Raw genomic sequence first — 58827 nt, 5'->3', positions numbered from 1 at the left:
ATAGCAATACTGTTGTTCCTTAATCACCTTGAATCAGTTCTCCACTGGTTTTCCTTCTGTGTGGAGTTAGTACATTCTCTCTGTATACTTCAATGACCAAATTGTTCTTTCCAGTAGTGACTTTTACTTGGCATATTGGTATCAGTGTGCATAGCAGGTATGTCTGTTAACACAGAAGGCTGTCACTTGTGCTGTTTTGTGACCGGCACTGCCCATATAACTACTGGCCAGCAAAAGTATCTACAGAAGCTGACAAATGGGTAGCAGATTTAATAGTCTTTACTTTTCATATTTTTAATGTTGATCCTGTCACAAGGTGCTTCTGATTACAGTGCTGTAAAGACCCTCTTTATCTAAGTGGCCCATATTGTGTAATCTGGTATAGGTTAGTACTCGGGGAATATGTCCAGCTGTATTAACATTTAGAGATATCTTAAAGTGAATTTCAGATATTTTGAAATGCAGTACACATTGTATGATATCTGAAATGTGTTTCCAGAAATCTCCAGATATGTTCCTTTACATTTTATGATATCTGTGATATATCTAATATGCATTTTAGTATTTCTCAAATACACTTTATGGTATCTCACAATAACTGCCTAACTCAATTTCAGGATATCACAGATATTTGGAGTTATCTCAGATTGACCTTGCATGCATTTTAAGATGTCTGAAATTGATTTTGAGAGATCTTTTAATCACTTCCTGTTGAATTTCCTATTTTTTTAATTGAACTTCGTATCTAAGATATTTTGCAATTCTTTTGAAGTATCTTAAAATGAGAAGGAAGTTATCTCTATCTGCAAATGAATGAATAGCTATTTTGAGATATCTGGATATATTTTGTAGAAGTCAGAGATGATATTCAAATATCTTAAAATATGTCAAGATATCCTGGAATACATTTTCAGATATCTGAAATGGAGCAGAGGCCTATTTTAAGAGGTAATGAAGTTAATTTCAGATACGGTATCTTGTAATGAGTAAATATACCCATCGTTTCTAATGAAAATGCTCTCTGTAATAAACATTGCTGCCCTTCTGTGTGTTTTTAGATAATAATAGAGTTTTTTTTTTCTTTTGGATTATTATTTTTGCTTACTCAATCTAAAAGCCTGCATTCACTTCCCTATTGAGAACAGTTGGAATGAAAACCAGATGGCATAGCCTTGGGAAACTCAAATTTAAAGTCTTAAAAGACTTCAGTATTGATACTAGTTTCTTTACTCTTTGGAAACTAGCATTTTTTCAGTGAACGTTTTGGGTGTTTTGGTTTTAATATTCTCATTTTTTTTACAGTTATGGAGTTTAGTACATGTACATATTTAAAGGTATAGTATTTATGGCTTGTACCACACACACACCTATGTCTGCACTTCAGACAGATTTCCCCTCTTTAACATAACCACATTTTTTATCTCATCCTGATGTGACAAAGTTGTCATTAGGGGTAGCATATTGGACCACCCATGTAAAAAGCACACGTAATGAACTATTTGTGGGCAGGAAGAAGGTTTTTGAAGCCTCCTTGAAGTATCGGAGCAGCATTTATCTACTGTTAGGGAGGTTACAGGCTTATTTTGTGCAGACTGTGTGTGCTACTATTATTACTTCTTTCCAGCTGTGGCACTCTATGTATGTTTTTCTCACTAAATCTATTCAGGCATTCAATGGGGTTCTGATGCTAAGCGGTGTTTCCCATTTCAGAAGACAAGTCTTGAAAGATTTCACGCAAGACATTTTAAGATGTTACACATAAAAGAACACATTTTTTTAAGGTTACATAGCAATACTATTTTATAATTACCCTCTGCAGTAAAAAATGACACCACTTTTCCAACTTCTGAACTTGGCAGCATCAAGCATTAGAGAGGAGATCGGACCCCTTTAGTCTATGAAAGGCATTCCCGTGCATATCGGTCCAGTCAGCTTAAGGTGAACGCCTTTGACATGTTGGAGGATGTAGATTAAATGGGGAACAATAAAGAGCATCAGAATTTGAACCCATTTTCTTAGAGCTTTGAGACATCTAGCAAAGCCCTGGGAATTGTCAGCCAGTGCTATTAATGACCGTTTCAGGTCCATGTACATTCAGTTTATTTATAAGAATCTTTTATCCAGCATTACAAATAACAATTCAATGAATGAAGCTTTGTGCAGCCAAACACCTGCTGTCATTACTCATGCAATATACGCACATTCTCAATTTGTCTTAAGTTTAGGGTCATTGGGGTCTCACTGGTCCAACAGAGAGGGTACACACTCAACTCACGCTGGGGACAATTTAGTGCATCATAAAGATTGTAAATTACATTTGGTTGTTAAAATGGCCCGAGGAGAAAGCTGACATTATGAAGTGCCAAAAGTGAATTTTCTGTTATTGTAAAATATTATTTTTGTAAATCATTTTGCTTTATCAATTGTAGGTGTATAGTCTGCCTAAATGTATTTTCATGTGTGTTTTGTGAAATCTGCAAAGATACTCTTCATGGAGAGGCAAGTCATTTCAGGATTTTGGGGGTAGTTTGAAATCTTTTACTTTAACCCAAAAATAATTTTAATTACCTGTAATTTATAAAACGGATTGGGGCTGTGCATAATTGTGAGCCCCTTGTAATATGTATGCTGCACTCCTGTCCAGGGTTGGTTCGTTGCCAGGCTCCTTTTGATTGTGTACATTTTTGAAGTTACTATATAAACTACATTCTGAAATGTGTCTAACCTAACCTGGTAGCCATGAACCGGGCAGCATTCCCCACTTACACACATTCACACTCACGCTGGGCCACTTTGGTATTGCCAGTCAGCCTAACCTGCACATTGCTGTAAACTGTGCCTAGAAGGCAATTGGCTTATGTGGATGAATAGATTCTAAAAGACAGCTTAAGGCAAGTTGTGACAGACATCAACAGAATTCTTTATTATTAAATGACGGCTACACTTTTAAGAGTCTATAAGTCTTTCAGTACTTTCACTTATGAAGACACCTCTCTGTTTCCTGATCCCATTTTAGAATCATGGGGAATGAAGGCTGTCCTGGCAGCATCAGGCTTTAGGCACAACCTCACCCAGGTTGAAATGGCTGTCCTTCACAGGCAACACTCGTGCCGGCCAGATTTATTACCGCCAGTTTACATGCATGTAAATCCAAACAAATCTCCATAAAAAGAGGATTGGAAACACTGGCAGCGACACAGCAGGACTGACCACAGCACCACCATATGACCCCATTCTAATGAATTGACTTTAGAGGGACATATTGGTGTACAATGCTTCACATAAACGCTTTATGCCTTTGATTTCCAGATTACATGGTTTCTATCTTCTGTAATAAAAAAGTCTCAGATCCTATACTAAATGAAATACCTGAGCGAGGCTAATATGTAAAACGTGTAGATGTGGTGTGATAGCTGCTGTCAGTGTGAAGTTTCTGTATTCTCCAAGTGTCTCCTTTAGATTTCTCCACATGCTCAGTTTTCCCCTCACATTTCATGTTCAGTTGCTTTCTGGTTCAAGTGAGCACGGATATATTAGCAAATATTTTGGCATCTTGTGTAGGGTCAGTCCTGGCATTGTGTGTGCTGCTGCCTGGACAGAAATCTGCTTCATCTGACCTAAATTAGGAAAAGATTCAACCTTTGGAAACCATTTGTCATTTTGAATCTTTTGCCATTTTATGTTTTGTACCCAGAATAAATGGATTATCTTTTTATATGGCAGTTGAATTTAGTCTCTTTTTCTATCCTGTGTGTTAAGTGTTCTGCCTTAAACTGTTTCCACATTACACAACTTCTAGTCAGAGGGGATTTAGAACTTGACGACTGCAGTTGTGGATCTTGTCGCCAGATGCATGTTGTTATACACTACTAGCTGTGTAAGCCAGTGCAGTAAAAGCCCGGGGTCCTAGACAATATGGAAATCATCAGAAAAAAAACTGAAATGTAGAGATGTCAGGTAATTGAAAGGAACTACTCTGGACATCTCTCTCCTAGGAGGTTTCGTTTTGCCAACGTGCTCGCATCGCTTGTGTATTAGCGGCTAAGTGACTTTGTCTTTCTTTGGAGGTTTCGTTTTGCTGACATGCTCACCTCACTTGAGTATTAGCGGCGAGAGGAAAAGTAAAAGGGATACCGTTTTGCCGATGTGCTCGCCTCGCTTCTGTATTAGTGACTAAGCGATTGACTCTTTCTTCAGAGGTTTCGTTTTCCCAACATGCTGGCCTCGCTTGTGTTATTAGCAGCTAAGTGAGTTTCTGTTTCCTCAGAGGTGGAGCCCTCGTCCCGACTCCACCTCGCACTTCCGGGCCAGACAGACAGACAGACACACTTCCACGCGTACAATTTTATATATAAGACTAGAAATCGTAGGGTATGACTCCACAACAAGTATTGTTAGCTCTCCCCTTTTTCTGACAGCCAATAATGTGCTGCCTGATGGAGCTAGCGCACGTGTGAAGGCTTTACAGTTTTGGCGAGTTCAGCGCAATCTCCCCCTTTTTCTTTTTTCCATTCTGTCATGGCATATTTAACACACAGCCTCAGTCAGACAAGTCTTTCTACTGTGTGAGGTCCAAAACACCCATGGTCCTTAATTCTCATCACTGCATTATGTGCATTTTACATCAGGGTGATTGTCCTCCCCCGTGACCTAAGACAAAAATCAAACCTGTTTGACTCAGTCGGCCTGAGGTGCTGCGTATGTCACGCTATGAGGCTGGAAGACCACCCGCAAATGAAGTCTGTGACTGAAAATTACTGGAAAAGTCGTGAAATGTGCCTAATATTGACACACCAACACTCCACAGTGTAAACATTTGCATATTTACAGCATTTTACTACACTGTTTAATGTTTAATATTTCATTTTAGGCAGACGTGCGTATATTTTTCCAATTTCCGTTCTGATGCACTGCTTATGTAAATATTTGAAAAGTCTAATGTTTATAGTTTTCTCTCTTTCTTTTGACTCTGGTCAATCTCAAAAATCTTCACTTGGTGTACAGTTGTTTTTGTTTGAACTTTACAACTTAATTTTTCTACATTTTTATTTGCATGAATCCTTCAATCACCTGTTTTGAGGGTTGTAATGTGGGATTAGAGATCTCAAACTCTGATTTAAAATGTTTGTCACTTGAGAAGATGAAGTTACTGTATAATTTATTGGTGAAGAATATGTATAACTGAAAATTTATTTAATCACAGAAAGTGTATTGTTGTGTGTTAAATAAAGTCAATTCTGTTTACCTTATTATCTGTTTACAGAAAGTTATTAAAGGATCTTCCAGTTCTAAGGTAAATGTCGTGTTTGTATGTTCTGCCCAAGTTCATAAGCTGCGTACCCCACAGGTAAAACGTATGCAGGAATCCTGATTGATGGCTATGGGAGTTGAAAGTCCCCCTAGTTCTGACCGGGTCTTCAAAAATGTCAACGGCATTACTAAAGGAGATCTTTCAGTTCAATAGTGGATGATATACTTGAGGATTAATGGAAGCGAGTTCAATGCAATATCTAGGAAGCAACGGATTGTGTGAATCCAGAACAAACTGCAGATTCACGCAATTGAATTGGAAACCTTGACAGGTTTTTTGAATGAGGTATCTTGGTCGCCCAGAACTACTGCAGCTAATGATTGATTATTGATTAATTATTTTATACACGGGTTGTCCATTTGATCAGGTGTAATGATACACACCCGATCCCTTTCCTTTGCTGTGATCCTTTCCTCTTTGGATCGAGCTGCGCGTCTTCAGCTCTTCTTTGTGGTGTTGCTTGTCAGACCACTCATACTTGAAGTGCTCTGCTAGAAAAATGCGGTGGTGTTTGCTACTGCATTGGCCTGTTTTAGCGACTCTGGGCTAAGTCACGTCGGGACTTAGGTTTCCTGAAATGTGCGTCAATTTGTTGTTATTTTCAACTCGTTCATTGCCCACCACACAGAGTTATCAGTCATTAGCATTACAGCTGTAAACCTCATTCACGTCACCTGAGTCAGTGTGAGAAAGTCACTACCACTCTACTGTTGCCAGTGTTGGACAACAAGACATATTTCCTTATTTTTAAGATAGATAGATAGATACTTTATTAATCCCAAGTGGAAATTCACATGCTCCAGCAGCAGGATACTGATAAAAAACTATTTTAAATTAAAGAGTGATAAAAATGCAGATAAAAATAAAAGATGTTTATTTGGTATTTTTATTATCATTTTAAATTTATTTCTATTCTTCCACATGTTGTGCCTATTTTAGCAATTCTTCCTAACCCTGTGGACCAGACAGACGCAGAGATGCACACTTTTTATTATGGTGGATAGTTGTTGCAGTCCCTAAGGTCTCTTTGCTTGGGTAACTTAACTCATGGTCCTTGTTTCAAGTCCTTGGGAACGTTTTCCTCCTCCCAGCTCTGATTAAAGAGATCATAAAGAAATATGTTACTTACTTTTTTGGCTACATCTGTATTTCATAATAATTATTGGTTACCCTTCCACTATTTAAAAAGGAATCACAATTTTCAATGAAATAAGTTGAAACTGCCTAAAGACATTGACATCCACCATTCTTTATTCCGTTGAGTGGACACTTTGCTTTCGATTTAGGACTTAACATATTACCAATAAAACAGCGTGGAAACAATTTTTGGAATTTACCCTAACCTAATATTTTTCAGTACACCCTTTAAACTTTCTGCAGCTCAGAATGAGACTTCTACACAACTTACCTGGTAATCTGTTCTGGTCTACTTGAGCTCCAGTTCTCTTACGTCTGATGGGTTCCTTCTCCCAGTTGCGAGTTTCAGTTCTTCAATGGTTGAAGACCTCCGCTTCTGAAAGATTGCAATTCAGACTTAAAAAGAATGTAATACTCCAAACTTCACCCTGCCTAATAAGTGAACCAGCCACCGTGGCTTCGCCTCAGGCACTGATGTCTGAGGTTCGATCCCAGTAAGGGGAGGCAAAAGTGTGCACACATGACAAGCCCCAATAAGTACGAAATGTTTTGTTTTCTCTTTGTATTATCTGGCAGATACTTTATCATATATATATTTAAAAAGATACATCCTATGGATGCGTTAGGGTGCATCATCAGTGATGTTTCCTGGGATCATAGGGTGTTTCAGGAATCGCAACATCAAACACCCTCACCCAGGTGGCCCAGCTTGTGGACTTGTGTCCCAGCAGCATTAAGCCACGGCTCATCCCTCTTAATCCACAGCCTCCTTCTGCTTCCTCCGTTGCAGTCCTGATGGTTGTCCTTCTGAGCAGCCCACTCATGCCTAGCAGGGTGTAGACTCTGTAATAGAGAGAGAGCGGCCAGTGACGCCTCTGCAGCCTACTTCCAGTGCATGGCAGTCTGCTCACCACCCCTGTCTCTTCCAGAAGCCCCCTGATACTTGGCTTCCTCTCAATGGCATCCTCCATACAATATTTGCAGGGTGCAGTCAGTTTTATTACACAAGTTGTGTTGAGGTCTCTGACAGAATTACAAAGTCTGCTCACAATGATGTTGCTGCAATGTGTATCAGAATCTGAACTTGCTTGCCCAGATCTGCTTGTCCTGCTAGACTATGGTTTCAGCTACTCTCCTGCCTTGATGAATGTTATCTTCTTCCTAGGGGGACAGTGGGGCCTGTTTATTGTTATGGCTGAGGAGACCCTCGCAGCAACTGGTCGTGGTGACCCTCCCCTTGGGCGTTTGAGCAGCTGCTCAGGATGTGTTTGAGTAAAGAGTGGACAGGAAGGTGCATCAGCCTTGCACTACAGTTGGAGGTTTGCAGGGCTAGGCCAGATGGCATAGATTAGGAATTTAATGTGCTGAGGCTCTGCTGCCAGATGTCTGTCCAAGTGAGCCTTCGTTCCTTTGAACTTTCCCATCTCATCCAAGCTGCCTCAGGCCTGCTGTCCTGCTCGTTCTTTCCTCATCCATTGCTGCTCTCACCTCTTCCTGGACATGCAGTCATCTCTCCTTGCTCTGGACCTTGTTGTACTGAGACACTGAAAAGCTGCCCAATCCTGATCTTCTCATTGCCACTGCACTCACTACATAGTCTTGTGCCTCAGCCACAATTTTGCCGTCTACAGCTCCCTAGCGGCACTTCATTTCCTGCTGGCCCAAATCTCAGTGCCTGTCCCAGAGACTTTGGGGTCTTTGTAGTGTCTGTACCTCAGGACTTCCATAGTGCGGGAGACCTTAAACTCTTCCGTGACGCTGGATGTAGAATGTTGTTCTTCCCATACAGAGCTGCACTGCTCAGGCTGTGTGGTAAGCCAATCCACCTGCAGAGATATCCGCAGATTCTCCTCTCCATTGTCTCCACCGCTGTAATGGGCACATCATAAACCATCTCAGGCAGGATGCCATATTGGTATACCCAAGCAGTCCAAACTTGTCCACTTTGCTGAGCCAGGTCTCCAGTTCCTTGACGGATATCTGGATGACTGCTTCATCTCTAAGGCTGTGGTCCAAAAGTTTTCCCAATCTTTAGACTGGCTTCTAATTGCCCAGAGGGGACTGGGAGGTCTCTTGGTCTGGAATCCCTACAGATTTTATTTTTTTTCTCCAGCCTCTGGAGTTTTTTTTTGTTTTTTCTGTCCACCCTGGCGCGGACCTTACTTATTCTACATTAATTAATGTTGACTTATGTTTATTTTTTATTGTGTCTTCTATTTTTCTATTCTTCATTTTGTAAAGCACTTTGAGCTGCATTTTTTTGTATGAAAATGTGCTATATAAATAAATGTTGTTGTTGTTGTTCTAATTGATTGATGAAATCTTGGTGCCATCCAGGAAAAAGTGAAACTTGTCTGAAACTCTGCCTCACTTCAAAACACGTGACCTTGACTTTGCAAGCGTAAAGCTCATCCTTGCCCACTTGATGCGTCCCTCCAGCCTTTGGAGTACCCATCTACTCCCTGTTACTGAGGATGTGGTGACTATGAGGTCATCCATCTAGGCTCTGATGGGGGACCTGGTTGATGGCTTGGGCAAAGAGGATGGCTGATACAGTGCAGCCAGTGATACTGTCCTTCTCCAATTGGTTCCCACTTAATGTCCCAAACCCAGAAGTGACTCACAATCTGAAGTTGCTATAGTAATCCAAGATGACCTTACTGGGAACTTGGTGCCGGTTTAGTGCAGACTCTACCAACTGACGTGGTATTGGCCAGGTCTAGCCACAGCACAACCAGATCTCCTTTTCCCCTCGGGTGCTTCCCTGATAAGCTGGCTGACTATACCTGTGTGTTCGAGGAAGCTAAGCATCCCTGAAGTTCCCCCATTTTGCACTGAGGTGTCAATGTAGTTGTTCTTGAGCAGGACGTTTGTCAGTCGGTGGGCCAGGTTGTTGAAACTGAGCAGCAAGATCGATCTTAACTGCTGAATCTCTACGGAATTCTCCACCTTGGGAGTCCAAACCCCCCTCAGTAAACCTCCACTGTGCCAGATTATTGGCAGCACTTTCGAGAGATATATTATATACAGTACTGTACCTATCGGAGTGTGTTTAGATTGACGTTTATTCTGAAATTACTGTCAGATTTTATTCCGTCCTTTGATTTCACACCTGCGGTGGGCTGGCGCCCTGCCTGGGGTTTGTTTCCTGCCTTGTGCCCTGTGTTGGCTGGGATTGGCTCCAGCAGACCCCCGTGACCCTGTAGTTAGGATATAGCGGGTTGATTAATGGACGGATGAATGGATGATTTCACACACACGTGCAACTTTTCCCAATACAGCAGAACCCCAATTTAACATTCCCCAGAATGGTGACTGGGGGTGATGACAGGTTTTGTTTAAAAATGAGTAAGACGTTTGTGTTATACTCGTATTTTATTTCATAGTTTAACGTATTACAAAAAAAGTGAAAGAAATATTTTTTAAGTTTCCTGAATTTTTATTGTAAACAATAAATGAGAAAGAATATCATTTTAAACAATGCATTTTTAATTGGTAACAATTAATTTTAATTGTTAAACATTTTTAATTGTTAACAGTCCAATTTTTTAAGTGGTTCCCTAGAAAACTGCCAAATGGAGGTTCTGCTGTACTGTGTGTGTACAGAATATGAATTTCATTGTATTGTTATTTATTGAAATTAATAATCGCAATTATGTTATTAAGGACGATAATCAGCAATTACGAATTTTGTGGAGTCTTGCGCCCCTACCTCACATAAACCATTGATGATATACAAAAAGAAGGGAATTATGGTTATGATTGGCCACCAAAAACAAAATGCACAAAGTGGACAGAAACCACAGAAAACCCTGGCCATGCACAAAAAATGGAATTTGTATTAACTGATTAATTACTTAACTAGGAATAAAGACTGCGGTGGGCTGGCGCCCTGCCCGGGGTTTGTTTCCTGCCTTGTGCCCTGTGTTGGCTGGGATTGGCTTCAGCAGACCCCCGTGACCCTGTAGTTAGGATATAACGTGTTGGATGATGGATGGAATAAAGAAGCAAAATCTAAATTCAAAAGTATAAAACAGGACTGCTGTTTTATCATGGAAGCTTACCAGTACTTTAACACAGCTGCTTTATAGCACCCCACATGTACAGCTTTACCTGCACATGAACGCCGGCTTCCAGCATGGAGACTTGCTAGCTCGTCATGAGTGGACCAGACCTGAGCTACACCTGTGCCTGCTCACCCTGTGTCCCCCCTCAGTTTGTGGGAATATGACAGCTAGGTGCTCTTTAAATTATATATCTTCACTCAGTCAAACAATATAAAATTAATATTACTATAAAGCAAAAAAAAAAAAGCAGTAAAAACAATGGCAGCAAAAGTAAAAAAAAATGAATATGAAAAGAGTCTTATTGAGAGAGACGTTGGCAAAGACACAGATGATGGTGAAGATGAGTCTGTTCAAGTCTGGGCGCAGAGCCGCTCCCGATGTCTGTTTAGTCCGCAGAGGTCTAAGTGGTGATCTTCCCTCTCCTGTTCTTCTTCACTCATTTGTCCCCCTTTTTAAGTCCAGCGTGAATCTTACTTAGAAAGACCTTTCTCTAAGTAGATTTAACAATAATTACATGAATAATCAATAATCTTAGAACCACGGACAGGTTTGTATTACATCAGTATTGCCTTTCCTTTGCTGACATTTCTTACACTCTTTCTTAAATCTCTCTATTATAAAAAAAATCCTGGAGAGAAACAGTAGGGCGACAAGACGTGATCTTCACGTTAAGATCACGAAAGACACTTACAAGACCCGCAAGACTAAAGAGATTGGCCACGGAGCATCTCTCGGGGACCTTAAACATGAGACTTTGTGCCAAGGACCCAGGACCGTCTCGCAATGACGTAGAACATGAGATTCTTGCAAGACACGCCCTACGTACAACCAAATAACAGCACGGGGAGGAGCACACTCAGTCGTGTTTTGGCTTTGAGCACACACAGATCCAGGGCTCCCAGTGCAGATAAAGCGTATTAAGGACAATACGTTATAAATGAAACGTCGACGACTAAGCGAAGAAGAAAGCAGTATGGAGAAAAGAGACTCAAAAGTGTTGGAGAGACAAAAAAGAAAAAGAACAATCTAGGCGCAAATTCAGAAAATAAGGAAAGTAATTATCAGCCCAGAACAAGTGAAATTGAAAAAAAAAAGCACATCCAATCCGGACGTTGGCGCTATACACATGCAGAGCAGGTTGCAGATAATGAAAGCAATGGAATTTGAAAGGCTCAAAAAATAAAAGCATTGGCGCAGTACACATGTGGAGAAAGTTAAAGAATATGAAAGTAGGAAAATAAGAAAGTATAAAAAAAAAAAAAGTAAAGATCGAAGTAGCGCAAAGAAATGGAAATTATTACTCGAAAAAGGTAATCACCACGGACCAGGTCTCATTGAAACAAAAGCAGGATAAAGTGAGGTCACAAATAAAAGACAAAAGAGTAGTAAAACGTCATAAAGAAGCTAAAAAACAAGGGGCCAAACACATGCAGAGCAAGATACAGAATATGAAAGCAGCAAACACCGACAGTGTCAAAACAAACAAAGAGAAATTATTACTCGGAAGAAATAACGAAAACATGAATAGAGATCAAATATATGAACATAGATGATATGTCAGAAGAATGTAAATATTGTAAGGCTTTGAAGTTTAAGTCAGAGAATTTCAAAAACGGAGTTTACCTCACATACATTTATTGGTTACTTTGCAAAAAAAATGATTAACTGCTGATGCTGTCGATCGTTTTGTCTGTGCTGAAATTCCAAACAGAGAAACCTATCCTGAATTATGGTACAAAGTCATTAAACACATGTCTCACTGACCTCATTTAAAATATTCAGCACATTGGGACTCGAAAGATTCCAAATATTGTTTTTACAGAAGTTCTGAAATAAAAGTGAAACTAACGAAATAGCAACAATTCAAAGAAAAAACAATCTTAAAAGTGTGTATCCGAAAAAACAAAAACGGGGGTTAGCAAGCGAAGCGAGCAGGGGGCGAAGCCCCCTAGTTCTAAAAAAAAACATCTAGCAATTTGATTTTTAGGATTCTAAAAGAATACAATGAAAGGTACAAATCCATAAAGATACAAAGTTTAAATCAATACATAGCGGCATAGCATTTAAAAGATGTACATATTTCTACACGACTTTGTGTGAAGTGGGATTAGGCCTCGTCCACATTAATACATTTTTGTTTGAAAACAAACATTAGTCTCCATTTTATCTAAATCATCCCATTGCTTTTAACCTCTTAAAATGGAGACTTTTATGAGGCATTTTCTGGGGCCTTCAGCAGGAAGGTGATTCATCTGAAAGTACGCCTGTGGATCACTCAATCATTCATCGATTACCTAAACCCACTTTATCGTAAGCAGGGTTACAGGGAAGCTGGAGTCTGTACCGGCAAGGCAGGAACAATCCCAGGAGCATTTATTGTCATCAGGTTTACCTTTCACTGTCGGTGTGTGTGTGTGTGTCTCGGTCTTTTCATCTTGGTACTCTTCACAGTATTTTTAATGACGTGAACTGGCAACAAATATGTGCAGCTTAGCTCAGTATTCCACCTTATTATGTTTTCCTTCATCTTCTGCTACCAATACTTTGAATTATTATTATCTTCATCATCTTTCTGGTGCAGGCTTAGTGTTAGTATCAGAAAATTACAAAATGTCACCATGAGTTCCAGTGTCATGAAGTGATGTCATTCATTTCCAAATGTGAACTCTCACTTCTGGTAGATTCTCTTCCAGATTCCACATCAGCCAGCTGCTGCACTTACAGCGCTGATATCAAAACAGACTAGCTATGGCGTTTTTTACCTGCTCGTGTCAAGATGTGCAAAGACTTTTGGTAAATGACGTAAGTTACATTATTCAAACATTGTGCCGTACATCAGGAGCTAAAAAAGGAGAAAGCTTCAAACTGTAAGTTTCAAGCTACATCCACAATTATGAAGGTAAGATCTGGACATATTAAAAACTTGTGTCTACAATAAACGTAGATAGGAAAAATATGTGATTACAATAGGCCTCTTTCAAAAAACAGAATTTCAATAATATGGGTTAGAGATGGTGGCACTGACCAGAAAGCAGGAGACTGAGCTGGAGGTGGCAGAGTTAAAGATGCTAAGATTTGCATTGGGTGTGAAGAGGATGGACAGGATTAGAAATGAGGACATTAGAGGGTCAGCTCCAGTTGGACGGTTAGGAGACAAAGTCAGAGAGGCGAGATTGCGTTGGTTTGGACATGTGCAGAGGAGAGATGCTGAGTATATTGGGAGAAGATAGAGCTGCCAGGCAAGAGGAAAAGAGGAAGGCCTAAGAAAAGGCTTATGAATGTGGTGACATGCAGATGATGGATGTAACAGAGCAAATATATATGTAAGATAGGAAGAAAAGGAAAAAGATGATCAGCTGTGGCAACCCCTAATGGGAGCAGCCGAAAGTAGAAGAAGAATTCATTCAATTTTTTAGAGATGGTGAATATGTATGTAAGCTGTGGAGTATGGTCGGCACCTTCTCCCGGCCAATACCCCCAAGCCGCCAGGTGGAGCCCTCCCTGCAACATGGAGGTGCCCCGAATTCCAGCAGGGCATCATGGACATTGGAGTCTTTATTCACAGCCCTGCTGGATATCGTGGCGGCCGACAGAGGATGCTGCCGGGAGGCACGAGGACTTCTATTTTCCTTATAGCCCGGGAGTACTTCCCAGCCGAGGGGACAGAGGAAATGACGTATTGTGTAATATGAGTGTTGTGGAGTGGAGGGTGCTTTGTGCACATTATTGTCTGAATAAATTCATAATTTGGACTTTTATTTGGTGTCTGGCATCTGATCTGAGGGTTCAAGGGGACAACAGCGCCCCCTATGTGCATTTTTGCATTCAAATGATTCATGATGTGTATTAGGGCCTAATTAGAGTTTGTCGACTAGGTCCCCAATGTCCCCTCACTGTCCGTAGCATATTGCGGACATTATTATCACACTTCTATGTCCGGGGTTCCCCTGTGGTGTCCAGCGGACACACCCCTTAAATTTCATAAATGCCGCTCTGGGTGGCCTCTTATGTTGCCTAATGAATTGACCTGCTCTGCTGGTGCCTGTGGGGGTCTTAATCTGGTCTTAATCTGGTTTTGCTGTAACTCATGTTATTATTATGGAAATAATACAAAAGAGTTAATACTTGTCATTCATTATGTGCCCAGCTGTTCTTAATAACCAAATTAATAACAAGGTGAAATAACTAGTCATGGGCTGGACAATATATATATATATACTAGCCATGTGTGCCTAACTACGCTGCGTGTGTTAAAGTTGTCTGTGAAGGGCTCCCTGTTTAAACGCGGCTGCCAGTCGTGAACTGGGCCCTTCGTCGCACAGCATTATGATTTTTTATAAGGAAAACAAAATTACAAAAGAAAACCCTTGCACATTGATTCGATAGGAACGGCCTACTCGGAATCACTGTCCAAATAGTAATTATGTGGTGGTGTAGGAGCATTTCTACTTCTGTCTGTTCACAGTCCGTCTCGTTTTCACGACGCTGTCGTTTCCTCTCACGATGTCTTCTCAACCTTTCTCCAATCTCGCAGGTTGCTTTGTGGCAATCCAAAGAGTAAGGCAATATACACGGAGCAATGGTTATAAAAGGGGGACACATAGGTATCCAGGCTCTTTAAAGCATAAATAGGGATCACTTCACTGACATGTGAGCAAGCCACGGTACAACTGTGAGACGTGCAGCACTCGCCGGCTACAACGTAACAATAATAATTTCTGGAACGTGCTGTTACGTAGGCACGTACCTTTTATCTTCGACAATCTCATTCTCTAACCAGGCCTCAGGAACTAACCAGCGTAACACTGTCCACCACCCCTTTCGTTATTCCGGCACATTGTTGACATCCGTGAGTAACAACAACGTAATAAACTGGAAGGTGGTCTACGCATGCGTGGAATTCGCGGACAAACAAAGATCAAGATCTAAATGAAGATCTCTTTAGTTAATTTAAAGCACAACAATTTGTTTAGTTTGAATGTCTGTGTTTTGAGGTGTGACTGGCGTACTACAGTCTTCAGTAGTATAAGCCTGGAGGAGATTCTTAATGCAATGCCTATGTTTTAGCTGTCTCTCTACTGCCATCTAGTGCTTCTTCTTCTAATTCATTCGCAGACAAACAAAGATCAAGATCCAAATGAAGATTATATATAGAGATGTGAAAAATGTCTCATCGCAGTGTAAACATCACAGTAGAGTACAACCTCTATAAATTGAACACTCAAAATGGAGTATAGCATGGAAGAAACTGGTGGCATCTTTCAATGTGCACTTTCCAACCCAACAGCGAAGTGATTTCTTAACAAGAGGCACCAACTCAGCATCCTTTTACTGAAAATTAATAATGTATGTTGATCCATATTTTCTATTGATTGTACTAGAAAATATAAGTTGTGAACGCTGGCCCCAGCACAGACAGACGGACGACATATTTTTCACCACACACTGTTTATTATCCACTATATACAAGTTATGCACTCACGCAACCCCAGTGCCTTCAGCACCGAATTCCCCAAAAGTCCAGGGCCCACAGTCACTGTGCCTTTCCTCTGGCCGCCTCCTGTCCTCTCTCCAGCTCCGTCTGCTTCCTCCCGACTTCCACCAATGACTGGAGGGAGGCGGCCCCTTAAATAAGGCTCCCGGATGAGCCCCAGGTGTTCCGTCCTTAGCCACGCCCCAGCGTGGCGGAAGTGTCGGCTGTCTTCCTGGCAGCTCTCCGGGTGCCACACAAAGTCTTCCCCCCGGCACTTCCTGGTGTGGCGGAAGTGCCGGGCTCCCGGGATAATTAGGCACCGGGGCGCCGCCTGGCGGTGGCCACGGGTCCCTACAGGGCTGGGCTTCGAAGCCCGGTACCCGAGGCCCCCTGCCTAACCAGGACGGACGCGCCCACTCTGTCTGGAGGAGGCACTCGCCCTCCTCCGGTCCTCCAAGGCGTCCCGGCCAGGCTCCAGCCCCGACCGGCAACCGCACGGGATAAACCGGCATCGGGGCGCCGCCTGGCGGTGACCACGGGCCCCTACAGGGAAGGGCTTCCATGCCCTCAACCCGTGGCCCCCAACAGAACCAGGACGGACACGTGGGTCCGAACGGCACAACCCGAAAGGGCGGCACGTCCCCAGCGAGGGTCCTACTATGTCCCCAGGGTCCAACACGGCACCCTGGGACATCTGTCTTCGCACCCTCGCCGGCGCAAACGTCCCCCTGTGGTCTGCGCCGCTCTCGCCAGCGGGGTCACTGCAGGCCTCCCGGCGTGGAGCACTCCGCGGAGCGGCCCGCTCCAGGAGGGCAGGTCCCTGTCGACGTCGGCCTCAGCGCTCGTCGTGGCTTGGACCTGTAAAATAAAGGAACAGAGGGCCAGAAGCACAGCCAGGACAGTCACCCCGAGCGCCCCGTCGGTCTCCGTACCGACCGTGCTCCTGCCCCCCTCCGACAGCCCCCACTTGCCTGCTGAAGTCCTCCGCCGCAGGTTCCATGCCCGTCCGCTCGTCGGCCTCGGCACCGCTCGCAGGCAGCTCGCCCAGCCGCCCAGGGGATCTCCTCTGTCCATCCAGAGGACGGCCCTTCTCCGACGCGCACCCAGCGCCGCGTCCTCTCCTATCGGAGGAATCGGCATTCACCCTTCGATTCCTCCTTCTTCTTGACGCGCTGACGGTCTGGGTCTGAGCACAGCAAAAGCTCAAATCCAGCCCCGTCTGCGTCCAGGCAGAGCGACAGGAGACAGCTGCGGGCTTGAAGCGCAGGGCGCTAGGACCCAGGGCACTCAGCAGCCCCGATCCTACCAGCCCTTGCGTGTTCGATCTCCCAGCCTCGCTAGCTGTCTGCACCGCCGATCCGCTGTTGGGAAGTTGCCTACTGGGCCGGTCGTCCTGTAAACAGTCACGCCATGTTCGCGAACCCCCACTTGCTTTACGGGAACGGCAACACTCACCACTCCCGCCGTGTTCTGCCTGCCTCCGGTTCCAGCGCCGCGCCGTTCCTCCGTCTCACGCGGTGTCACTCCCGACGCGACCGCCTTCTCCATCAGCTGCTCACACTGAGCGACGAGAACACGCAGCAACTCCTCAAACGACGACTCGACGGGCCGAAGGGACTCCTCCGAGACGCCGAGCCGCTGGTGGATAGAGAGAGACAGACGTCGGTGAGCTTACCTGCTGATCGGCTCCACGCGACGCCTGCCTCCTCTGGGCCACTCCCTCTGGCCCAATCGGGTTCTTCTCTGACACGAGACTGGCATTCCTTGGGCCCGCCTCTATCCAATCATCGGCGGGCACGCAAGACACACCGGCCAATCCCGGCCCGCGGCCATCTTGCCTCCCCTGCTCCGAGTGCGGAGACGTGCCTCTTCGCCGCGTTGTGGCTGCGGCGATTCCTTGAGCCGCAGCGGCTCCGACTCCGCAGCCTTCTCTGCTGCTGCCGTCGCCGTGCTGCCGACAGCCCACGGCCCGGCGTGCTCCTGCCACGGACGCGGACCCGGTTCGTCCCTGCCTGTGGAAAATAAAGCACAACCGACCCCGGAGGGCCGATTATCGCAGGGCAGGGCACTCACCTCCCGGATCCCGTCATGCCGAGGCCCCCGCCTCGGTGTGGCCTTTTGCGTAGCGACGCCGGCCCGGCTGTCCGTCCCGACAGCGCGACTTTCGGAGCCCGCTGCGCTCCGGCGATGTCGGGTCCTCCTCCGCACCGGGAAAGCCATTCCGCTGTCCGTGGCGGTTTCTGGGCGAACGCCCCGCTGGTTGTGCACGGGCCGCTCCCGCGGCCAGTGTGTGGGGTCCGCTGCTGCGCCGGGCCGTTCACAGAAATTTGTTGTTTTACTGCAGGTCCCCGCCTTGAACCAGGCGGAGTATCCTGCCGGCTACGCCACTGTGAACGCTGGCCCCAGCACAGACAGACGGACGACATATTTTTCACCACACACTGTTTATTATCCACTATATACAAGTTATGCACTCACGCAACCCCAGTGCCTTCAGCACCGAATTCCCCAAAAGTCCAGGGCCCACAGTCACTGTGCCTTTCCTCTGGCCGCCTCCTGTCCTCTCTCCAGCTCCGTCTGCTTCCTCCCGACTTCCACCAATGACTGGAGGAGGCGGCCCCTTAAATAAGGCTCCCGGATGAGCCCCAGGTGTTCCGTCCTTAGCCACGCCCAGCGTGGCGGAAGTGTCGGCTGTCTTCCTGGCAGCTCTCCGGGTGCCACACAAAGTCTTCCCCCCGGCACTTCCTGGTGTGGCGGAAGTGCCGGGCTCTAGGGATAATTAGGCCCCGGGTGCCGCCTGGCGGTGGCCACGGGTCCCTACAGGGCTGGGCTTCGAAGCCCTGTACCCGAGGCCCCCTGCCTAACCAGGCCGGACGCCCACTCTGTCTGGAGGAGGCACTCGCCTCCTCCGGTCCTCCAAGCGTCCCGCCGGGCTCCAGCCCCGACCGGCAACCGCACGGGATAAACCGGCATCGGGGCGCCGCCTGGCGGTGACCACGGGCCCCTACAGGGAAGGGCTTCCATGCCCTCAACCCGTGGCCCCCAACAGAACCAGGATGGACGCCCCCTCGCGGTCTGGAGGACGCACAAGCCCTCCTCACGTCCCCCCGGCCGGGGGCCACAAAGTATTTCCACACACCACCTGTCTTTTTCTGCGGCACTGATTGAAATAAATTTGATTTAGAATCATACTATATTTCAGTCAGTCATTTTTTAACCCGCTTAGTCCTGAACAGTGTCACAGGGGAGGCTGGAGCCTATCCCAGCTATCACGGGGCGGAAGGCAGGAACAAACCCTAAAATGGGCGTCAGTCCATCGCAGGATGAACACACACAACTAGGGCCTTTTTAATATCACCAGTCCACCTAACCTGCATGTATTAGGAGTTTGGGAGAAAAGCCATGGAGACACGGGGAGAATAAGCATGCTGGGAGGACCTGCTCGTGAACCCTGGTCTTCTTATTGTGAGGCAACAGCAATACCACTGTGCTGCCCTACTTATATTTCAGTCCAAATATAAATATATAATGGCTTCCATATTTTTGTACTTTATCACGTCTGCAACAGTCTGTCTAAAGCATGTGGAATTCTTTCTGTAACATTACCCACAGTACTAAGTGTGTATAACCTGCTCATGAGGTGTTCTAAGTTGGTGCACAACTTTGTTCTCCTCAGACTCCAAAAAGCCCCCGCAACTCCACTTAGTCTTAGTCTTGGTCTGCTGCAAGACACTGCAACAGCGCTTAACCTGAAAGTTAGTCTACGCATATTAAGACCAGGTCAGCAAGGGATCATCCCCAGATGACTGCACACTGCACATGACCCGCTATGTTTTTAGCATTAGATAGATTTATTTGTAATTTACTGTATACATGATTCTACAAATTAAAGGAGCAGTGGTGTTCGTGCCAAAATTAATTGCACTTCAAGATCACTGATACAAAGTTTGACATTCCATATGATGGCCTTTATGTAGTGGTGTGTGCCAATGTAATGAGTTTACCTGACTGAAATTCTTTAATATAATGTAACATAATGGCTCATTTAAGCAGTAGAAAGCTAGATCATGCTATTGTCAATCAGATTTCCGTTTTTTGAAGAACTTCTTAGCAAGTCTGGTTAATGCTTTGACCAGTATGTATAGTGGCAAAAGCAGAGCCACCGTAAGAAAGAGGACAACATCTAGGAGATTCCGCTGGTACCAGGGCAACTGTAAATAGTGAGACTGCAGATGACCTCCACCTCCACACTGCAGGATGTGCTCCACCCAGAGAACCAGGCGTTGTCCAGGGGGTATCGGCTGTGACCTATGAATGTCTCTCAGAGTCTCTGCTGCCTTCTTATACCTGTGGAAATAAAACACATTGAAACTCATTTGGAAAACACAGTTTGAACAGAGAAGTCTTAATGGGGCAAAAATTTATATACCGAAGACATTTTGCTGTCATGCAGAATATTAGTACATCTAAAATCTAATCACAGAAAATCTTTAGATAAATTAGACTTATTTTTGCCCTAAGTATGATTGACAGATAATATGTATTCCCAAAATTACTATCAAGTCAGCTAACTTTCAAATTCAGCACCTTTCTGAATGCATACATTATACAGTACATGGATGAGACTGAATATGTTAGACACTGACAGGAAAGACGTCCATCAAATTGTTTTTAGTATTTTTATAAGTATACTGTATGCCATTTAGTTTTCAGTTTTGGGATATCTGGAACTTTGAACGTATCTCTTTAACAGAAAAACACAGGTGTAGAAGAAAACGTGGAATGTTTAATATGAAACATAGCCACATTCCACATTTTCGGCTTCCAGTCAGTTTGAGTTGTTGTTGTATACAAGGAAGGAAGAATTATTAATTTTCAAATTTACTTTAAAATTCTAACTTTTTTAGCTTTGTTTTTAAGGTGTTGTGTAGAAAGTTCATTCTTCTACTTGCATCTTGCCACTCTGGATTTTTATATTTCATTAGAAAAGCACAACAATTGGCCAAAGAAATATCCAAAAGCAAAACAGACAAAATTGAAAAGCGTGGTTTCACTGTCTCCAAGTTTATAACAAATGTCAATTTCTGGATTTTGGGTAAGCTACTTGATTGGATTAACCTATAAGGACCTATTTTCTTTTTAAAGTCCTAAAGAGACAACCCTCACACTACCACTATGGATTTCAAAATTTCTAAGGACAATCTCGATCCACCATCCCATGTCGATGATACTTTATTAGAAATTCAAAGTGAAAGGAATATTGTCCCATTTTTCTATCAGTGAGCGTGTTTACATGTACACACAGAACCGGGATATGGTGAGTAATCCAGTTAAGTCAGAAACCTGTTTTATTTAAGAACCTTCATTTACATGCGCAAGTCAACTTATGGAGTTCTCCATTGGCAAAATGCTCTAACAATATTAAACTACGCAAAAATAGTTAAATGTCATCATTGGCCGCCATGAATTTGAAAACAAGCAAAAAGCCTGTGTCTCCCCAGAATGTGCTGCTGAGCTTAGACTGTACGATCAGCTCATCGACATAAATTTTATGATTTCTGAAATACTTAGAAAGTTATTACATTCAAGAGAATGATTTGCCTCAGAAAAATGTATCTTTTTGGACACTTCCACCATTTGGCTGCTGAATGTGTGCATGAAGCAAAGACTGCTGAGGCTGAGCTGTTCTGAAAGAGTTTAATGACAATGAATGGAAGGAAAACTTTAAGGTGTCAAGAATTACATTTGTAAAATCTTCAAGGAATTCGAGGGATGTGATGGCTGGACGTAATTGGCCATAAATATGCACAAGCTAACGGAGTGCAACAGACATGCACAGATTACAAATTCCTTAACAGCAACCTGATGAAGGGTTTACATGGGCACAGAGCTAGTTTACTCACAGAAAAAGCTACATGTGTTAACCTGGTTTTTCAGAGACCAATACCCTGGTTTCTCTAACCAGAATTAGGGTAGACATGGCACTTTTGTAAACGAGCTTCTGGGAATAACCGGGTTATTTAAAACGCACATAAACACCCTCAGGGTGTCTGTTTTTGATTCTTGGCACTCACGTCACCAGCCAAGCAGATTACAAAAGAAACAAACGTGGCCTATGAAGTAGACAAATCAGAATCTGTTGCTTACAGCAAGCATGATTAGACATCAATTAATTATATAATAGAAAAACGTAAACTTAAAAATGAAGAACAATGAGTATGCTGTAACGCATGACATTCGGTGTACTGAACTAACCATTCTGCATCATCCCTTGTGCGGTAATGTTCTTAACACAGCTGGGCGATTCTTCTCCTGAACCTCAGTTACATGGTGTGGTGCATACCAAGAGTTGCTTTTTTCACGTTTTCCTGGTGTAGAATGTTGTAAAACCCACATAGGACTTTCAAAACCACCGCCAAGTAAAGCCATTAAAAATTATGGATGGTAATGCTGGCCATGTACCTGACATTTTTATTCATTTAATTTTTTACAAAAAATCTTTTTTACTACAAGGTTTGTTCTGGCAGGACTGAGTAGAAGTGAAGAACAAATCTTGGACAGGATGCTAGTCCTTATAGTGGGGTGTTGTTTTCATCAATTTCCCCTACAAATATGAAGTATGATAACTTTGACATTTGATGCCATTTTGAAATAGAAAACTGATGACTACTTACTGGTCTCAATATACCTGTCATACCTGTTAAACAGATGGTGTTGTGGCTTCGAGACAAATACAGATGCCACAAAAACAATTGGAGTAAATAATAAGCTCATCTGATTATGATGATTAAAGAGATAAACAGCAAAAATCGATCTAATATAGTAAAACACCTAGAAGGGGGTAGATGTCCTGACTTGGCAGGAAAACAAATAACAAATTTTTGAGATACTAGGAAATGTGAGCAAAAGACAAAACAAAAGAAAATAAACCAAAGCAACCCAGACAAGAGGAAAAATTCAAAGGTTTATATTAACATCTCAAAAGTTGAAAACCAGGCAAGGCAAGAAAAGTAATCATACTAGAAGTCAAAATGAAAGTAATGATTTTATCCACAGATCAGGTAAGGATCATAGTGAAAGGCTGACCTTCTATGCCAGTTGCTGATTAACTCACGGTCACTACACCCCTAGAAACACAGGATATGACCCTGACAATGGTGCACAATACAATACAATTTATTTTTGTTTAGCTCAAAATCACACAAGAAGTGCCGCAATGAGCTTTAACAGGCCCTGCCTCTTGACAGTCCCCCAGCCTTGACTCTCTAAGAAGACAAGGAAAAACTCTGAAAAAAACCCTTGTAGGGAAAAAAATGAAAGAAACCTGGGAAAGGCAGTTCAAAGAGAGATGCATGCAGTCAGTGTCAAAAAGAAGGGGGTCAATACAATGCAATACAATACAATGCACAGAACAGAATACAAGTAATCTTCAATACAGTATAACACTCAAATAACAATATTAGAAGTACAGAGCAGAATTTAACAGTAGATGATATCACATAGTATGATTTGGATTTGTTCAGAGTCCTGGAGACCTCGGCCATCAACCTGCCTCCCGCTATTGGCCATTCCACAGCTGAGACAGCGCTGGGCCAGCCAATCCAATGAAAGGATCCCTCTACCTGACAATTCCTGCGATCCTCCGTCAGAGATGACTTTACCATAGGTAGGCAAAACAATTAGGCAGGTGGGCAGTGGCAGCGAGTGCCACATCTGGGTACTGAGAAGAGAAATGGCTTCTCTTTAAGTAAAAGGCTAGAAAACATCAGTTCTCAGCCTAAATCACAACAGTTGGCGGCCCACTGGCCACAGTCTTCAGAGCTGTGACTGTGTGTAACTTTGGCTCTGTCTTTGTGTTATAACAGACTTTGTACACCTTAGATGTTTTACTTTCTACTCTCCATATTTTAACAATAATGTCAATGGACATATATTTGTTGTTGGCAAGAGTTTATTGACATTGAAAATAAAAGCAATATTCTGGTGGCCACATCCATTTTTCTGTTAATGTCTCTTATTTTTAACTTCTGACGCTCACCTCAACAGTCAGGCAGATTACAAGAAAGAAGTATGGCTACTGAACTAGTTAAGTGAGAAACTGTTGTTTTCTAAGAAGGAAAATGGAATAGCTCTGGATTTAGTGAAAGCAGTGGTTGGAGAATGTAAATTTACAATTGAAGGACAAATTCACAAAATTCACTAAGCCCATGTCTGCAGGACATCTTAGACTGGAATAGGTTTACACATTATTAACCAGGGTTAAAATATTCCACTTGATTTTAACACGGTACTTCATTTATAAGCATTTTCAATGCAATTGGATATTTTTGCAGTTAAGATTGCTGGACTAAGTGAGCTGTGAAACTGTGGTCTTCAGTTGCTTTTCTCATTTAAAAATGACACCCTGTGCTATTATCTAGGAAATAGAATATACACAATATGACAATGCTAACAAAAAGTGTTTTTATTACCTTTCGTCTGTGATTAATTTTGTTATCGTACTGGCCAAATTTTCACTTTTCACTTGAGCTACATCAACTTTCACTCCCAATCCCTTTGCTTCAGCAGATACCATATTATCAAACTGGTCTCCAAAGAGGGGGATGCCCAGGACTGGGACAGCATGGAACACGGCCTGCATCAAGCTGTTCTGTCCGCCGTGAGTCACCAGCAGGCGTGCCTTTGGATGCCCTGAGGGTACAAATAAAAGACACATAAACACTGGTGTGAAAAGGAAGTCCTCCACCTGAAGAATGTGGTCTTTTTTAAAATTTTTGGACAGCAGATATTTGATTGTTATTTCAATGATATTAATATATGAGAGTGATCTAATTATTTATTTATTATTTATTGTATTGATTTTATTGAAATCACACAACATTGCATACAAATAGATCAATTTTACAAGAATAGAATTGAAAACAAATCAACCCCCACCCCTGAGAAACAGCAGAATTAAACTTACAACGAGAGTAATCTAATTAAAAAAATCACAGACTTGTATTATTTAAATCAGGAGTTCCCAAACTTTTTTTTGCCGCAGACCCCTTTACCAAAAACTTTTAAAACCATTGACCCCCTAGTCACATGCAACGGTTTTTCATGTCCACACTTGCTTTGATAAGTTCGTTAAGACAATGCACTGACATGTTTGTGCTACATGTATTTTCATGCATTCTTACGTGTGACTCTTTTAATGACACATTTTACCTTTTCGTTCACAAGTTTGGTATGTAATGTGTTTTTATCAAAAAAGTGTTTTTTTGAATTATTTTGCTTCATAATTAGGTACCTACTGGAATCATAGATATTTTGAAGTAACAAACAAATAGCAGTAGTAAGGGGGTCTATTTTTGCTGTTGTCGACCCCCAAATGTTTTTATTGAAACTATCGACCCCTAGAAAGTTCAAATCGACCCCAGGGGGTCAATATTGACCACTTTGGGAAGCCTTGATTTAAATCAACCATTACATAATTTATTTGTACAGAAAGCAATAACACAACCTTTATCATTGTGCCAAACACTTCATAATATAATCCGGTGCAAACAAACAAACACTCATTAGAGAGTAACTTGAAAGACCTTGCCTTGTATCAACATTAGAAACCTGTGGTGTCACCGAGTCTTAGCAATTGAGGCATGTGGCTGAATCGTGTTAAGATCAAAAGAACTCGGACATTAGACTATTTGAATTGTTCACCAGCTGAGGGTTCCCCACTAAATTCAGCCTTAGAGCTGACCAAAAAAGAGGCTATGTAAATTGTCCAAGAACCCTAGAGTAACATAAAGGAATTTACAAGCAAGTGCAACCTTGGTCAATGTACCATCTGAAACAGACACTACATGCAAAGTCAGGAAAGAAGAAGACTTTATTCTCAAAAAAGAATACAGATAAATGATTGAAGTTTGCTAGAAAACAGCCAGGTAAAGAAATAGACTAGTGGAACAATAAACTCTATAAAGATGAAGTAAATGTAGAGCTTTTATCCACAATCTCAAACCAACTGTTAAGCATGGTGCTGGATTGAACTTTTACTTTATGGCCTGGTCAGATTGTCACCATTAAGTCAACCACGGATTACATATTATACCTGAGAGGACATGAGGAGAATGTGAGGGCCTCTGTCAAAATGAAGCTGTCAAGCATCCCATGGTTGAGCCAGCTCTGTAGGGAGGAGTGTGTAAGTATTTTTACCAAATCAATGTAGGAGACAGCTAGACAATTACTAGAAATATCTACAGAAGTTATTTCTGCTAAAGGGTTTAACACTAGCTACTACTTTTTTTTTCTGAACCAAACTAGGGCAGTGTGATATGACCTCAATTGAGTACTGTAATAATTTAAAACATTTAAATCAATAATAAGCAATTAGCGATATTTTTTTTTAAACAACCATAGTTAAAAATGTCACAGTTTAATTGTCATAGAACCCACATATCTAAACATGTAAATGTTTAACATGTATAGTATATCTAAACATCTGTCCTTCAACATCTGCAATAAGATGCTGCAGATGTTCTACCAGACGGTTGTGGCGAGTGCCCTCTTCTACACGGTGGTGTGCTGGGGAGGCAGCATAAAGATGAAAGACGCCTCACGCCTGGACAAACTTGTTAAGAAGGCAGGCTCTATTGTAGGAGTAAAGTTGGACAGTTTAACATCTGTAGCAGAGCGACGGGCGCTAAGCAAACTCCTGTCAATCATGAAGAATCCACTGCATCCACTGAACAGTGTCATCTCTAGGCAGAGGAGTAGCTTCAGTGACAGACTTTTGTCACTGTCTTGCTCCACTGACAGACAGAGGAGATCATTCCTCACCCACACTATGTGACTCTTCAATTTCATCTATCATATAGTGCCTTTCCTATCTATCTATCTATCTATCTATCTATCTATCTATCTATCTATCTATCTATCTATCTATCTATCTATCTATCTATCTATCTATGTGTAATACGTGGAAGTCTGTGTTCAAATATGAAAAACGACTGAAGCTGCACATCCCTCATCTCAGGTCAGGTCAGGTCTAGGAGCGTGCACTGGTACGGCGCATTGCTGCACCCATCACACTACAAAACACCTCAGGATTTTGGTTGGCAACACCCGAGGCAGACACGTGGTCCAGTCCCAGCCTCCGGAAATGACCATCTATCATCTATCAACCTCATCTCAATGTCTTACAAATAATTTAAGGACATCATTTGTGGAAATGCAAGTAAGTTGCCTGATTTACTATAAAAATAAAAACAAAAAAAACTAGAAAACTACCTAGTGAACTTTCAAATAAAACATTCATGATAATTGGTCCATCGGCCTTAACCTTCTGCATACCAAATGCCAGGTGGGACATTAATATAGGACCCAGGTAGACCCATGCCCACTCATTTTTCTACTTCGCCCACCCTGTTTTGTATTTTAGCTGTTTAAATTAGCCTATACTGCTCACATGCATTTTATTATACATATGCCTTTGATTAAAATATGAATTAATTATAAACTTATACAGAAAAAATTGTCAACTGTTAGTTTTATCACTTTAATAGTTCATTTAACTCTTAAAATATTTGGAAAATCCCAATATGCATTACATAGCATACATCTATTTGACAAGTTTTTGAAAATAAGATTGACTTTAAATTTTACCAGTCACTGCCACTAAAAACTTGATGTTAACAGGAGGCTATCACACTTCTCTATGGTCCAGGATTTTTCAGGTGATTTTCTATGTAATAAACTGAATAAGTTATAGCGTAATCAAAATTGCATAATTAGATCTGGCCCACCCTATACATCAGACGTGTTGACAACTGGTGCCTTCCTGCTGTGATAGCGTGTACAGTGCTGTGCAGAAGAGCTCATCTTAACCTTTTGTCTTCACCCTGCAAGAATGTCTATGAAACACAAATCTGATGCAAGTGCTGGTGATACAGTAAAGAAGAGAAAAACCATCACCATTGAAAATAAAGTAGAAATAATAAATATTTCGGAAAGAGGTGAAACTCCATCATTCACTGGCAGAGCACTTGGTTACAGTCGGTCAACAAAAGCATTTATTAAAATAATGTACCTGTTCCGACTTACATACAAATTCAACTTAAGTACAAACCTACAGTCCCTATCTCGTACGTAACCCGGGGACTGCCTGTATATTTAACAGTTATAAAAATAACATCAGGTGCACTGATGACAAATTTGGGCCTACCCTTTTATGAAATCCTGCCACTGCTACTGCTAGGTGGTATTAGCAAATATTTGTTTTAAAGACTACCACTTTGGGAAATCACTTCAGCCACAAGTGTCGTTTTCTGTTTTTCCCCTTTTCATACACTCTTCCTATTTTATGATGTGATTGTGTTTTAAAGTGAATAAGCAAGCTGCTCGTGTTACGTTTATCCATGGGAAACTGTTTTTGTCAGTTTAGATTGAATTTGAGTGTGCTCAGTATCCTGTCTGCTGAAGCCAAAAACAGGAGCAAGTGATCGACACTGCATCTTCATTTGTATCTGGCTCAGTCCTATAAGTGTTCGTGATTTCTCATGCCCAGCACACTGCTTTGTTTTGAATGAAGAGCGAGGGAAGCACCTGAATATGATATTACGACTGGGGCTAGGTGCTGTCATTTTTTTTTTTTTGTTTATTTTTAAGGAGACAGATGCTGACAGGACAGAGCTGGGTGTCACAGCCCAGAACAGCAAACACCTAAGGTAAACCGTCCCACACTCTTATTTTGTAACAGGCTATATATAGAGTTAATAATTATTAAAATCGAAAAAGAAAATGTTTCCAAAACATTTATTGCATCTTATGCTACAGTTTGATGTAACATGCACAGAATCCATATGATGTGAAATTAATGAGGCAAAGTCAGCTTATTTGTGCTTATCTTAAGTGGATCATGACATCTTTGATTTTGAAGAATGGTAAATTCCATACACAAGATCAAAGAAATGATGAACCAATAAGTACGGGTTCCTTTGTGGATTTAATATTGCCAAGTATCAAATATTTTAGGGTCATATAGTAATATATGACAACTGAAAATTGCTTTGTAAAGTTTAGTGGCCTAAGGCAAATAATCCAGATTGAATTTAAACTGACTCACAGTTGATTTCAGAGACCACTCGTCATTTACCCATCAAGGTCTAAACCTTCGGACAAAACATAATCTTAGGTGAGGAACTGCAGTTTTTGAAACTCACAAGTTTATACTTCAGAAGATGAATTTTCAAATTAATTTTTTTTTACTGGCAGATATATGTCAGCATCCTCAGACACAAGGTTTCTTTGTAAGAAAGCTGGGCTTACAGTTTGTCAAAGACTAGGGAACCTCAGCTTCTCTGAATTGAGAGCAGTCACTTAAGTTGATGGTGAACCAGCTCAGATTGCCACTTTTTAAATTTCTGTTAAAGGACATGATAGGTACAGTCCAATAGAATGGGCCCTGGGGAGGACCAAGAACTTGGTTATCCATTAAGAGAAGCTGGAAACTGTGCTTACCTTGTTACCCCCATGACAAGAATTTAAAATGATTTACTCAGAGTCAAGCAATGTCAATTGATGAATCTATGTCTGCATTCTTATGGTTTTCATTTCAAGTGTTTAACTACTAATTTATGCTCGGTTTTTAAACTCCCATTTATGTGATTTCCATAGAGGGTTTGTTTATTTAAAGTAAGATGTCCCTTACCCAGTAGATCATTTTGAGGTATCCAGTCTACCAATTTAACATTGGCTGTGATTTGAAGATCTTTTGGCCATTTAGAAAGCTGATATCTCCAGATCACTCCCTGTGGAATCTGAGCAAATCCAGCATTCATCTCTCTGAGCAGTTTTTCAACTTTGATGGAGGAAATCATGGAACCCAGGGTCACAATAATAAATCCCGATTCTCCCATCCTGGAGATAAACTCATCAAGGTCCTCAAATTATAAAGGAGAAATGACAAAACAACATTAGTGTTCAGAAGAATTATTTTGAAAAGGGTAGACAGAGCAAATGAGATGGTGATACTCCTCTTACTTGCATGAAAAGCAGATTTTTGGAGTTATACACTGATAAAGATCTTTTAAAAGTATGCTCAATTCTGAACTAATTTTGACAGGATATAAGAGATCATGAAATGCACTGTCATAGTTCAGTGTGTCTTCTCTTTATCTTTGCTTAAATGGTGTCAAATAAAAGATGGTACTGGTGGTGCACTGCTAGAGCAACACTAAGGCAATCCACAAATCAGGACTGCTCTTAAGTACTGCTTGATGGAAATTAGTACCTATAACAGTTATACCAACAGAAAGCTCTTTTTCCTTTACATGAGTCAGCAAATTGGCCTGATGTTTCATTAGATGAAATTTGAAAATATAACAAGCTGCATCAGTTTCAACCAGGTAATCATTACCACTTTTCTTTTACGGTTTGTTTATAAAATATGACTAATGTAATACAATTTACACTGACTACAATTTAATAAAGTTAAGGCTCTACACAGGAATACAAATAATTACATATTTTACAGGTGGTTATTATGCACTCAGTCCTGGATACTAATACAAAATTCCTACAATTACTGTCAGGGTGATGTCTCCATCCATAGAAAGAGCCATAATAGAAGAGGCTCACGGGTGGCTTTAATCCTACTGGCACATTGTTTTATTATACTGTAGTATTATGAACAGCCCAAACCTACCCAAGACATATCGGGCACAAGGCTGAACAAGCCCTTGGGAGGTCTGAGTTGCCAGTCTGCCTATAGGATGTCTTTAATATGTGAAAGGGAATTAAAGAAAACCCACATGGAATGTGTAAACTCCACATACGATGTGGCCAGGGTTTAAATCTGAGGACCTGATGTTATTTGGCAGTGAGAATCATTTACCTAAACATTTTATGAAGCAGCATCTTACAACACAGGTGCACAAGGAGTCAGAGCCTAAGCAGGTAGCACAGGTGGCGCAGTGGTAGTGCTGCTAAGGAGACTGTGTAAGGTTGTGGGTTCGCTTCCCAGTTCCTCCCTGTGTGGATAGCGCTTTGAGTACTGAGAAAAGCACTATATAAATGTAATGAATTATTATATTATATTATTATAGTATCTACACTGGATGTTACACCAGTCCACTGTAGGCCACAATCATGCCACACAGTCATACGGAGCTTATTAATAGTTACCAATCAACATAACCTGCACACCTAACCAGAGAAAACTCACACATGAGGAAAACACTCAGTCACCACAAAGTTAGTGATCAGGCTGGGATTCAACACCCGTCATATCTGTGCCATCCTGCCACATTTGAGAAATTTTTATAGTTAATCAATAATTAATTACTGTGGTGGGCTGGCGCCCTGCCCAGGGTTTGTTTCCTGCCTTGCGCCCTGTGTTGGCTGGGATTGGCTCCAGCAGACCCCCGTGACCCTGTAGTTAGGATAAAGCGGGTTGGATAATGGATGGATGGATAATTAATTATTTTCATTGCTTACAAATTTACAATCACATAGCACAGAACCGTATTAAGACATGTATTAACATCAAAATGCTATTAAAATATTTCATTAATGGGTCCACAATTCTTGTACTATTTGACCACCATTTCATATACGCTTGATGGAGAATCTGTCAAGCTGCAGACCCCCTCTGAGCCTTCTAGGTGCAGGTGACTGTGGTGTCACTCAGGGGACTGCAGCTCGAGCTGTAAACTGGAGAGACCATTTTTGGAATATGCTGTTCAGTTGGCCTCCAGGACTAAAACATTAGTTAAGCAGATTAACGTATGTTTGCAAGTAAAGGCAGATATGAACGTTAAGCACTGTTAAATGAATAAAAGGACATTGGTAATAAATCCTGATATTAAAACTTAATGATTTTATGACTTCAATAATGAAAGACTGTTTACAGTTTCTACATTTACAGTATACCATAGCGGAAATCTCCTGAAAACTAGTTACACTGCATGTGTGCTTAACCAGCTAACATCTAAAAGTACTCTCTGGTTGAATACTGCATAATATTTCCATGACATGACATCACAATTTAATATATAAATTGTAGTACAGGTATATCTATCTTGCAAATGTCCCTTGTTAAGTTTGGTGACTTAATATGTACATGTCACATGCTCAAGAAAAGCTCAACAAATGTTGTTATGAAACTTAATAACAGAACAAAAATAATAATTAATAGTCTCTGACAGCAGGCCTACAGTGGAGTCCACCTGCATCTTCACCAGCTTCAGAAAAGCACAACAGTGGGTAGGACGAGCTGAGATTATTGCCTCGCTGTATGTCAGGGGACAAAACAAGAGTAGCGGTATCTGGTGTCAAGTGTGCATCTGTTATTTTAGGAGTTGTTTGCTGTGCTGCAAGTGTTACTGGAGATGTTAGGCTCCCTGAGGTATGGATGGGTGATTTGATGTTGTTAAATAAACACACCTGTTGTTGCACTTAACTTCTATTCGATGTGTGCCTCAGTCTTTCCATCTTGGTATTCGTTAAAGTTTATTTAATATTAAGAGTATTTTTAGATAGTAGGAAGTTAAATGCAGATACAATGTAACTAGTTTTAAGGACTAGTTTTAGCCTTTTATTCTGCTGGAATCCAGGCACATTCAGGCAGGTGGCGCCAGTGCATTGAGAAGGGTGGAGACTCCATTGAGAAATGACATGATCAGTTTTGTTAAGGTTTGTTCCATTTTCTAAGAAAATAAACCCCATTTTTGAACTTTAGCTTGACTCCCCCTCGTAGTTGTTAAATGACCATCTGTAATTTGTCTGAAATTCTGCATAAGTTGTGTCAGCCTCTGTTAGCCCTGTTCATTAATGATCTATTTATAAATAATCTATTCATAATTTTTTTGTGGAATTATTTTGGTATAATGCCCCTCAATACAAGCCACAGTTGTTTCTCATACTTTCATGCCAGCCTATCTGCCACCTGCTATCATGCCACATTCAAAGCCATTAGACACTCAGAACTACAATAACACTCTCAAAGCCTTTTTCAATTGCCTTCCTGCTTTAAACAGTATTTGTATAAACATTTGACAGTGTAGCCACTACATGTATATTTAATGTATAGAGGGTGCTGATCCACAGTGAACCTGTACTGGACAAGCAGGGGACAGGGCTGGGAAGAACGTTTCGAAGAAGGCGAATTCTTGTATTACAGTAAAGCTACTGATATTCAGAAATTGTCCGAAAAGAAGATCAGATATTTGAGTGAGACCTGCAGGTCCTGTGCTGCTTACCCCGTTCACTGGTTTTGACAGCTTAGATAAAATTCCACCAACATAAATTACATTTGGAGTAACTGGGTGAGGAAAACTTAAGGAGATGTCCGCATTGAAAGCCCACAACTCAGCTCTTCTATAAAGTTCTGGCAGAGAGGGAAAATCTTTGGACCCAAAATGCTTTTCAATGACGGGCCGAAAAAAACTGTTTTTCTTGCTATCTATCATCGAAGAGAACAGGAATATCACAACATTTTTCAAGCGATCCCAAAAGATCATCTGATGTGATAATTCGGATTCATAGACAGGCGCACATGAAAGGGGGCTGTGCGCTAGTGCAGGGTGGCCATTCATCAAGTTCCCAGGGAAAAATGCCACATACGGCAGGTGTAACCACTTGGCTATCAGAAATGTACAAGGGTTAAAGGCATCCACAATGGCAATGTCAAATTTCTCTTTCCTCAAAGAATCCATGAATTGAGAATCTTCCAAAATCCAGTCACACTGTTGGGCAAAGTGATTCATCAGCAGCATGAATTTGTCTAATGCTTCCCTAAGTGAAGGAAAGAAAAAACATTTAGTTTCTTACACTATTGAAAAAGTCAGTCAATAAGCATTATGTGCTAATTAGCCATTTTCTGAATGAAGTTTTTCCAGTAGAGGATTGTGGATACAGTTGGCGGCATGGTAAAACGTCTGACCTCTGGCAGTTTGCTGTGGATCCAGCTGGCTAATGAAATAGTGGATGGTGGGAATGGAGTATTACATTGAGAATCAGGGAAACTAAGAGCAGAACAAACTCCCTCAAAGTAACTTTATTACCTTCCCTCTTCATGCTCTTGCTGCACCTGTGAAAACCATCTGTTATATTCCTGAAGGTAGTCCTCAGGTGCTGACCATGTTATCACCTGATAGCTTTGCAGCCGACCCTCATAATTCAAACCTGTAATTGATTAGGTCAAAAACAAAGAAAAAAGCAAATAAATTGGCCATTTTTGAAATTGTGTGAGTCACAAAAAATAACACGAACCAGCTCTTTCATCATAATATCACCTGTGGACATGACTGGATTGCCATTTAAAAAAGGTAATAAAAGATGCAGTGGGTGGTGTTCAATGCTGTACCATTTATGGTTATAATTAAACTTTGCAATATACATTTTAAAATAATGTACACAACACAGCAGACAAAATAACATTTTAGAAGGAACTGCCAAAATGTGATTTTGCAATGTCGAAAACAACAATTTAATTTCCTTCTACTCATCTTAATCTTGTGTACTTTACTCTATTTACAGTTTAATACATCCTTGACAGTTACAGTACCTGCCACATTTTAGATTCTTACTTATTATTAGATAATCCATGTCCATGATCTATGTGGTGTCCAACACACACTGCACAACCATTTGTGGTATTACTTGTACTGCACTTTAAAATGTTGCTTTGCTATATGTTGTGGTTTAGCCAGCGTTTTATCTCTGGCTCAAGTGAAATTTTCTTTAATATAATATTTTTACTGTTTTTTGAATAATATGTTAATTGTTTTCATTTTTTCTTTGTATTTATGTCATACTATGTTTTTAATTAAGACGGCGTAGTGGTAGCACTGCTGCCTCGCAGTAAGGAGACCAGGGTTCACTTCCCAGGTCCTCCCTGGTGGAGTTTGCATGTTCTCCCCGTGTCTGCATGGGTTTCCTCAGGGGGCTCCGGTTTCCTCTCACAGTGCAAAGACATGCAGGTTAGGAGCACTGGCGGTCCTAAATTGTCCCTAGTGTGTGTGGGTGTGCCCTGTGGTGGGCTGGTGCCCTGCCCATAGTTTATTTCCTGTCTTGCGTCCTGTGTTGGCTGGGAGTGGCTCCAGCGGACCCCTGTGACCCTGTAGTGAGGATGTAGCGGGTTGGATAATGGATGGACAAATGTTTTTAATTAATATTGTTTTTCTATTGTATAGAATGTTAATCATGGATGCTTTAGTTTTAATTATACACCCTGCATCTTTAAAGTGGAGGCCAATGAGGCGGAGCCAGCTGATGATGCAGCTGGTGGGTGGTCTCCGTTGTATAAAAGAAGGGGCTTCAGTGTATAGTGAACCTTTGGCATTGTGCTTGTAGTCTTTTTTCTTTGCACATTTTTTTTGGATTTCCTGAATTCTGCCTTTTTTGTGATACTGGGGTTACTTGTTACAGGTTTTTCCTAAAAAGTAAAACCTATATTTTCGCTGCTTGATTTTTCGGAATTCTTAAATGTTTTTGTTATTTTGGGCCCATGGTTTGATGGTTGATCCTTCTAACACTCAATATGTTGGAGTACGTTTTGGACTTTAAAGCTTTTGCCACATATTGGGCATGTGAAGGCCTGCCTGTTGACTTTTCAGTGGAGCAATCAGTGATGAGGCCTACCTGAGGAAATCAGACTTAGGTGAAGGGCTGGTCTGGCTTGTAGAGTTTTTGAGGACTGCACCTATTTTTGTGATCTACTGTGGCAGGAAACTGTAACATTATGAAAGTGAAGCATAATACTTGTACATTTGAACACAAATAATTGAATCACCAGTATTCAGTTTTTCAATCTTAACTGAAGTTGCCACAGTAGGAGCAATTCTTGAAGGACAAGCACTTAATAAAGTTATGCTTTCTGAGATTTTACACTATTTGCTAAATAAATTCAATGATAGATTTAATTAGCACAGGTAAATCCTTCATGATAAAGTGAACTGACGGTTTATTTTCTCTCATAATGATTAAACAATGAAGTAGAATAACACTCAAATCATTTATGATTTTATGGGTAGCTCATATGTGTGAATATGTTTTAGATATTGTGAAAGGCACTATATAGCGCCTGACCCGACACAGATTGGACACGGGAGGCACGTGTAAAGTAAAAGGATTTTTATTATTCTTCAGCTGGAGGGCACATCTTCCCCGTACTCCCACCAGCCACAACACAGTCCCAAACACCAGTACAGCACAAGCACAAACACTCTTCTCTTCCCTGGCACCACCACTCCTCCCTCGCAACCTTGTCTTCCTCCAACCGACTCTGGCCGATGAGTGGTGGTTGCTGGCTCCCTTTTATAGGTCACCTGGAAGTGCTCCAGGTGTTTGATCACCAAGATCCGGCGGCACTTCCAGGTGTGATGAAGCTGTTGCCCACACGGGCTCAGGAGTCCCAAACACAGCACCCCTGGCGGTACCTGCGGGACCCAACAGGGCTGCCCCAACTCCAATTCCCAGGGAGCCCTGTGGGAAACCGAGGCACTACACCAGCCCAGGGGGCCGGCCATCTAGCGTCCAGGGGGACATATTGCACTGTCCAGGGCTGCTCCCCCTGAATACAGTGTGCAGGGGCGTCCCGGCTGGGCATGGACGCCAGGCGCCTGTCACAATACATACTGTAGATTATACAGTACTTAATGGTTCTCAAGGGGAAATTTGGGAACAATGTTTTAATGTTCATGTGACAATAAACATGAACTTGAACTAGATGCTTTTTCTAAAATGACGCACTCAATGTAATATTCAGTTTTGCACGTTGATAAAAACATTTCTCTTTTGTGTAAAAATGCACATGTAAAAACAAATCTAAATATGTTTATTTACAGATTTGTAAAGTTCGTGAGGAAGGCTTAAACAAGGGGCGGCACGGTGGTGCAGTGGGTAGCGCTGCTGCCTCGCAGTTAGGAGACCCGGGTTCGCTTCCCGGGTCTTCCCTGCATGGAGTCTGTATGTTCTCCCTGTGTCTGTGTGGGTTTCCTCCCTCAGTCCAAAGTCATGCAAGTTAGGTGAATTGCTGATTCTAAATTGTGCTTGGTGTGTGTGCACGCCCTGTGGTGGGCTGGTGCCCTGCCTGGGGTTTGTTTCCTGCCTTGCGCCCTGTGTTGGCGGGGACTGGCTCCAGCAGACCTCCGTGACCCTGTAGTTAGGAAATAGCAGGATGGATGGATGGGTTAAACAATGTCTATAGTACAGTGTCCTAAATACAGGAGAGAGTTTTTTTTAATATTCTGTCCCTTTTTGCAGTATTCTCTTCACTTACAGTAAATCTTACATTCCTTTAGCAAGATCAAATAAATAATTGTCACTGTTTTAAAATTTAATTTATATTACTTAGTTAATTTTGAATAGGAGTGGTTAAATAGCTTGAATACTAATGAAAACCTATTATTGAAATTTAAATACACTATTATTGATATTCAAATACATTCATATCCACTAAACAGTAATATTTGGTACATTTTAATCAACTGTGAAAAAACATTTCATTAGCAATACTCCACACACATGCAGAAAAACACATTGGGAATAACAAATTCGAAACAAAGCAGCTTTCAATTATCTTTTGGGGTTCCAGAATGTCAAGAGTCAGACTGGCAGTATTAAGCATGAGTCAGAACCAAATGTGGACTGAACATCAAGCCATCACAGGTCACACTTGTGCACACATCCACAATGGGACTCAATTTAGAGTCGCCGATTAATCTGACAAACATGTCTCTGGCATTTGGATAGAAACCTGAGCACTAGAAGAAAAGCCTCACAAACACTAAGAGAATAATGTACATATGCAAACTGCACACACAGTGAGCAATGAAACATGCAGCATCCGAAGAAGTTATATTATGTAGCATAATATGTGGAATGCAACTCAACGGGGGTTATTGTTATGGTATATAGTTCACTAGTCAGGCCTCATCTGGAGCATAGTGTGTAGTTTTGGTTTCCATATTACAGCCACCACCACTGCCAATGTGCAGCATTCACCTGAATGATGCAATGGCAGCCATTTTTGCGCCAGTATACTCACCACATATTAGCTATTACTTGAGAGTAAAGAGCCAGTTAGATACAGGGGTTGATTAGAAGGCCAGAATAGAAAAGACTGTGATGGGATAGTGATGGGTATTTTGATTCACTTTACTGATTTGTATCTTGCAATTATTTTGATTCGTTTATTTGGTAAACTGTATCAATCCCTGAGGGGAAATTGTCTTTACACATGACATTTGGAGGTCAGAGCGCAGGGTCAGCAATTGTACAGCACATCTGGAGTAATTTTCAGGGTCTGGCATATTTGAAAAGTCCCCATTTAGTTGGGGTCCCCTCTGACCACATCACAAAAATATAGTTTAAAAATGTGTACATTCTTTTGATATATCCTATATATGTATATATGTGTGGATAAGCAATAGTATGTTTATATGAATCTATATATAATTACAGTATCTATAAATATATAATAAATTACTTTCATATGCCATTATCCTGTCCCCATACACAACGCATGATAACACATTTAAGATGCATAATTAAAATAGGATGTTTCTTTACAGAATCACAAGTAAATGGAATTGTACAACTTGTAATGATTTGTTTGCAAAGCAAATGAATAAAAACAGATTGATTCACAGGTAGTGATTTATTTGTGAATCAGATGAACAAGAATCATTAGACTGGTTCTCGGGTAGTGACTTGTTCATGAATCAAATGAGATTCATACCAAGATAGTTCTTGTGGATGCGCTTTATGTATCTACTAGTGTGAGCAAAATGAAAGACGACAACAACATCACAATGGACACACATGCACTTTTTAGCCCTTCCGTTGAGCTTCGCTGAACCGATGCATTCGCACTCATACAGGTAGACTGATTCATATGATTCATTGAGTAGAGTCATTCAAAGAGAACAAATTGTTCATGCATTACCCATCACTATTATGGGAAATGTAGCCAGGACATCAAGCTAATCCCTACTTTTTTGTAAGAGATTCTCAGGGCCTTGGTTTTGCATCTTATCCAGTAGAACTTTAGGGACCTTCAGATCTCACCTTGGTGTTAATTTTGTGAATCTAGGTGAATGGGATTAGTGAGGTTGCTGAGTTAAACTGCCAGTTCTAATGTTGTAACATTTGTTTTCAAAGGGCATTTAAAGTTGAATATTGTGGAAAACAAATTTTAATATCTACATTAACTATACTTTCAAAGTTAAAATTATTTAAAAGTGCAAAAGTAAATCCACATTTCCATTATACCCATTTGCTCTAATTTAAGATAATGTAGGACTACAGCCTATATCAGAAGCATAAAGGAATACTCAACCCAAAAATTATATTTTTGTACATGTTAACTATAAAGTTCGCTGATGACACTGCTATGGTGGACTGCATCAGGAGTGGGCAGGAGGAGGAGTACAGAAAGTTAATCAAAGACTTTGTTAAATGGTGCGACTCAAACCACTTACACCTTAATACCAGCAAGACCAAGGAGCTGGGGGTGGATTTTAGGAGGCCCAGGCCCCTCATGGACCCTGTGATCATCAGAGGTGACTGTGTGCAGAGGGTGCAGACCTATAAATATCTGGGAGTGCAGCTGGATGACAAATTGGACTGGACTGCCAATACTGATGCTCTATGTAAGAAAGCTCAGAGCAAAATATACTTTCTGAGAAGGTTGGCATCCTTCAACATCTGCAGTAAGATGCTCCAGATGTTCTACCAGACGGTTGTGGCGAGTGCCCTCTTCTACGCAGTGGTGTGCTGGGGTGGCAGCATAAAGATGAAAGACGCCTCGCGCCTGGACAAACTTGTTAAGAAGGCAGGCTCCATTGTAGGATTAAAGCTGGACAGTTTAACATCTGTGGCAGAGTGACGGGCACTAAGCAAACTCCTGTCAATCATGAATAATCCACTGCATCCACTTAACAGGATCATCTCCAGGCAGAGGAGTAGCTTCAGTGACAGACTTTTGTCACTGTCCTGCTCCACTGGCAGACTGAGGAGATCGTTCCTCCCCCACACTATGCGACTCTTCAATTTCACCCGGGGGAGTAAATGCGAACATTAATTTTATTTTAATTCTTTTCATTTTTATTACTATTTAATTTAATATTGTTTTTTTGTCTCAGTATACTGCTGCTGGATTATGTGAATTTCCCCTTGGGATTAATAAAGTATCTATCTATCTATCTATCTATCTATCTATCTATCTATCTATCTATCTATCTATCTATCTATCTATCTATCTATCTATCTAGTTTGTAGTAATGGCAGAGAAATATTTTTAATCTTATGTTTTCTTGCAGAACGGAGGTAACCAATTTTCTGATATGACAGGCATCTTTGGTAAACATCACTGGACAACAGCAAACTAAATTAAAAATGTCAATGACAATACCCTGCATTTCTCAAGTCACATAATCCGCAAGTCAAGTTGTACAGTAGTATGCTCACAAAGTCCCAAACAAAAATACTTTTACTAAAAAAAAATAATAATAATCATAAAATTCTCTTATGAATGAAAATGTAAAGTGCTCAGACATGAACGAGCTTTTAAATTGCAGACACACTTTCACACTCATAGCAGTGAGTCACAACTGCAATACCCCTGGATTATTTAGCAGCAGCTCGCAAAACTTAATGGATGAAATGACCTTCTACTTGTTGAGAAATATTGTCTTCCTGATAATGTTTTCACTGACTTCTGTTTAACTTTTAATCTTTCATTTTATGTGCCTGTCAGTGCATGCTTTTTGTTGATATGAAGTGAAGCGCAATATTAACCAATGAATAAGCTGTTACTGGTGCTGGACGCCTGAAAAATGAATGAGGAGGGGAGGCAGATCTTCAATTTAAATGCTCAGGCATGTCAATTTATGTTAATGAAGTAGCGCTTTTCCAGAAGTAGTATATTTAACAACATTTTTAATAAAACTTTAGTAAATGTATTTGGGAGTTTGTGAGCATACAACAGCAAGACTTGAAATGTGGATAATGGGACATGAGTAATGCTGAGATTTTTGTCATGGACTTTTTGATTAAACTTACTTTTGTCCAGCGCTGGTCACAATAGAGTGATATTTTACCAGAAACGTTGTTAACTCTGTTATGCATGAAAACATTTATTTGGCCATCACTAGATACTTCATGGGTTAAGTAACATATCAGAAAACATACAATTTTTGGATGGGGTATTTCTTTAAACAATAGCAGGAGTAACTGACGGGCAGGGTGCCAGTCCACCATTTGGCACACCTTTGGATAAACCACCATTTATTCACTTTGGGCCAATTTGAAGTTGGTAGTTAAAATTGCACACAAATCTTTACAATAGGAAAGGAAAACCACAGTACCCTAGGTCAGCATTTACTCTAATGTTGTGGTTAAGTATTGAGCAGTGTCTGTGTCAATAATTACCAATAGTGCATACCACAGACAGAAAAAAAAACAAGATAGCCTAGCTTGTTAATATTTAAAAGCTCAAGAAAAAAAATACCTGATCGGATTTCAGATTAAAAGAAAACACATTTTCAACTTTTCTCACAAATGTTTCCTTCCTGCAAACCAAAGCAATTAGGAAAAAAACAGAACAGGAGCAGGGAAAGCTGGAAAGTATTTAAAAAGTAAATAAATTTGATATAAATTGATGTGACAATTTCCTTCTACAGACGAGACATATTTAAGAATTCAAAAATCAAGACTATTAATAAGTAAGCAGCAAGTGAAAAAGTACAGGGTGTTCTTTTGCAAATTAGGACATAATGACTGCTAAGCAAACAAACACTATAAGGTGGAGGGGGAACAGCCTGCAATGAATGAACTCTTACAAAATGAGAGATGCTGTGATGATTGTTTCCAAATAAATGACCGGCAAAAGTCATGACAAGACTTTTAGTGATTAAAGAGCAATAATAAATTGGGTCAAAAAGTAAGAATATTTATTAACTGAGACATCATCATCCAGTTCATTCTCAGTTTTCTCAGATTGCCTGTAGATTTTCTGATAGTGATTGTTCCAGCCCCGTTTTAAGCAAAATTCACTCATATTTGTCTCAAGACTTACATATAATATGTCTTGCTCAGTGAGTCTAAGGTTCAGTATGCTTGTTACTAATTTTACACTAAATGTTAGTACTTCACAAAATAAAGCAAATCTAAACAACTAAAGTGAAGGTTAAAAAGATTACAGTGATAAGTAAACAAGTTTTAAGTGCGGGTTTGTCACTTGCCTGGCATTACAGTCTCGCTGGGGCATTTCCTCAATACAGAATAGAAACCTTGACATTTCCTTTCTTAATCCTTTGGTAAAATATAATAGAAATAAAATAGTATGTAGGCTTAGCCTGGTTCTACCTTCAATTCAAGTTGTGGGGCATTGGAGCCGTTCTCTATATAACAGACATAAGGCACACATATTTACACCAAACCAGTTTGAGGTCACCTGTTAAATTAACATCCATGTCTTTAGAGTGAAACAGGAAAACTGTTGTAACCCAAAAAAAACCACGAAGAGACGAGGTTAAAACCTAGGACTAATCACTGTATCACCATGTAATTAATAAAGCAGTAAAAATAATATTGCTTGACTATAAGAAATGCACATTAAAAAGAATGACAAGTCAGAAAAACACATGTTGGCATATTTCTCAGCCCAGCATTATTTTTATGATTACTAAGTTTAGACATGGTAATCTAGACCATGCACACTAAACCTTTCACTGAAATTGAGAAAATTCCACACAGATCAATACTCCAAAATGTTCCAAAACCAGAGCTGTGGAGCTGTAAAGAAGCAGAGCCACCCATCGACCCATCGTGAAGCTGTCTTATGTTACTGCAATCAGGCCCTGTGTAGAGAAATGCATGTAGATGTGCAGAACTGAAGACCTATAATTGGCATATAGATGACTTTAAACAAATGTTATAAGTTTAATTTTTGAAAATTAAAAAAGATTAGAGTGTTCCACCTAACTGACAGAAATAGTTCTTTTTCGCAAATCTAGTCTTTGTAGAAATCCTATTAAATGTAGGGAGAACATACAAATTCTCCCCAGGGAGTAAAGATTTAAACCCAAGGCTAACATATTTTCAGAAAGGGACACTATTAAAAAAAAAACTACAGTATTCTGTATAGAAACCAAATGTAAAATCAGAACTCACTATTTAAACGATATGGAAAAAATAGTTCTGATTTGTAAATAAATATGTTGCTATTAACTTTGAAATGTAAAGTTGAGCTCATGCATTTCATTCACTTTAAATAGTTTAAAAATGTACCTTTAACAACCGGCACACTCAGCTGCTGCAGCATTTTCACCTCGTGACCCCTCTCATGATGCAAGTGAGAAATCTCATCCATTAGCAGGTAATGGCTTCCACCTGTTGGGTTACACAAAACATGTTAATGCCAATTCCAAAAATGAGCAAAATTTAAAACCATTTGCTTTGATATGTGTTTTCTATTGTGAAAATCTATTTATATAATTTCTACACAAAACACATACAAGGTCACAGAGACAGATAAAAAAAACATAAAACCAGACATTAACAAACACACTGCACAACCCACATATTAGACTGGACATTTCAATTTCTGTAGGTGGGCAATAGGCGGTATGTCACATGACAATAAAATTGAACTTAAAGTTCCAATATAAAATCAAGTTAATCCCGGTCTTGGACCTTATAACTATTTTAATAAAACGCTGATGTCAAAAGAAAAATGAAAATTAATTAAGCACTAGACCGAAGAGCTGACAAACTAATGTCAACAGAATACACCTTTTGCTCAAATGGCAAGCTAGAGTTAACCAAAGAATGACATAAAGCCTGGACCACTAAAACAAAATGCAACCAGGAAAAATGCCAGAAGCTACAGCCATAATATAAAGGCCATAATAATCGCCCTCAACAGCAGAATAAATCACTGTGGTAGACAATACATGTATGTACAATCTAAGCAATATAAATGCACATCAGGTGCAAGATAAGTGAACTTGCAGTAAAACAGAGGACATAAGAATATAACTTATCCTGTATATAGCTTCCTCAGTAAAGCTAAATAAAGCATTGTTTTATATTAGCTGAACCTCAAAATTGTCCTTCAGTAACTTCATACTACCTGTTAGCTGCATTCTCTTGCCACCAATGTGTCTTTTTTTCTGCTGTAATGTCAGACTGAGATACAGAATAAAGTAATACTAAGTTACGGCCAACACTGACTAAACAATATGTGTATAAAGCATAATCATACTCGATAGAAGCACCTGACAATCAAAGAAATCATCTAATTAATTCTTTGTGAGTTAATTGATGTGTGTAAAATTGTTTTATGCAAAACTGTATTTTTGTTTTGGATTGATAGATGGGTGTAGAAGTCTAATTAGCTGGGAAGACCTCCATGAGAAATATTATTCAAGTTGCATCTGGTGATTCGTCACATAATTTAAGAAGCAGGAGAACCATTATGTCAAGAATAGAGATTTTATATGACGAGGGGGCACTAATAATTAGCATGATGGAGAAAGCAAAGTGTGTTGCCTTTATGGGGGATTATTGGACCTCTATAAGAAATGACAACTACCAGGATGTCACAATAAACATTACTGATGAAGAGTGGAATTTACAATCATTTGCAATAACAGTGAGTAAAACTACACACAGTGGACCCTGGAAAACAAGGGGACCCCAGTTGGCACAGACAATTCTTGTAATGTGACAGAAGCCAAGAGATTACACCCATATGAACACCTGCCTTGCATTGTGCACAGTTGGCAAAGAATGTTTACTCTATTCCTGTATGACAGTAGATTTGACAGTATTTTGGCCAAGTGTCACAAAATTGTTGGACATTTCAAGGACAGTCTATCAAATGACCAGGAATTAAGGCAACATCAAGTTGCACTTAAACAAAAAGAGGAATTGCTCATTCAGGATGTGGTGACTGCAGTAGGTGGAATTCAACACTCGCTATGGTCAAGTGAATTCTGTGAAGCAAATCACCACTGACTGCCACAGTGGTTCAGCAAAACAGCAGAGTGGTCATGTTAGCAGAACTTGAGTTATCTAAGTTGCCAAAGTTAGAGGAGCTACTTGAACATTGCTGGTAATTATCTCTTTCACTTACTTTGTGCTTAGTACATGTACGTTTTCAGTGTGTGATCTAACTGCATTGATATTCTCCTTGTTATCTAGTGTACTCACATGTGGGCAATGTACTTGTGGAAAGTAGTAAATTAATCAAACCTTCAAAATGCTATGCCTTCTATTACAGATATGTTGCTGAAATCCTGGGAGGAGAAAAATACATCTCCTGTTCAGTGGTGTTACCAGCACTGTGTCACTTGTTCAGAGCCATGAAACCCTCAGATGATGATCCACTTTACAATTTGAGGTTCAAAAAAACTTTTACTGAAGACTGAGCTCAACTGAAGTAAAACACCAGCTGCATCCTGACTGCCATTGCACTAGACTTCATGTTCAAGGACCTAAAGCAGGGGTGTCCAACTCCGGTCCTGGTGGGCCACAGTGGCTGCAGGTTTTCATTCCAACTCTGTTCCTAATCAGCAAGCAGTTTTCACTGCTTATTAACGTCTTTTCCCTTCATTTTAATAGCCCTGATTTTTAAGGATTCAGTCCTCTGAACTGATTTGTTTCTTCATTAAATGGCAAACAAACAGAAATGAGATGTGAAACGAGCCAACAGACAACCAGTTAAATTGGAAAGTCAAACTCCAGTCAATTTCATTCCGACCAGTTTCTTAATGAGAAGCCAATTCTTGCTGTAAATTAAAGCCGTTATTGAATATCAGGACTTGTTGCTGCTCTTGTTCTCCCTCAGCAGACTGCTGATTTTCTGTTTTTTCCTAAGACACCCATCAAGATGTTTTGGTGACTTGAGCAGACCAACATGACCGAGACATTCACCTTTCTTTATTTTCAGGTTAGCTGGTCATGTGGTGGCTTGTTTTGTGTCTCATTATTGTTTGGCTGCTCATTAAAGAAAAAGAAACAACTAAGGGGTCTGAGTCACATCAATTAAAACTAAGGCAAACAAGTTAATCAGCAGCAAAAAAGTTCACTAATTAAGAAGATTGTTAGAATGAAAACCTGCAGCCAATGCGGCCCACCAGGACCGGAGTTGGACACCTCTGACCTAAAGTGTCTGCCCAAAGCTGAACAGAGTGAAGGTGTGGGATTCCATAAGCAACCTGATGAAGGAAGTCATGCACACACAGAATTCATCTACTGAGACAATGGGGAACAGCCACCAAAGAAGAAGAAGTAGTACGTCATGTTATCGTCTTCTGATTCAGATACAAATGATAAAGCTGAATCTATACAAAAAAGTCTGGACAGATATAAATCAGAGCCCTAACTTGTGATGGATGAGTCAAAAAGAAAGAGTCTCACGCCAGACTAGCACACATCACTTGCAAGTATCTCATTACCTGCAGCAACAGTACCTTGTGAGAGGTTGTACTCCCTTTCAGGACACATCATCCAAATAAAAGACAGCTGCTTTGTCTTCTATTAATATCAACATATTTGTACTGTACGTCTGAGTAGCTGTCTTAGTCTAAAGGAGGATTAGGTCTCTTTCTATATTGCAAAGACAGCTGTTGAGAGATTGAACTGTTTAAAAAATTCGAATGACATGTTCACATAGTTTAACACAAGATTTTTTTTTGTTTTTATTTTTGTATGTGCCTATAATACATTCTCTTCATTTTCTTGTTTCCATCTTTTCTTCTTGTCTTTGTGGAAGACATTCTACTTCAGGTTGTACTTGTTCAAGTAGCATTTTGTTAAAAATTCAAGTTTTGGTCATGTAAGTTTAAACTATGCCATTAATTTTTTTAAATTTCTTTGTGTTCTTTCTACATTAATTTTGTGAATCAGTGTGTATTTACTTCATGATTTATTAATGTTAGATGTGATTAATCACGGTTAATTACACACATAATGATGCAATTAATTAGTTAATTGTTTTAATCGATTCCCAGGCCTATATACATTTATTCATTATTTTATAAGAATGTTTTTTTTTTCCAAAACCATTTTAGCAGTAATTGGGTTTATTCACACTATAAACAATAATCTAGTCTTGTCTGATGTAGGATATACCTCCATTAGTATGCTATTACACTTATGTGCTGTTTTCAAAATTACTTCCAGTAATCACAGCAGTTTTCTAACCAGTGTTGAAAATTCAGTTGGCCTGTTAATCAATGTTCTCAGTTGGTTTACATTAAGATTTATTTATTTAGCCATGTTTACACAAAAACACGTGACTTTGTACCTGGATTGAAAAAAAAGTACAAAAATAAAACACATAGAGAAAACAGATTAAAAGGTACACAAAATTCTGAAACCTTTTAAATAATTTTAAAAACAATACTTTGATAATAGTTTAACTGTAGGTTTTACATAAACAGACAATACATAAGAAAAAAAACTACATGCTGAAGATTTTAATTATCTCTGATATTTTTTATTAAAAAGTTATATGGTGGCGCAGTGGGTAGCACTGCTGCCTCACAGTTAGGAGACCCGGGTTTGCTTCCCAGGTCCTTCCTGCATGGAGTTTGCATGTTCTCTCTTTGTCTGCATGGGTTTCCTCCGAGTTCTCTGGTTTTCTTCCACAGTCCACAGACATGCAGGTTAGGTGCATTGGCGATCCTAAATTGTCCCTAGTGTGTGCTTGGTGTGTGGGTGGGCGGCCTGCCCGGGGTTTGTTTCCTGCCTTGAGCCCTGTGTTGGCTGGGATAGGCTCCAGCAGACCCCCGTGACCCTGTAGTTAGGATATAGTGGGTTGGATAATGGATGGATGGAAGTTATATGGTACTGGAAAGAAAGATATTTCTGAAGAAGTTTGTGCGGGTCTTTGAAGTGATTTACAGAAAGGTAAGTGCTACATGAAGGGTGGGTGTCTGTCATCCACCGAGATGACTTCCAGTTTCTTCAGCATTGCTCTCTGACTAAATCACTCACTCCAGCTCCAATAGTTTTACCTGCAAATTTGGTTTTTAAAATTTTGATTTCTCCATCCATTAAACCAGGCAATGAAGGTTAAAGTGATGACAGACTGGGCATTGCTGCAGTAAAGCGTGAGATCTCTGTCCACTGTAAATAGTTTACAGTCAGTTTACAGGGGAGAAACAAGCACTGTTTTTATTTATAATTGATATTTTTGTATTAATATTCCTAACTTTATTATCTAGGTGAGTTTCAAAATATTTGTATTCAGTAATTATTTCTAACTCTTCCTCCAGAACAATGAACAGTGAACACAAAGATTTCTGCCTCTTAAAGTCTAATATCATTTCTTTAGTCTTTAGGAGAGTCAGGGAAAAATAATTGTTATCATGTGAAGATAAACTTTCTATTGTTTGTGAGAGATCTGCCCTTAACAAGTTTCTATCTTTGTCCCTGTGTTCTTGTTGAAGAACTTCATTTCTAGTTGTTAAATCATGAAAAGTTTACTTCTTCATAAAACACACTACATAAACCTCTGGGTTACTTGCCAATAGATGGACAAGAACTGCCCCTAAATGTACCCTTGCATGTTAACCTTGTGTTACCTACACACCCTACAATACTTATCACCGGGACCCTTCAGTTATGTGCTGCAGACTTCTGGGACTGTGGTTTACAGTCTGCACCTTTCCTTTGGCTTCACCCGGTTTTCCACCACACTGAGGGCTGCACAGAGGTGTCCCTACAAGAACTTTATTAGGCAGGAAAGTGGCCCCTAACCCCTCTATTATTGCTGATGTCTGTGAACATAAGGCTTTTTCAGTGGAATAACTACAAAATATTATTTTTATACCTTTATATATTTTGCTGAGAAACCAGAAATATCAAGCAAGATATACAAGAAAGAAATACAGAACCGGAGAGAGAGCAATTTATCAGAAACCTTCATCATTGTCTTGAGCATCTGCAGGATTCACAGTCTTTTGTGCTAGCTGTGAGTAGTTGCTATTATGGGTTGCTTGTGATCATAAGAAGACTGAGGTAAGCGGCATACTCAACAACATTATCAACTATGTAATTTTTTATAAATGTGAGGGGTCTTGTTAGTATGGCATCCACCATGAATCAGCATTTCAGTAACCTGAAGCCCAATCTTAGATGCCACTTAACAGGTCGGCTGCCTGGCCACAAGTTGACCTCAAATTTAAATTTTATTGCAAAATATCAGAAAATACAGACTACCTAAAACTTTTTAATTCTAAAGCATTATAGTATAATCTTGTTCAATACCACATACTGGTTATTGTGTCTGAGCATAAAGCTCCCATAATCTGTGGTCAGGACACTACATAAACATTTACTTATGCATTCCAGCTAGTGGTTGCATAATTCACTTTACCCCTTAAACTGGTTTTACCAGCAACATTCATGCTGATGAAATCTTGCCCAAAAGCACTTGCCCAGCCTAGCCGCTCTGAACTCTGTTTAGTGTGGTCTTTCAAACATGTTAACCTTTTGTGGAAGATAATTTGTGCCAAAATTAATTGCAATTAAACACGTTAACTACTTTACAATGCAATCCATAGGCACATGGTGTATTTAATTTTTGCACAGTTTTATGAAGCCAGAAGAAAACTTTTGTCATCCAAAAAGACCATCAAGACAAAATCAAAGTTTTTCTAAGAACACTTACAAAAAGTCTAGGAATTCTGGAACAATGTGCTGTTGACTGATGGGGCAAAAGTAGAATTATTTGGCCACAGGACTAGAAGACAGGTTTGGAAAAAAACAAAGAAAGAATTTAACTTGAAGAACCTGATTCCAACTGTAAAGCACAGTGGATGAATTGTTAAAGTCCAGATATGAATCCCATCAAGATTATGCTGGGGGATTTGAAATGAGGTGTGCATGCAAGACACCCCACAAACATCGCACAGCCCAAAGAATTCAGCATGGAAAAATCAGACAAACTTTCTCTCAGTCAGTGTTAGAGGCTGCTAGACAGTTACAAGAAATGTCTACCTGCGATTGTTTCTGCCAAAGTGGGCAACGTCCGCTATTAGGACCATGGGTGTACTTTCTTTTTCCACAAACCGAAATGGCATATCTTCTAATTTTTCATTGAATAAATTATTGCAAAATCTAATTTTCTTTTTTTTTCAGTTACATCACCTTTGTCTAAAGATACTTTTTAAATGAAGATCAAATCTTGATGTGTCCATATATGTTAAAAAAAAAGTTCATGTGGTGCACTTACACACGACTGTCATTCTAATAAGATCCTCAATACATATCCCTGCACCTCGAAGGATAAGGGTAATAATGTTCTGTCTCATTTAATTTAATTGCTGTTTTCTTGCCATTATTACTGGAATATTGTCCAAGTTTTACCTTAGAGGGTGTAGTAACGCAATCTGTTCTGTTTTTTAAGCAATCAACAGAGGTTGGGACATATGTGAAAACTGTTTGCTTCAACTTGCAAGGCTTAATTTACTTTAATTTCTGCAGAACATCTGTAGGTAATAACCCTGAAGATATCCCATTTGTAATATTCTGATATTTCCTTTTTTTGCAGTTTTTGCTAACCCGGCAGTTTACTACTTACCTTTTCACCATTTTAGGTCATTCATTGCTTTTCAACAGAATAAATCTGAAGACAAACTGAGATGTTCTAAAGCTTTTGACAGGTAATGTAGCAACTGGATGGACACAAAGATATTTAATAATTATAATAATACATTTTATTTATATAGCGCCTTTCCCATGCTCAAGGCACTTCACAGAGTTTAAGAAAGAACGGCAGGGTATACAGTATATAGCATTTTACTAAACCACATAAATAAATAAAGAAGAGTAAGATAGTAAATTCACAGAAAAAAAGCCTAACAGACAACATAATTGATGGTCTAGCACACACACACAGGTTACATGAGCGTCTTGACAGAGAGGTAAACTGAGACGGGGGTAATAAAGTTAGGTACGGTTAAAACCCTTCCTGGACAGATGAGTTTTGAGTTGTTTTTTAAAAGAATTCATGGAGTCAGCTGACCTGATTAATTTTGGTAGGTCATTCCAAAGTCTGGGCGCTATACAGCTGAAGGCCCTGCTGTCACCCATGGAGTGTACATTAGTGTGGAGCACAACAAGAGTGCCAGAATCAGAGGATCTTAGTAGGTGGACAGGCACATCGTGATGGAGAAGGTCACTGATGTGGTTTGGCACAAGGTTGTTTAAGGCCTTGTAGGTTATTAGTAGAATCTAATATTCAATTCTGTAAGACACAGGGAGCCAGTGAAGGCGGAGCAGGATGGGTGTTATGTGCTTGCTGCTGCTGGTTCGAGTAAGGACTCTTGCAGCCGAGTTTTGAATAAGCTGGAGCTGTGATATAAGATTATAAGGAGCACCTGCCAGTAGGGAATTACAATAATCGATGCGGGATGTGATGAAATCATATACAAGTTTCTCAGCATTAGAAAAGGAGAGGAAGGAGCGAACACTTGATATGTTACGGAGGTGAAAGTAAGAAGGTTTCTTAATGTGATTTTTGTGGGTGGAATAAGAGAGGGGAGAATCAAAAATGACACCAAGATTCTTTGCAGTAGAGGCAGGTCTGATGAGATCACCGCCAAGATGGACTGGGAAGGAGCTCATTTTATTGAACTGCACTTTAGTCCCAATTTGCAGGAGTTCAGTTTTGTTGCAATTTAATTTTAAAGAGTTCTGCTCCATCCAGGTTTTAATTTCACTGAGGCAAGTTGTGAGCTGAGAAAGCTCTGATGAAGTTCCACTTTTAACATTGAAATAGAGTTGAGTGTCATCTGCATAAAAATGATAACCCAGTCCAAGCTATGAATAATATGGCCAAGGGGGAGCATATAAATACAGAAAAGCAGAGGACCGAGGACAGAGCCCTGAGGAACTTCTTGTATGACTTGTGCTGGATCTGCTGTTGCCAAGACTAACAAACTCTTGTCTATCAGTCATATAGGACTTGACCCACTGGAGGACAGTGCCAGAGACACCCAGCATGTTCTCCATTCTGGAGAGTAGAATGTCATGTCTGACAGTGTCAAATGCTGCACTGAGGTCTAATAGAATTAATATGCTGGTTTGTCCAGAGTCTGCTGCTATAAGCAGATCATTGGTTACCCGTAGCAGAGCAGTTTCACAGCTGTGCCGCGCCCTGAAACCAGACTGAAAGGGTTCCATCAAGTTATTATTGGTTAAGTAATTAGTGAGCTGGGAGGCTACAACACTCTGAAGAACAGAAAAGGTAAGTGGGAAATAGGCCAAAAATTGTTAAGATTATCAGCATCAAGACCAGACTTTTTTAACATTGTGGTTACAGAAGCGATTTTAAAAGTGAGCAGCACAAAGCCAGTGTCAAGGGATGAGTTTATTATTGTTGTAATAGTCAGGATTATGGCATGAAGGCAGGATTTAAGTAGTGTGCTGGGGATGGGGTCCAGTACACAAGTAGTCGGCCTCATCTTACAAAGCAGGTTATTAACAAACGCAGATGTGACTGGTGAGAACTTAGAGAAGGAGCTGGATGGAGTGGGAAGACAGGGAAGGATATAAACAGATGATGTATTTATGTTAGTTGAATTATTTAGATCTTTATTTTGTTATGGAAAAAGTGGAGGAATTTCTCACAGACTTCAGCAGAAGAGGTAGTTGGGCCAGATGTGGGTTGGAGTAGTTTATTAACTACAGAGAACAAAACCCTTGGGTTATCGTGGCTGCTTCCTATTATTCTGCCATAATGGGTGTTCTTGGCAGCAGTTAGTGCTTCTCTGTAAGCTCTTTGGTGGTCAGAGAAAGCCTGGATGTGCACAGTGAGGCCAGTCTTATGTGACATTCTCTCAAGGCGTCGGCCAGCTGCTTTCGTAGATCACAATTCTGAATTATACCAAGGAGCTGAACGCTTAAAGGAAACCTTGTTATGTGTTAAAGGAGCTGTTTTATCTAATGCTGAATGAAGGGCTGCGTTATAACAAGACTATCTAGTGTTGATGGAATAGTTGAAGATAGTAAAAGATCAGAAATGGATCCAGAAAGGATAGAGGGGCAGATATTTTTAAGGTTTTAGAAAGAAATTTGTCATTTACAGGTAAGAGGAAGGAGAGGTAATGAGACAGTGAAAAGCACTGTGTTATGGCCAGAGAGTCCCAAATCAGTGTTGTAAATGTTGGCAACAGATAGTTCAGATGTACAGATCAGATCCAATATATGACCACCAGAGTGGGTGGAAAAATCAACATTATTGTGTCAACTCAAAACAGTACAGTAAGGATAGAAACTCATTTCACAGTTTCGATGTGGGGATGTCAATATGGATGTTGAAATCACCAAGAAGAATGACTCTCTGGGAAAAAGAACTTAAGTGGGTTAGTAGTTCAGTCAGATCAGATAAGAAGGATGCATTGTATTTTGGAGGACGATAAAGAACAATGAGTAAGACAAGACCTGATTCCGTTATTAGTTTAAGAGCCAGACACTCGAATGACAATGGACAATCAATTGGGATTCTTTTGATATTTAACTTGACTCTGACAATTATTGCAAGTCCTCCGCCTTGTCTTGAGCTACGAGGCTCTGTGAGGAAAGTGTAGCTGGGTGGTGTCACCTCCGTGAGAGACATAAATTCATATGGTTTTTGCCAAGCCTCCGTTAAACACAGCATATCAAGCTTGGTGTCAGTGATGAATTCTGACAGCACCAATGCTTTGCCATTAAGAGATCTCGAATTAAACAATTTGTGCTTTCACAGTAATATGCCATTTTTTTTACTAGAGGAAAGTAGACAAGGGAATGTTTATCAGACCAAAATTCTCAGTGTAGCATTATTGAGTTGCATGAAATAAAATGTAAAAAATGGGATGTGCAAATGTTTGGGCACCCTTTAATTGCATCAATTTGAAGATCAATTTGTAGTCATTTAATGCTGACCTGCTAATGCAAGTTGCAGCACAAAATTGCTTTGATTAGCTCATTAGACCTTAAACTACAAAGACAGATCTAACCAATCATGAAAAGGTTTATTTAACATAGGTAATTGCTAGTTGTGCTTGTCCTTGGTTCTCTCTTAGAGAGTGGCAATATGGGAACCTCTAAAGAACTGACATAAAAACTAAGATAATTTGTCATTATGAATTAGAAGGGCACAAGAAATTATCACAAACGTTTGGTCTGTCTGTCTCCACAGTCAGAAATGTAGTTAGGAAATGGAAGGCCATCTTAACAGTCCTTGTGAAGGACAAATGTGGTAAGCCAAGAAAAATATCTGAAAGGCACAGCCGAAGGCTGGTTAGAATGGTCACAGACAAACCACAGACTACCTCCAGAGAGTTACAAGAACATCTGGCTGCTGATGGTGTCATTATACATTGTTGTATAACACAGTCCAGCACACTTTGCACCGGGAACAGCTCGGTGGAAGGGTGTTGCACTAAAAGCCTTTCCTGAGTACTCACCACAAGAAGAGTTGCATGAGGTATGCAAAAGAGCATCTGGACAAGCCAGAAACATTTTGGAAAAAAATACTGTCGACAGATAAGACTTAGGTAGAGTTAATTGGTCAAAACCAGAGGCGCTATGCATGGTGAAAAAAACACACAGCATCATGTTATGGGGCTGTGTGGCTAGCACAGGTACTGGAAACCCTGTTAAAGTTGAGGCTCCACCCAGTATCAGTGGATTCTTGACAAGAATGTTTCAAGAGTCAGTCACAAACTTGAAGTTACGCCAGGGATTGGATGTTTCAGCACGACAATGATCCAAAGCACCGTTCAAAATCTATCAAGGATTAATGCAGAGGCACAAGTACAATGTTCTAGAATGGCCATCCCAGTCCCCAGATCTGAACATCATTGAAAATGTATGGATGGTTTTGAAGCAGGCTGTCCACACTAGGAAGCCATCAAGCCTAATTGAACTGGAGGCATTTTGTATGGACAAATGGTCCAAAATAACACCAAGCAGAATTCAGGGACTTTTCAGTGGGTATAGGAGGCATCTACAGGCTGTTATTTCAGCAAAATAAGGTTATACTAAATATTGATAGAATTATTCCTTTTGGTTGCCCAAATGTATGTACCTGCCTATTTTTGTTTAAATGCATATTAAATTGGTTCTGTTGGTCCAATGAAAACTATTTCAATACTGAAATGTTGCTGTTTCCATAAGGTATAAAATATGCTAAAATGAAGTTGTTGCCTCAAAAGCTAGGTAAGGTATAAATTGATAGTGATTTTTATCAGGGTGAACAAACTTTTACAGAGCACTGTAATGTGCAAATCCAGGCTAGAATGGAACTTTTACTGTTTTCTAACATCTCACTCTCTTGTTCAGAAGTGACCACCAGGTACCTTCACCTTGGTATTTCAATAAACAGGTCTGCTGTCTCATCTGTAATCATTTTATGTAGTTAGCAGACTGTTCTGGTGTAAGGATTGATGGAAAATGTCCCAGTGTCGCCAGACAGCCACTGGCAAACCAGATTTGGTTGCTTTGTTGCATGAGAGTAAGTTCACAACAGCATTGCACTGTGTCGCCTTCAGATCGTCTGGTTGAAACTGTCGCGACCGCTAGTTTGCGAGCATAAATCCAGCTAACAAATACTGAGCGAAATTTTTGTATTTTGGCAAAAAGTTACATTTGGCAGCTTCTATTTGCTAGTCCTGCTTCCAATAAATCTAAAAAACATATAAAGCAGACGTTCGCCGAAGCTACGGTTAAATTAACGAGAAAGAAGAGGAGGTGGACCAGACATTTGTTACGCCGCATAGTACTCCCACACACTTCGGCCCCCTTCCTTTCATCGCGGTCGGATTTACCCGCTTGCTCCGTCCCGGTCAGTCCGCTCATCTGTAGGATGCGCGCCGACTTTGTACATACTACGACTGGTGGACATTCTGACGAATAAGGCACTCGACTCAATCAAACATAACATTTAAAGACTCCTTTAGTCTTTGTTGCTTCTCCTTCTTTTAATTCTTTAACTCTGGTTCACTTACCCAAGAGGGATACAGTGAGGATCTTGGAGGATTCCACAAGCATAGGTTGACAGATCAAGAGTCCCAAGACAGAGATGAGCTGGGCCATGTCAGGGCAATTCGTCGAGGAAATGCGCAATCCACGTTTTTTGGCGATATGAGACTTTATGAGAACGTTAATCCTGGCTAAACTGCTTCGTGGGGTGGGGAAAGACAAGGCGTCGCTGTCCATAGGGGAGGGAATTCAAGGATGGAGGCGTTTGTAGCCTTTGTCACGCACTCGCACGTATCATTAAGCAAACTTTCATGTCGGTGAAACTGGGTGGGTGTCATTACATTTTGCGCGAGCGTCACACACACAAAAACGAAAAGGCCAAATGCTGTAGTTTCAAACTTATACACGCAACTCTATCATTGGAACGCTATACCGTAATATGCAGATGTGAAGTGAATATCATCTTAAATGGATATTAGGAAAGACTATTTTTTGGATTCTCTTTTATTATAATGGTACGGTATAGCGTCAGCGTCAACGTATCGAATGCATTTATGCCCTAGTGAGAAAGATAAATCCATTGAATGCATCTGTTCCACGTCCGTGTCTATAGCACTGGAATAAGTTTGTCAAAAACAATTTTTTATGAAAATAAAAATATATTCATAAATAAAACTACTTCATACTAGCTTCACGCATTCTATTTGTTCCCGTTGCTTCTCTCCGGAATCTTATAAAGGGAAAGTAAGATTAGGGCATGGTGTCTCTAACTCTAGTCCCAGAGCGCTACTATAGGTGCAAGTTGACATTCTCATTTGTCTTAACTTCAATTGATTTGCTATTTAAGATTCAGCTGTCAAACATCCATCCATTTTCCAACCCGTTGAATCTGAACACAGGGGTCTGCTGGAGCCTATCCCAGCCAACACAGGGCAGGAACCAATCCCAGGCAGGGCGCCAACCCACCGCAGGACACACACATCCACAATTTAGAATCGCCAATCCACCTAACCTGCATGTCTTTGGACTGTAGGAGGAAACCGGAGTACCCAGAGGAAACCCACGCAGACACGGGGAGAACATGCAAACTCCACGCCGGGAGCACCCGGGAAGCGAACCTGGGAAGCGAACCTAACTGCGAGGCAGCAGCGCTACCACTGCGTCACCATGCCGCCCAGCTGTCAAACAGTGGGATGCTAAACGAACTTACAGATAAACCTGTGTCCATCATACAATATCTGAAAATTAAGAAAGGTGAATATCTCAGTAATATTGATCTGCTCAGGTCTACAATGCACTTGGACGGTGCTCTTAGAAGAAAGATAATCAACAGTTTTGGAAATGTCTGCTGTGGCTAGACATCTGTTAGCTCACTCACTTCACATCTCATTTCAGTTTGGGTGTCGCTTAAGGAAAAAAAAAAAAAAAGCAATTCAGAGGATGGAATCTTAAAAAAACAAGTCACTTAAAATGAAGAGAAAAGAAGTTAGCAGCAAAAATTAGTAACTAATTAAGAAAGATGTTACGATGAACCCTGCACCCGCAGTAGTATTCCAGGACTGGAATTGGAGACCCCTGGTATAGAGATATTGATGGATTATTATGCATCATTTAAAATATGTATTATATACAGAACTAAATTTGGACTGTTTATTATCTACTTCTACTCTAAAACTGTTTAACACCTCCTGTTTTTTATTATATTGTTTTACAATAATGAATTAAAATCTGTGAGTAATCAACATGAAAAACTTTGTATTCAAGCTAGAATATGAGAACGTTATTCCATCATAAGATATACATTCATACGCATGGCCACTTTTACTCACAACACTTTTTAGAGTGCCCGATTAGACATATTTTGTCTTCACAATGTAACAGGAATATCAGAGATTAGAAAGATAAACTCATGCAGACGAGAGAAGAGCATGAAACACTACACAGACGGTGCCAGGGCCAGGATATAAAACCAGTATTCTGAAGTTGTGAGGTATTTTAAATTCTACTTTCATTTATTCACTAAACAAAATAACTGGTTTAAAAACGTCTTGCCTTTCTAGCCAATAATTGATACAGATACCTTTGGAAGAACTTTTAGCCTTGTGTCTTTTGGGTGTCAAACTGACACCTTGGAGGACTGCAGTGGCTGCAGGTTTTCATTTGAACCACTTTCTTAATGAGTAGCCAGTTACTGCTTCAAAAGGAATGTGCGTATTTTACCTTGATTTTATTTTAATCACTTTTTAGGATTCAGAGGTGTTAATTGTAAACAACAGATTTTGGCAATTACCCTGCCTAGGGCTCCATAAGGGCTGTACGCTATGCCATGAAAAATGTGATGTTCTGGCTCTTTCAAAAATCTGAGGCTTTTATTTAAAATAAAACACAGTATAATCAATTATGTTCAGATTTATTGTGATATGTACATAGTACAATGAACCTCTATGTACTTTTTTCACTGTATGGCACTTGGCATGTGTCTCATTCCGCAGGCTATGTAAAATAACAATAGAGAATGTGAAATTTAAACTTGGGTTGTCATAACTCAACCCACAACGGCTCCTGCAAGTAGTCAAAGGAGCAAGAAACTTATCCTTATCTTGAAAAAATAGGGCAGAGAATCTGTGATAAATTGTTTTATTTTCAGTTTAGCTTTGTTGTCACAAGCATTCCACAGAAAATATGGAAAGCACGTTTTCTCAAACCAAAATCTGTGCTACTTCAAAGTGGAAGTATTCTGTAAGTTTTAAGGCTTTTCTTTATAACGGGACTCTAGCACCCTTCACTTCTAATATAAAGTGCAAGAGCAACCTAGTTATTTTTTAAAATTTATAAAATATGCTTTACTTTAGTGTGGGTTTCCTCCGGGT

General features: G+C 40.4%; 1 protein-coding gene across 1 annotated transcript; it reads right to left on the bottom strand.

The window, feature by feature from the left end:
- Positions 1-19816: 19816 nt before the first annotated feature.
- On the bottom strand, positions 19817-56322 carry LOC120527288 (UDP-glucuronosyltransferase 3A1-like). The gene is made up of 7 exons (XM_039750527.1): positions 55984-56322; positions 43265-43366; positions 34033-34153; positions 33229-33763; positions 29679-29910; positions 24460-24679; positions 19817-20335 (listed from the first exon to the last, which is right to left on the bottom strand). The coding sequence occupies exons 1-7, from the start codon at positions 56192-56194 to the stop codon at positions 20065-20067; spliced, it is 1692 nt and encodes a 563-aa protein (XP_039606461.1). The 5' UTR covers positions 56195-56322; the 3' UTR covers positions 19817-20064.
- Between the last annotated feature and the right edge of the window lie 2505 nt (positions 56323-58827).

This window comes from Polypterus senegalus, chromosome 4 (assembly GCF_016835505.1).
Source record: "Polypterus senegalus isolate Bchr_013 chromosome 4, ASM1683550v1, whole genome shotgun sequence".
NCBI lineage: Eukaryota > Metazoa > Chordata > Cladistia > Polypteriformes > Polypteridae > Polypterus > Polypterus senegalus.
This window is presented reverse-complemented; position numbering and strand designations above follow the sequence as displayed.

Excerpts from the sequence above, each read along its gene's own strand:
- LOC120527288 (XM_039750527.1), bottom strand. The coding sequence starts at position 56,194 with ATGGACAGCGACGCCTTGTCTTTCCCCACCCCACGAAGCAGTTTAGCC. Across the intron at positions 43,367-55,983 it reads CCTCACTGTATCCCTCTTGG|GTGGAAGCCATTACCTGCTA; the intron begins GTAAGTGAACCA and ends GTAACCCAACAG. Across the intron at positions 34,154-43,264 it reads GAGTGTGCCGGTTGTTAAAG|GTTTGAATTATGAGGGTCGG; the intron begins GTACATTTTTAA and ends AATCAATTACAG.